At 46.2% G+C, this 60,948-nt stretch overlaps 1 protein-coding gene across 7 annotated transcripts; it reads left to right on the top strand.

Moving 5' to 3' along the window:
• The first annotated feature begins 3,947 nt into the window (after positions 1–3,947).
• Positions 3,948–17,182, top strand: TRA2B (transformer 2 beta homolog). Of its 7 annotated transcripts, none has more exons than XM_085648726.1 (11): positions 3,948–4,046; positions 5,776–5,919; positions 6,181–6,314; positions 6,938–7,103; positions 9,365–9,430; positions 9,734–9,922; positions 10,195–10,310; positions 11,655–11,744; positions 13,543–13,593; positions 15,823–15,899; positions 16,836–17,182. In XM_085648726.1, exons 4-11 carry the CDS (start codon positions 7,071–7,073, stop codon positions 16,844–16,846), a joined length of 633 nt encoding a protein of 210 aa, XP_085504852.1. In that variant the 5' UTR covers positions 3,948–4,046; positions 5,776–5,919; positions 6,181–6,314; positions 6,938–7,070; the 3' UTR covers positions 16,847–17,182. The 7 variants fall into 7 exon arrangements, with proteins under 7 accessions (XP_085504852.1, XP_085504850.1, XP_085504851.1 ...); XM_085648724.1 differs by having other exon boundaries at positions 5,649–5,919; XM_085648725.1 differs by having other exon boundaries at positions 5,143–5,919.
• Positions 17,183–60,948: the final 43,766 nt, after the last annotated feature.

Here is a 60,948-nt window from a genome sequence, read left to right as displayed (position 1 = left end):
ATTGTAGAAAGGAACAACAGTATTTGCATATTAAGATTGTGCTATGTTAGATATTTGTGATAAGCACTAGAATCGGGCAAGTTTTTAGGAGCCCCACCACTCTTATGCACACAGTAAAGGCCTGATTTAAGAAAGGGAAATATACCTGACACTTTTAGTAAAATCAGAACAATAGGTCACAACAGGCCACAGTAATCCATGCCTGAAGTCATTCCTGATAAAAATAGGGTGCAGTACCGTAGAGGTGTAACAAAATGCTTATAGAGAAGGGAAAAATAACATTTTTAGATACAGCAGGTAAATAAAGGTAACTTACTGATATATGCAATAATTGTGTTGGTACAGACCCTCTACCTATAAAAGGAAAAATGTATCTGGTTCACTGAAATTTTACTTCCGAACAGCAGTTTCTCAGGAGAAAACAGTTGAAAACTAGGTTGTCCTGAAAAGCTAGACTGGCTTCTTTGAAGGTACTCACATATTCCATAAAGGTGGGCGAGCTACTGAAAGCTCTGAAGCCACTGATAAACGCAAGCCAGGCTTAGCTAGAGCTGCTTGTGTAACTTCAAACCCAAAACAAGTTGTGTTTTCATGTGGCTTTTCAAACCACAAAGCAGTAGGGTGCCAGTATCACACAAGGGGCTCAGGACCATAAGTTCGGTCCGACACCTCCTAGTCAAAGTCACGTGGGGGCCGTTCAGAACAGAAAGGCCATGATTAATGGAGGAGGATGCCTCACAAACATAACAGTGTCATGCTTCATCATAGGCATCCTCTCCCCAGCCAAGTAAGATGGCACCGCCGAGGCGGCTCGACCTCTGCGAAGAGTTGGCAAAAGGAGGGGGTTTTTACATAAAACTACTGGATAATACCAGGTACAGTAGTAAATGTACTATAGCCAAGTCCTGGAATAAGTCAAGCAGCACACATAAGTACTCACAGTTAGAACCACCCACTCTCATTAACAAGCATTGGCATAGCCAATAGGTCTCGCCTTTGGGACCTTATAAGTGTTTAGCCATGCAACAGTTGATGTTGTTGCACCAAGGATATTGTGCTGCATAACTAAATACTTATAAGGTCCCAAAAGCGAGACCTTTTGACTATGCCAATGCTTGTTGTTTTATTGAAATTATGCGATATTTTTTTGTTGTTGGGTATAATGAGTGTTTAGGTAATTATTGGAGCATATGGATGGAAAATAGAGCAGGACGTTTATTTTGTATATTAACTAATTGGTGCTGAGCGGCATAAAGTTGAACGGGCCTTTCCTTGAAGAACTTGGAAACAACTGTCTCAGTGTTGAGAGAGACTTGTTTGTAAAATTATAAACACTACAGCGCACTAGCTGTTGGCTATGCCTGAGACTTCTGATGGAGCGGGTAGTACAACATTTTGTATACCCCCCCTATTCTGCATGTTCATACTAATTAGAATAATCTATTAATCATAATATTATTAATGTGTTTGTGTGAAATTAAATCAACCTTACTAATTTACGAAACATACGTGGGATTTGCATTTTGCATGGCTAAAATAATTTGTAATTGACCTATGTACGCATACTAATACTAGAAAAATAGAATACCGCATGATATATGTTGCTTTTGTGACGTTATCGCATGTTGCACCAGATGACATCACTGGGTGAATATGAACGCTTTAAATGTCGCCATATGCTAGATAATTACAAGCACATAGGGGAATTAGTGAGGGTTTAACATTTTATTCGTTATTTCTATGTTGTAATTACTTTTTGTGTTTGTTTTGCTTAAGTTATCCTTTGGGCCTAAAAGCAAGATGGCCGACTGACACACACGACGCGACGGCCACCATTCCACGAGGTTTCAGACCAAGTGTGCACGCGCCAACTGCACGTACCAGTAGCCTCGAGATGACCCCAGACTCCGTGTACCCAAGCAAGGTCACGACGGGATGACTGCCAAAAGTTTTGGACAAAAGACTTTTATAAAAACCGGATGGAACATGTAGGATGACCTAATATCCCGAACTGTGTGAAACCCCACCAGACGATCCCAATTGACCAATGGGATGAGCCCAAATTCTTTATTTTGTATCTCTTGAACCTTATTTCCATTATAAAAATGACGTTAGAATAGTTCTAGTGCTACTCTTTCTCATACTTCCTTTTGCTGACGGAGACGACGGTGACGCTTCATGACGGCTGTGCTCCTGAATCTTTGACAGACTGAATTGCTGCCCAATTTCTTGATGAACTACGGACTATTGAACATTCTATGGGCACTGATCGATATTTGCACGTCTCTGGTCCTTGACCTGATCTTTGGGACTGTAGCATGCTGACAACTAAATTTGATGACTTAGAGGACGACCGATAGCCAGAATAGGTAAATATGGTGTTCTCTGATTTACGTAATGATTAATAAATTTACTAGATGGAACTAAAATTCTTGCATTATTTAGATAAACAAAATATTGAATACCAAGAAAATGTGTTTGGTCGTTTATTGAAAGGAGTAAATCAGGAATTTTGAGTATGTTTTAGCTGGACTAAATCACCAAACTCAAAACAACTATTTTGATCCGTCGACTACGTGGAAGGAGTTATCTTGATGTTCAGGATTAAGATGTGCAGTAATAAGGGTATTAGTGTCTAGAAGTGTAAACAAGTTTTCTCTCTATAGGTTATAAGGTATTCCTTTCATTTCATCGCTTGGAAACAGTTATCCCTCCCATAAGTGTAGGCCAGTGAGAAGCGGAGTGTGAATGTTGGTGTTATGGGCCCCACCAATGATTGTATGAGTAAATGTGTTAATGTGATATTTGGTCTGTGACGAAGGGAGGATATATTAGGTACGGGATTTTGTCTTGATTCCCGTTACCCAGGTTTCCGCGCTGCAACACTTCTCTGCGCCTCCACGTGCTTTGCTGCAGTTTAAAGATTTTTTTTGTTGCTCAAATTTAATTTAATATGTTTCCCTCTCTTCATTGCTTGATTTTGCCTGCGAAAAAGTTTCACTTGTAGTCGTTGAAATGTCACTCATAATTACTTTGAAAATATGAAAATGTCACCCATAGCAATATAAAACTTTGGCAGCAATGGAAAGACTCAATCTGAGCTAGGTATTTCTTCTTTTTAGTCTTCTTTATTCTACCTTCACTATAGACCCTTGAGTTCTGTTGTGCTTCATATTGGCATATTGGGGAGTTAACCCCTGCTGGTGTCTAAATCTCCCTTGGCCCTCCCTTTTGTGAGTTGGTCTTTAACATTACAACATACCCTAGATACTTGCAATTGAGTAACTCAGGAACGGGTGCACGCTCGAAAACGATGCAAAAAACATTCCCACCCCAATATCTAATTTGTAAAATTAAAAAAAAAAAGTTGTTCAAATTATAAATAATACTTCTGGGACTCTATATATGAAGTCTATTCAACACAGCGCAATCTATTTAAGTCATTCTAACTCATCTTTTTGGGGAAATTTTGAGCCAGTATTTGGATTTAAAAGCTCTCTAGAATTGATTAAACAGAGCAACACTCGTGGAACTGCATTTCTCCCGTGCCTTAGAGGTCACGGGCTTTGAATAAATACTACGCAACTAAAAAATCGCGTCTCTTTAAGATGGCCGACGACTTATGAGAAGAAGCGCTCAACGCCGCAGTGTAGGCAAAAGATATTCAGTTACTCAACAGACTCACGGTGGCCCAGTCTTTTCTGATATTTTATTAATCCGATTTGTCAGGTATCCAACATTACTTTGTTTGCTGCGCTGTAAACGGAAGTGCTGCTGAACAAGTCACAGACGTTTAAGGAAAAATATATTCTTGTACATGAAATCACACAATTGTAGACCTTCGTCTCTTTCTACTGCTAAGAGGTTGTATTTCTTTGTGACGTAACGAAGTCCTCTTTTTATGACGACAGCTAGGTTATATATATATTTACACGAGTAACCCGCCCAGCAGAGCGCGCGCGACTGCCGTTGAGAGTGGACGAGGTCCATTTTGTGCTCTGTGTGGGAAGATGAGCGACAGCGGCGAGCAAGCTTACGGCGAGCGGGTAAATGTTCGATCTCTGCCCTTTGTGGGCACTTCAGACTTTTGATGACTACTAGAATTTAAGATTTATTTCCATCTACAGCAGTATTAAACATATATTTTGTCTGGAGGCTGACGATCAGTATCGGGTTGAGTTAAGGGCGCCGTGGGTGAATTGTTACCAGATGGAATGCATTTTAATACATGTGATTTGCTTTAATAGTTTATTACTGTGATGTATACTTAGTTTAGAAACGTCTCCGCTGTGCCTTAAAACGAGGCCGGTTGTGCCGTTGGGATTTACGTGAGGATTTTCGATTAAGAGGGTGGTAGTTTTTCGGTTCAGGACGTTTACGCTGCATTGGCTTTGTCCCCTAAGGGTCCTTGTTGCCTCTGCTCATTGTTCTGGGCCTTCGTGGATTGCGACTATAGAAATAAAATGGCGGTCGCTCTGTAAGGGAGCAGGAAATGGAGCAGGCAGACGTCACTTCCTGGCCGCCATCTTGGGGTCTTTTTGCAAGGGGCAACGTGATAATCAAAATGGTGCTTGTAGGCGTCAGGGGGTTTTCCTGCATCTGATGCGCTTTGCATAAGAGGGATCTTAGCTCTCTAATTGAGATGGCTGCAAAATTTACTACATGTTTATTATGGCTGAGCCATAGGAATGGTGACTCTAGTTGGTGAATGTGGTGTGATTGCCGTTATTGACCTGTTACCAGCGTTACGTTTTGGACAGCTAGAGTTCATTTAGTATGATTTGCATTAGCTTATGGGCTATGCTGTAGTGTAACGTTATTAAAATGGCACCCGTTACACTAACATGGTTGCTGGGTAACGGTAATAAGGCGGAGTGCGTTAGTGTCTTCATCATACTAATACAAAATTATCACCCGCCAACTCCACGCACACGTCTAAAACATTTTTTTTCTCAGTGGGGAAAAGTACTAATTGGTCTTCGCACTTAATTTTAAGTGGGACATGTGGACATTTTATTAACTGTCGTAATTGAAGTTGTTTACACTAAATCTGCTGTTCAAATGCGAATAGCTGGCTATGGGTTGTAATTGATTTGCTCAAACTGTTCTAACTGAATTCATTTAATTTGCTTGTTTTTTAAGTTGCCGAACATCATCTCTGCAGAACATAATCACTTGAAGTATTGCCTAATAATCACACGAACGTTACAGAAAAAAGAAATGGGGGCATGCGCAATTTACTCTGAATGTTTGGATGAGAAGCACGGTTGCGTATTTTCAGCACAATGAAAAATGAACATTGCCTTATTAACAACGCCGCTCCTCCAGAGGAAGCATACGATTGAAGACATGTGGGGTCTTACCGCTTGCCCGCTTTCATAGTTGCCACCAGGGTGTAATGGAATCGCTGTTTATAATCCCCAAGAATGGCTGTCTGCGTTTTTCAGTTATTTTGGGGATGTGGGTTTTTGGGGCGACTGTTTCTGAAGTTTGTTAAAGTCGACAGACATTGCATTCGCTTTCTGTGGAACTGTGCAATAGGAGGGGAGCTGCCTGAAGCCATGGACTAGTCGTTTTAGTTCCGAGCTTGGCGCTTATTTTTATCCCTGAGTTTTTAAACTTTCTTCATCCTGTTTTTTTCTATTAAGGTTAATATTGAAGAAGGAAAATGCAGAAGAAGTCATTTGACAAGTTTTATAAATGAGAATTATTTGAAGCTCAGAAATAAGTGAAGCCGAAATTTGAAAAAAGAATGCATGCTAATTTTCAAACCAGAAGTCCCTCTTATAGAATATTAAGAAATTTGTGTGAAGTGGGGAAGATGAAAAGAAGTCAGAATTTGAAACGGAAGAATGAAGAAAAGAAATAGAAATGAAGTTAAGATAAGAAGTAATCTGGAATCAGAAAGCACTACGCTAAGTAATTATTAGTATGTTTCTGTGTCCCTGTATACTATGCTGAACATATGCATGCATCATCTTTTTAAGAGAATCTATATACAGGGTAACTTAACAGGCTTAATAAATTCAGGCAGTTATATAATTGAAACTGCTCATAGATAAATGAAATTCAAAATAAATCGGCATTTATTTCACTGCAGCTTGCTATAAATTAAGCACCTAGTTATAGTTCTTGTTGTATAGCTATGTACGTTTACACTTTCAATGTCTGCGTACGTAGGTATCTCGTTCCGCTTCTAGGAGCGCAAGTGCACGGCGTTCTGGTAAATCTGCAAGCCACTCCCCTGCTCGTTCTAGGTCTAAGGACGGATCGAGGCGCTCCAGAAGCAAGTCCAGGTCAAGATCAGACTCTAGGTAAGTGCTGGAAAGAAGAACGGTTTATATTGGTCGCTTATGTTTTGATTGTTTCGGGTTGAGTAAATGTACTTGATAGTTTATCGATGTGATGTATAGCTGTTTAGATCCGGTTCCGTTGTGCCTTTAAGCTGGACGTGTTGCCCACATAAAAGTAAATCAGCATTTGTATCTGGGCGCTGAAGATCCTAAGTTAGGTCTTATAACAGTCACGTTTATTAGTGTCATCTATTTCGACAATTCGGTAGTTCGTTTGTTGGATTGTCTTGAACAGTATGGTTGTTTTTAGGTTTAAACGTGCAATGTGGCTCAACTCCGAGGGCTTTTGGCATAGTTGGGTTTCCACGTTAGGAAAATAGGCCAGTGTAAATGCAGGATGTCGTACTGGGGGGGGGGCAAAATGGTACGTCAGAAGCCCTGCGGTAAGTAACTTTTCATATGGAAGAATCCCTCAATGACTTTATTTAGTTGCCAGTGGAACACTGGCTCCCACCGCTAAAACCAGCTGTGCTATTCTGTGCAGATCCACCCACGCTCTAGTGGTAGATTATACTAGAGTGGCTTGATATGTCACTGTGCGCTTTCCGTAGAACATCAGTTCAGCTGTTTCTGTCCATCTTTAGATCTAGGTCAAGAAGGAGTTCGCGCCGACACTACACAAGATCACGCACTCGGTCTCGCTCACACCGAAGATCCAGAAGCAGATCGTACAGCCGGGAATATAGGCGACGTCGCAGCAGTCACAGCCACTCTCCAATGTCCAGCCGCAGGCGCCACGCTGGAAGCAGAGTAAGTTTGTGCACTAGATTTAGTCTTCAAAAACATCAATACAAAATGTTTATCCTAGTTGTCTTTAAGGTTCTTGCCATACACAAGGAGGCATCGCCGTGTAATGCTAGCTTAGCGTCGTATACAACTCGACTTGTTTATGGTGGTTCCGGTTCATCTTGGCTTGAGCAAACCGAGGGCCACATTTCTTTTCAGAACACTGGAATTGTCAGATTTTATTTGAAGAACCGATCTATGTACTGTACCCTAAAACAGAAGTACATCTGATCTTTTGTCGAATAGTGAACCATGTGAAATTCTTTCCAGCAGCTTCCCTGGCTTGCTTTGCACAAATCAATCTCAATCAAACTTGATGGAGTATTACCTTTTTAACTGGTCTTGCAGGTTTGTAACTTAAATGAGTTCCTTCATTACCGTTGCATAATTCGTAGCGCTAGCTACAGCCAAAGCTCAAAGGAAGGCGGCTTAATGTTTTTTTACGCATATTTAACTGGTACTAAGCAGGAAACAATCCTTTGCCCAGTTATCATTCAATTATAGCCTTAAAATGCGTTTCGAAACTTGAAAACCCATAGTTGTGCACAATCTCGTATTCCAGTGGCCTTGGGTGTAGAGTAAATTTCTCCTTTTGTAGCACAGCTTGGGTTTTTACGTAACTGTATAAGATCTGGAATAAAGGTCCATCAGTTGTGACTACTCTATTCATTTTAGTTGGTGCCTTCTCAAATGGAGGTGGACTTTAGAACTAGAAATTCTGCGTATGTTTCGAAGTGTCCATCAGTAACTGGATTGGAAATGTATTTATGTGGCTCTTACTACCCCAGGCAAGGCGTAGAATTGACTTATGGCAAGTAGCATGCCCTAAATTAGTAGTCAAGGCTGAGACCATTGTGCATGTCTTATTTGTATGCCCGGATTATGCAAGGCCTAGGAGTTCCTGGTGGAAACCCCTCTGTCGAAATATGGGCACACGTAGCCACCTAGAAGCCTTGCATATCCTAACCACGGACACTTCCCCCCCCCCCCCCCCCCCCCCTTTAGTGTGTGGAATTGCAAATTTTTTAAAGTGGTCTTGGCTTATTCGTTGTAAGAGATTGTCAGTAGCTGTTTAATTCCTTTTTAGCTAATTTATTAATGGGCACTTTATGTCCTTTTTATCTTTTTATGAATTTCATACTGGCTTCTTGTAGCTTTTGTTTTTTTGTGTTTATTGTAATAATTGTATCTTTTAATGTGCTTACAAGATATCTTGCATATCGAATAAAAGCTTATGACTGACTGAGTAGTCACTCCATTGGTTTTCGGGTTAGCCTTGCTTGCTAAAGAGAACCATGCCCTGCATTTAATCCAGCTTTTGTCATTTATTAGTTGGGTGTGACCTTTCGTAGGGGCTTTGTGCGAAAGAAATTCCTGTTCGAATTAATAGCTACTGTTTGGGCTTTGAGCTACATATGACATTAAGACTGATTTTACACGAGTCATGCAGGATATGGAAAGCGGAGGTGCTTTCAGAAGAAGTGAAGTCCAGTTTAAATGGAGGTCAATAAATGCAGGATTGTAAAGAGTATATATGTCTAAAGCCACTTTACGTCTTGGAGGTGGTACAGATCGCATGGCTTGATTGCACAAAGGAAGCGCAGAGCTCTCAAGCAGTGTCATATTTAAGCGCATCATTCCCAATTGCAGTTACACACCTCCACTTTTGTAGATCAAGTGATATGTTGAGCCCTAGCCAGACGTGTACGTACATGAGCGGTATATTCAGTACCATACTGTTGATGCTGCTTATGCTAATCTTTTTCACATACATTGGATATGTTGACCTGTACAAGGCACCCGACGAACGTATAGCAGCCAACCTAATTAGTAAACGCAATGTATTTATGATCCATTCAGGGCCCTCTTTGGAAGGTTTTGTCCCTGAATCCACCCGAAGAGACCAGGCCCCACAGAACAAATGTTCAGAGTGAATGTGATGAATGATCAATATAAACTAAAGTATTCGCCGTGTCACCTATTGGAGGGCGGCTGTACATAGCTTGTTTCCACTCTTCCTCTTACCATTACTGTATACTGGTTGTCTGCTCAGTACTGTTTCCCTATATTAGGCTGAATGTTATCTGCAAAATGACTTTTAAAAGTTGTTTTTCCATTGATGCTTCTTTGTGTGGATCACCTTTATAACTCTTTAGATCAGAGTATGTAATCGATTAAAGCTTTATCCTTGTTGGTTAAATGATGACCTTTAACCCTCTCCTTAGACACAAAGGACTTCAAAATCTGCTTCCAGGGGTGAAAAAAGAAGTGGTGATTCCTCTGTAGATCGGGTAAGGAGCCTCAAGGGGAATGATCATTGTATTCATTAAAGTTTAACCATTGCATATGATCTTGAAGCAAGTGGTTGACCATTTACTTGTAACGGATATTGCGACTTCGGTTTACTACTGCTTGCACCCATATATCCAGAATATTTCATTTGTTTGCACTTTGAAAGTGCATGGTAAATCTCAGTAAGACCAGCCTTAACTGTAGTTTGCGGTTCTATCTGCGCGCTTTGGCGAGGGAGGGACGCCCCTATGGTAAGTTGGCACACATTAATTTCGTTTTCCAATCGTTCGAATTTTTTACAGGCAAATCCCGACCCGAACTGTTGCTTGGGTGTGTTCGGCTTGTCTTTATATACCACTGAGAGAGACCTGAGGGAAGTTTTCTCCAAGTATGGTCCACTTTCTGACGTGTCAATTGTTTATGACCAACAATCGCGACGATCAAGAGGATTTTCTTTTGTGTATTTCGAAAACGTCGAAGATGCCAAAGAGGTATGACTCGTTTTCAATAACCTTTTCCGTTTTGCTGCATTCGAAGCATGAAAATGTACTAGTTGGTTGCATTAACAGTCAATGCTAATCACTTGATACTACTAATCCCCAGTAACATTCTAGGGGTTGCCAGAGCTTGTCGACTACAAAGTAGTGACTTCTTTCATGTGCGTTATAAACTTCGTGATTTAGTATGTTGCAAGGTCTTTACAGAACTAGTCATTAAAGTTTATTTACGAGGATTGTGAAGTGACGCTCTGGGTCTTCTATAGGCAAAAGAGCGTGCCAACGGCATGGAACTTGATGGGCGCAGGATTCGCGTAGATTTCTCGATTACAAAAAGGCCTCACACTCCGACACCTGGCATCTACATGGGAAGGCCTACCTAGTAAGTATTGTAGCATTTTTGTTTGTATTTGTAAAACGAAATGTCTGTCCTTGTGCATTACTGTAAGTAGTATGACTTTTTTGTTGCGATTTAGATTTGTCTGATTTTGCAAGCATTTACTTATCTTTGAGCTAATGTGGCCATTGATTGTCACTGTACACAATCTAGTCTTGAAGTACAGTTGAATCACCTACTCCTAGCTTGTGCCTCAAGCTTGAATATTCATTTCTTGGCTATTGTAAGTCTACGAGCAGACTAAAGTGAATGTGGTGGGTACTTGTTCCAATGGGAGGAAATTGGTTCTGGCTACGTCGTTCACAAGGACCAAACTTAGCATAGAATTGTGCGTGCTACACCAATACACACACTACTATCCTGGTTAAACCAGGCGTTTAGTTACACTCGCTCAATTTAAAAAAAAAAAAAAAAATACTGTTGGGTATAACCCTGTCAACGAGTTGAGACACGCTTTACGTTCATCATATGTGCTGCTAAATTGATGCCGACCATCTTTTTTGCTGGAGGGTCATGAAATGCCCGTGCTGGGTAAATGCTTCATTGCACAACTTGTTTATAGACCATCTTTGGTCTATAACAAAGACAATTAAGTTTATGCTTTAAGTGTTCTGCTTACTTAAAGATTTGCAGTACATTCACTGCATAAATAAGATTTAACTGAATATTTAGCTTAGCTGCTCAAGTTACTGCTACCATTTAAGTAATACAACTAGGCTTGCTAGTATGTGCTTTAAAAGGGATGATAACCTACCAACACGAAAATGAACTTACGTTCTGACCGATTAACAGAAATGACTTGGTCGCCTAAATTTATCTATGTGCTAATTTGTATGCTCATTCTCGTTAATTTACCACGCTGTATATTTTCGGCTAGTGTTGGCACTTTTTGGTCCTGACAACCTCTAATAGTGTTTGACTGGGCTTGGATCAAACCATTAATTGTATCGGATCTTGGTTTCAGTACCAATAATTCACTCTGTACATGCAGTTCTGTGATCTGATTAGGAACACCACCCCCTGCCACTATGCGATTTGTTCTAGTGACCGCATCCTATCAGACCCACGTTTTTTGGGGCTGACATTGACCCCTGGTTGGAAAGAACCTCAGCCGGACATAAGCATAGTATGCACGATGTTAATGTTTGAGATACAAATGAATTACTTTCTCTGTACTGGTCGCCAGTGACTGAAGTGAAACCATTAAAGGGGTATATTTCATGTTCAACTTCAAATGGATTGTGCCGTAGGCAACTAACAACGATGTGCATCGTGGAAGTTTAATAAATGTTTTCAATGTTCGTTTTTGACACTCTTCTTTGCTTTTAGTGGCAGTAATCGTCGTAGAGATTACTACGACCGTGGATATGACCGAGGATATGATGACCGTGAATATTACAGCAGCAGCAGATCATACAGGTGTGCAAAGAAATTTTGGATTGTTTTGGTGGCAAACGTGCTAAAAGCTAGCAATGCTGTCATCCTTGGCCTGTACATTGACCATTGGATGCGCAAGTGCTATAGTGAAGTCGGAAGTGGGCTGCAGAATCAAGAAGCAGAGTTTAAATTATCATGCAGATGTTTTAACTAAACTGATTACAACTGTCACCCACTGAGAACCCTTGTTACTACAAAACGGTCCATAGGTCTCTTCGATTGCTCCTTATCTTAAGTGTTCATCATGTGCATCATTGTAATTATCGCTAGCAATAACGGTCAGAACAAATGGAGGGGGTTAAACGTAATTCTCTACAGTACCCTTTTAACTCGGCCTTGCTCACTAGCGAACGTGTCCCAGTCCGTCATAGATTGTCTGATGTATTTTTCAGTATTCTTGTGAAAATTAGTCTATTTGTCTGATGCACAATAACATTTTCATGCTCTGGCAATGCCCGAAAGCACTTTACAATAAGTAGCTCCTTACACCACTGTCTCGGAATGGCCCACTTGATGATGTCGGGCTGTCATTTACCGGTCCCCAGTCGCCCCCTGCTTTAGTAGGATTCCTGTAGAATGATTAGGTTGCTCGAGCACCCCAGGAAGTTGTGTTGCTACTTCGCCAGAAAGGCAGCTGATCTCTTTCCGAAATCGCTCATTCGGATTAGTTTGATTAGTACATTTTTTTTCTATTAGGCTAAATGAGAACAATAAGTTTATTTTGAATGTTAAATGCTTGTGGGCGGTGTGTGATGTTTTAAGATCTTGCCGTTTTTCAGAAAGAAGCAAGTTCTTGAGTCTGCTTTTAAGTGATCTGCGGCGGATCTGGTCTATAGTTAATGCGGTGCATGCTGGATTCCAGAATTAAGGATTTATGTACTTGTTTGCTTGGCATGCGGCGTATTAAATGTGGAAATATTAGTAGCTGCTATATTCTGTACTATCTTTCGAGCAGAATAAATCTTTCAAGCTGCATGTTTATAGCTCGAAGATTTGAAAGTACATCAAATTCAATTTTCCAAAGATCCAATTGCTAACATGGTCATTGCAGGATTTTGAGAATTGGAAGTAGACGATTTTGACTGCAATCTAATTTTTTTCCCATGGTCTCGTCCTAAATGTCACATGGTAGTGGAGGCATTGGTCCTACAAAAGTGGATTCTGTAGTCGGTAACTCAAGGCTGTTGGGTTGTTTATGGTAACCAAGATAAGCCGTTTTGATAAAGAAATTGCGTTGAGCGTATGGCTGCTCGCTTGACCAGGTGATTAATTTCCAGACTTGAGTTAAATGTGACGTGCTCGGTTTCCAACCATGTTGAGCTCCCCTTCAATAGGTAGGTTTGGGTTAGCTATTTCTACGCTTCAGAGCCAAGTGGACTAAAGCTTACCTATGCCACTGAAGTTTGTAGGTGACAGGTCTCGGAGCTTTTTTTCCTGTAGAAGCTCTGATTTCTACTGGAGTAACTAATGTATTGTCCTATTCCAGTTGGGGCATCTTCGTGCAATGCGGGTGCAGTATAAGCTAGCATGGTTTGAGTGATGCAGATAACTTTGTTAGGTTCATCGATGTGATCTGCCTATTCTATTGAGGCCTTATTTTCTTGGGATGCTGTATCTAGTTTTGACTTGTCTGGCATTTTGCAACTTGTTCGCATCCACTTTGAAGGGAAATGGCACTGCAAGTCGTACAGTTGATTCTGTGAATTACGTATTTAATTGTTTCCTTATATTCCAAGTGTCAATGTAAAAATTAAACCTTACTTTGCTTGTGTGTTTACAGAGGAGGCGGAGGAGGGTGGCGAGGTGGCCAAGACAGAGATCAGTATTACAGGTATGCTAGGCAAGGTGTTGGTTTGAAGATAGCATTGAACGTGGTTTCAACAAAATAGTAACGGGTGTCCGCTTGGCCAGGGCCCACTTTAAAAAAAAAAAAAAAAAACAATTGTGGACCAGATTATGGTTTAGATGAAGATCTGGGACTCGTTGTGCCAATGAGCAAAGTTTGGTTCTTGTCCTTAATTTGCTTGGGGGTGTCTAGCTTTGCTTGGGTGCAGATCAGTTATGCTGATTCAAAGGCTGGGAATGCAGTGCATTAAATGTCGGTGTAATGGTGAAGTAATTTTAGTAAGTGACCATTAAGTGACCGTCACAGAACTTATTACTTGGCAAATGCTGAAGTCCTTCTTTGCTATGCCTTATCCTAACTTAACTGATCTAAGGACAGTAAATGTTTGCTCACTTTTGATGATTCATTGGATGCCCTGTGCAATTGTTTTTCCTGTACGCAATAGCAAAGACTTCATCTTATTGTCAGGTGTAGACCAATTGTCTGGTGCAAAATTGCTTTTTTATAGTAACCCGTCACATTTTTGATCCAATGGAAACACCCAAAGTGTTCACTGCTTGCTAATTGACAGGTGGCGGCCTAGGTAATCGTAGGCAGACTCAATTGTAATGTCTCTACAAACTGGCCATAACTTAAGGTTGGGGGTTGCCAGGTTAGATGTTGCCCAGAATGTATGACTAGAGACCAGCTTTCTGGCTACTTTTTCAGTGTTGCAAATATTGTAATCCCATATTATGGAGTAGCTAATGTAGTTTAATTTGTCCCAACATACTTGTAAGAATGAGGGAACTACAAACGTTTGATAGACTTGGACTGCACGTCCATTTTGTATCTCCAGCGTTACTATTTATGGTTGCCAAGGAAGCAAGCAGTCATTTTGATTTGCTATTGCTACAATAAATGGGATAATCATTTAGAAGCAAGCGTGGCTTACAACCCTCTTTGCATTCCACTAGTTTGATAGGGTATAAATTGGTTGTACTTTTGAATCGATGCTTGTGTTGTGACAACCCAGGGTAATGGGGATTGAAGTTTGGGGTTTGCATTAGTTTTGCTCCCACTCGGTGTTAGCAAGGAGCATTTCTTGTTCACTAGTCCATAAGCAGATCTACCATAAGTGGTTGTTGCCTTACTTGTACTTTTTAGCGTTTTCCGTCATGCTATTAAAGCATGCAGGTTTATTAAAGTTGTGGATTGAGTTTATCCTTGTAGGCTTACATTTCTAAAGCAAACTGTTCTTCGCCAACGCAAAGAACAGCGCATGTTTATCTTGAACTAATCTAGTATTCGATTCAAACCTTTAATTCATCATTGTTGGAAATGACTCCTGGTTAGATGTACAGGTTGACAAATGTTTTTTAGTCTAGCTGATTTTCTTTTCTTCTAGTTTTATCCTAGCAGGCAATCAATTTGGGGCAATTTCCAATCGACCAATTGTATACCTAAACTCTTGCTAGTTAATGCTGCAGCTTATTTCAGACCATGCAACGCACCTTTTTGACTTAAAGGTATTGTCTAGTGACTCTCCATTGTATGTAGACTTTACATTGGAGAGTTTTAATTTCGAGGCAGATGTTTGCTCTGGTATAGTTTTAACTAAATATATGGGTAAGTAGTTTGAAACTGGTCTCAATTGGCTCCTGACCCCTTGTTGCGTCCCTTTAAACCTGACTCCCTTGCCCACAACACCATCCTTCACATCACGCCTTGCCCTAGCCGTTCTCCCCTTTCCGCCTAACTGCTGGTGTGTATTTGCCCCATGATTTAACTATGTCTCCCATCTCTGGGAAATAAATACAAACGCTTTTGTTAACCCATCCTCAAGTCCCACTTAACTAAGACGGCTCAGCTTGTACATCTTGGAACCCCTCCCTTTTTTCTGCATTTGTTCTTCGATGTGCTATCATGCCTTCAATTCATTACTTATTCCAGTGACCAACTCCTTCACCACTCCTATCCCCTCTATTCATTGTTTACTTGTGTATTCCCCACTATCCATTTTCCACTATCCTGTACCCGAACAGGCTGTAGAGCCAACTTGTGCAACTCATTATTTCAAAACCTACATTATCTTGGTTTCTTTGTGTATTTGTAATGCATTTTTAAATAAAAAGATGTGCAATGGGTAAGTAGCGTGTTGCTGCTGGCTTTTGACAGTTAAGCCGATATCTTTAAGATTTTTATTTGAGGAATGACTTCACTTTCCCTTTTTAGCAGAAGGCGATCTCCCTCCCCTTACTACAGCAGAGGCGGCTACAGATCCCGTTCCAGGTCCCGATCATATTCGCCTCGTAAGTTGAATTATGTTGCACCATTGCAATACAGTACGCTAAAAACTTAGTTTTTTAGTTTAGAATGAATTACTTTGATCTTAGTCTCTGCAGCGACCACTAGGAGGACTTGCAGTTCATAGACTTTAGGGTAAGATTAGGGAGGTTTTTTTGGTGAGGGAATAGTCTCATACTGGTTGACATACTTGTTTCAGGAGAATGCTTTGTGAATTGAAACTAGCCTTAATACAATGTGTCTTCGTAGAAGAATGTTCTTGCTCACCGTTTTATTGGAATGTAATCTGGGTGAAAGGGTTGCTTAATGTGCCAGTTCTGCTGTTGGCTCTTATAGGAAACAGCTTATGTTAATGGATGTTTTCAGCTTATATTGTTGACTCCATATTTTATGGCCCGTTGGAAATTCAAGTCGTACACAGCCTAGTTCATTTCTGTTGGTGATAAAGCCTAGAATATTTGAATCTATTGCTAACAGAACCATAATGCTGTCTTAATTAGTTGATTATAGACAGCTAATCTATCTAGTTGCAAATGTTTTAAAGTTCAAACTGTCTGTTTAAGCTAGTTGCGTCTAAATGCAAGAACAAATGATGGATGGCATGCTTAATGTCACTCGCTCAGTACAGATCTGGGCCTAAATCCATCTGTTTTTGCTCACCATGCAATTCCAGATTGGACCCAGCCATGATTCAAATCGGTCTTGCCCCTGCTCGCCAAGGTGAACAGTCCAGCACAAACTGGCAGGCAAAAAATTATGGATTGAATCAGATCTGCGACTGGATGCTTGACTAGCATTCCATCCATCTGTGTTGCTAGCTTCTTGATGTAGACAAATCGGTATGTGGCAGCAAATTTAAAGCAGACTACATAGGAAGCAAACTGATTGTGCAGAATGCGCAATTTTATTTGCATATCTAACTGATGTTTAATTTCTTTCAGGTCGTTATTGAAGAATGAGTTCTGAAGAATCCTCAATTTGGCCCTAAGTTAGGGTTGCAGTTGTGGGCAGCACCTTTATTTTGTAACGTGAACATTGGCTAGCGAATAGATGGCTTTGCAGTTTATGAAGTTCCAAATGTACATTGCTGTTATCATTCTGCATATTTGTGTAGGTTGGTGCTTTGTTAACTTCTGTTCTACCACATTGTGCACGTTTATTTTTTACAGTACACTGTAAATGCTACAGTAACTATTGTACCATAACTTGAATGTTTTTTTATTGCTTGAAAGTATTCAGTCTGGTCCTCGATATTGGAAGATCGAAACAATAAAAATACTTTTTCTTACCTTCTACTTTAAAATCTTATGTTGCATGCTCTGAATGGATGGTATTGTATACATTTCTGAAAGGCAGCGAAAGTGCTAATTGTTTCTGGTGTCTTTTGCCAATTGAGTTTAATTAGTACGCCTCACTGGAGTCCTACGAATCATAATTTGGAGCTACCACACGAAATCTACTTTATTGTGGGTGAATCAAAGTATGTCGGTTGTGATAGCTTTTGGCACAACTGGTTAAGACTTTCAATTGAATACTGTTCCCATGTAAATAGAACAATAAACTATTACTTTAAAAATAGTGTCTTGATCTAATTTGGGATCTCATCTGATTTTAAACTATTCCTTTTGTAAAGGAACTTGCAATTATTGCATTTTGTTAACTTTTGGTTTAACATCTGTGGGTGGGGATCACCCAGCTGCTATTAACTCCAGGTTATACTGAACCAGGTTATACTGAACTGCACACGTGCATGTGTACGTCCAGTTCATAGACCTTTGTATTGTCCACAAATTGACTATGCAGAAAAGATCTCTGGGTTTAGTACAGACTCTGTACTTTAGCATACACAGATGGATATTCTACATCTGATGAAGCTGTAAATTTCTTTCAATGTCTGTTACAATGCTGTGCATACCTATATGGCAAAGTTTGCGTTCATAAATAGCTGATTTGTATTTAACTGACAGAATTGCAGGTGACTAAAAATACTGTTGTAATGCAGATCTCTTGGGTAGATGTGAGCAACTTGTTAAATGCTTAGCTTATTGAAATCTGCTTACAAAGTAGGAGTCTATGGCCACACAGCTTTCATAACTGTGTGGCGGGGCAAACAGGACGTTATTGCAACTGGTGACGGACTGAGAAACTGATACAATATTCGTGACTCCCACCTGCATCCCGCAGTGTTGATTTATTAAGCAGGAGATACCTTCATTGCAGTACTTCCAAATGAAAGCTGCGAATTGCGGGACTTCTAGTTCCTTTTTAAATGAGTCGAATTAGGTGTTGAAACATTACAAGTGCCATGGTACTCAACGTGTTGATAAACAAAAGAATGACCAGCAGTGGGGTTGCACTCCTCTTGTAAAAACCACTCTTGGCACATTGGCAGTGACCATAGCTCATGGGTGTAGCTGCTCCAAGGGGGTCCTATCTACCTATAGGAATGTTTCATGCACTCAAACTAATGTTGATGGACAAGGAGAACTCTGCATCAACTATATTGCTAAAGGCGTTTCAGTTGCAGTGAATGGAATCTTCTGTTTTCTAAATGTGGCATGGTGTTAGGTGAATCTTCTGTAGCCATCAATTGTGTTTAACTAAAAGGTAGAAACAAAGAATGCGAAGGAAAGCATCCATTTTTGAGTGAAGCGTCCAACTTGCATAATGGGTCTGAGCGGAACAGGACAATGTTGGCTTTCTGTACAATAACATATTCAAATTATAAATACGGTATGACATACTATTGTCAAGTACTTTATCCAAATTATCTAGATCAACTTGTCTTAAATGTAACAGCCTATCATTTAAGAAAGATGTGTGACAGGCAGGCTTGGATAGTTTCTGTGCCCTGAACTTGCCATGCTTTTATAATCCAAATCTATTTCAGGTCAATATTGCTTGTCCAATCGCCATTAAGGGCCTTTCGTTTGACCAATGGAGCTGCATATATCAATTTTGTTTGCAAGCACATGCGTTTACTGTATCAGAACCAATTATAAATTGTATGAGGTTGGATTTGAAAGGTCATAACTTGTGAAATGTGTATACTTGCCTGACTTTAAACTACCTTGTGGTGGAGTCTGACAATGTTCCCACGGAGTGAAGTTGTGATGGGGACGCTGTCCACTTGCCCTGTGTAAAAAAAAAAAAAAAAGATGTCCATAATGGTGTTGGGACATCTCGGCGGTATTAAGATTGCAATCTTCTGATTCAAACAGTATAATATTGCAATTCTGAAAGCATTACATTTGCAGTATCCACTTCCCAATCCCGATTGTAACCCTGGTGCAATTACTTCAACCATAGAAACGTTACACATTAAATCTGCTGGGTCTCTGTAGAACCATATATATAGTGTAACTTTATACCACCCTATTCCATCAGTCACTGCAACTGCTGAGATGTTGACAAGGATTTAACTTCTCACATTTTGTGAGTAAGAATGTGGAGCCAACACCCCATCAACCAGTTCTGTAGTGCAATGTTCTGTAAGGTAATGGCTGAATGGGAGAAAAGAGCCTCAAATCCAACCTACATGTATAAATGAAGTCCAAATGTATATCCAAGAAGGGACCAGATAAGTGCGTTCAAACCGAGAAATAAAACGTGTTGGTGGGTGCAGAACCGAAGAACTGCCGGACAAGAAATGGTTTTGATAGTATCCTGAGGAACTCCCAACAGAAAAGTGGAGGTTGTGATTCAGCAGTCTGAGTTGAAAAATGTAACTTGGGAGTATCCAATGGAGGACCAGTATAAATTACGCCCATAGTAGAAGGTGCAGTAGAAACTGGTGCCAAATTGACAGGATTTGAAATGACTGAACACGCCCGGCCACCAGGGTGAAGCAAGAAGCAGCGATGGTGGTGCTTATGGGTGCAAGAGTCTTGTGAGGGATGACTACTCTTGGACATACTGTGTAGAATTGGCCATATGGTGTAATGTGACCTGTTCTATGGAAATAGTTATTTTCTTTAACATGGAAACGGTGGCAAGATCAGTTTGTGTACTCTGGATATGAGGGAGCTCTGTATGCTAGGTGGAATTCCTTCTTGAGGGCCACTTTTTCATGAACCAAGATCTACAACCATAAACTGAAATGAGTGTTCTTGGAAAGAGCCGTAGGCAAGTTTGTGCGAGCCAGGGCATTGCAGCACTTATGTAGATCCTGCAAAACAGCATAGTGGTTATCTGCACCGAAGGTTGTAATGTGTGGACCATCAAGCTCTGGAATATACATCCTGATACAAAATGGCATTCTGTATGGGGTTTATTAATGTTGGGTCACCCTCCCTCCTACCCCCCCCCCCCCCCGAGGTGATTCTGTCACCATGCCCTGTATCCTTAATTCCTTTGTCATAGTTCATTCTTTCCACAACTGAATTGCCCATAGCCTATATGTAGAAGAAAGATGCACTTGCACACCCATGGACTTAATTGAATTGCGGCATGCATTGGATGTGAAAGCTGGACTTTGGTCTGAGTGGAATGTGCAACATGTGTCTAGATGAAGACTTGCAAGTCTTAACAGTTTGAGTGTCGAGTGCTGTGGCCAAACCCAGAGCAATCTGGAGCAAGAATCTACTGCAACCAAAATGGATTTGAAAGCTGTATCTGAAACCCAAAGACTCCAATGATTAAGCCAAATCCAGCCAAAAGGCTCATTTGATACAAATAAATGTGCATGCGGTGGAAGAGTCACAGAACGTTTATTATGCTGACAAACTTCACACAACAGACTTACTGGTTAAACGATTTCACCAATAATGTTGTAAAAGGTGGCAGCCACTCCCGCATGTGTGGAATCTACTCCATGTGTGGCAATAAGACTGGTCAAGATTGGGTATCGTGCGGTTGCCTACTCAAGTACCTACTATTCCTGGATGTTCATTCATGGACTATGACTTTAGATGGAAAACCATGAGGTAAAGTGGTGCTGGCCTGAGAAGCATGGACAGGAGCCAAGATATTAACATTGGTTTTAGAGCGTGTCACTGCTGCTATACTACATGTTGCTACTGCAGATTTGGCTGCCTCATCTGCCATAGAATTCCTTACTGAGATTGCTCCCATACATTGACGGCCCAATGTATGCATGACGTGTTAGTGACAATTTATCGTTAAAATCCGCCACCCTAGCAATGCAACTTATGCTTCATTGTGTTTACTTTGAAATCCTTGATGTCATTCTGTTGCCAGATATGTGAATGATCATTATAAAATTGTACGCAATAGAACAAATCACGCAGTAAGTGTGGAACTTTATAGTCTCCTTTTCAAGCGTGAGAAGCAGTGCTTTCAGTTCAGCCAACTGCGTCCACTAGTCTCCTAGAGACTGAGGGCCTCATGTAGGTAAATAAATTTTACCGGTTCGTAAATACCGAGCCGTACCGAATCGGTAAATTAGAATCGGTAAGTTATATGTAGGTAAAAATTCGGTAACAGTTACCGATTCGGTAACATTCGGTAATTACGAATCGGAATACACCGAATCGGTAAATACCGAGGTGGTATTTAGCGATTCGGAAAATACCGAGGATACTACCACCTACCCTTAACCAAGTAGCCAATATCACAATCATGCCATCATAGAAGGTCTCTCAGGCTTGAATAGGGGACCCCATACCTCAAAGATCAGCTCAGTGAAATCACATCACAGGAGCATCAGGAGTCTCCTCGCAGGAAGGCTCGCCTTCGGTCTGAATAATAAACATGATGTCTGTGATATTAAAAGCACCAACTTTCAGGTATGTGCAGCTGCGCGTGTGCCATGGCTAAATCGTGGGTCGAACAACCCAGAGTGGAAAACATGCATTGTGTAAAATTCCAGACTGTGTCACAGCATGTACAGACCAAGGTCGCTGCGCAGTGCTTGGGATGGGAACAACATAATGCACTCGTCTGAAGGAATTTTCGAGTCATCAGTTTATTCAAGAAAGAACATGTAAACGCAGTGTCTTGTGCAAAGACACAAATATGGCTACATAACATTCAACGCGGTCATGCCAACTGAACAATGCATGTTCGTATGCAGGGAGAACTCGCTACACGCCCCCTTGAGCGAAGCAATATGTAATAGGCAAGAAAAGAGAGAAAGCAGAGTTCAGTTTGGTCAGAGCAGGACAGGGCATAACCAATGCAGCGCCAAAGTCCCACAGTCCAATTAATTGCAGCATACAATTGTAAAAAACACAATGCATATATAGTAAACAACTCAAGCAGACCATCAGGAAGAGAAAAACGAGAAATAAAAGAAATGAATGTCGCGCCAGGGTGCTGTCCAGTAGCACAGGCGCAATGGACGACTATCCAGTCAATCCATGAATGTATAGGCAGCATATGTGGCCACGGCTTCCAACAGCCAATCGTTTTCAGGGCCACTAAAAGTCTCAGCCATCCAATTGAGTAAAGAAAAGGAACATACGTGTGCTCCAACCAACGGAGCCTCTAGCACAATCTGAGGGCACCCGGAATGTTCCTCCAAATAGCTCATGGACAAGAAGTCGTAGGCTGCCGCTGAGATGTCCCAATTACCCAGGATACCAAGCGCCGCTCCACACTCCATGATCCGGACACCATAACAGGACAACTCGTGAGACACTAAGGGCCGCATCAGTCGATCGAAATCCGGCACCGGAGACAGCATGTTGGTCAAGCACAAATCCAGAGGCCATTCAAAGGGACAATCCAGGCAGTGCAATACAGGTTGTACGCAGGTGAAGTAGGAATACCTGAAGGATAATCCATAAGCCAGGCTCAAAGTCGCCAATGGCAAAGTACCATAGAAGTCAAGCATCCTATCACGAAGAAGATGCAGACGGGACAGGCGCTCGTGTGGCACAGAAGGAGCAGCCATTCCGTAGTATGAAAAGTTAAAGCAGCACACCTTCCACCAGCGCCAGATGCAGCGGAACACCTCCAAAGATGCTCGGCAACAGTGAATGTAAAATGCCGAAATTACACAAATAATAGTGTGGAAGGAGGTCACGAGACCCGAGCCCCACATGTTCACACAAATTGAGCCCGGCCGGTCGTGGACGAGGCATTGATAATACATTGGATCAAAGAGCCGAAATGCAGGGGGAGGTCAGTATTCAGAAGCGCCTGTTCCTCAGTGCGCGTAGTAGCAACGTGAAGGACAAATATTTCACGAGGGAAGTCAGAGGCACCTGTTTGTGGGACAATGGCGCTCTATTCTGCTCAACTAGTTGGACTCTGCTTTCAAGGTTGGAATCGAAGGTCAGATGGAAACATCCCGCCGCCCATGCGGGGGTGGAATGAGAACAGTATTGCAGCAGACAACTTCATGCGAGACAGTTATGTACGGGATTACCACTCACATCCCGCAGCAAACATCATTTATCATATTTAAATGAATACCGTTTGCAAGCACAGCGAAAGAAGGTGTAATCACAGGCACTGGGATACCTCGTAGGACGCACGCCGAAATCGGGGCTTGTACATTGCATGCGCCGTGTACTTGCATGTGCCCATTGTCTCATGCATGAATCCTAGGAGTGAGAGTGCTAGTGCTAATATCTATAACGGCTTAGGCCTTCTCCATGTTCGCTTGGTCAATGGCTCTCAGTCTGGAGGCCGCCTCACTGTGCGACAACTTGCAGACCTCGTTGTAAATAGCATACGCGCACCTTTTGGTTCTGCCACCCACGGGACCATTCACAATAACATTCCATTCGGTATGCACATTGATGGAGTGGGTGGACTTCCTGATCCTGTAGATGTGCTCTGTGTCAGCTGGTGGACAGAGTGGGATGTGTGTCCCATCAATGCAGCCAATGTAATGGGGGAATGAATTCCTGAAGGAACGGGACAGGCAACTCTGGGATACACCACCCACCGCAGCTGTCACCACCTGCGAAATGCCGGATGCCAGCAGATGTGGGCTGCAGAGCACCTGCACATGTGGGGGTATGGCGTGCGCCCTTCTTATTGGCTGGTCCAGGAGTGGGTGTAGGTCCCTGCTTAAGTCCATGATGGTTTCGGGGTGTAGCCTGTACCTCTCATGTATCTCTGCATCAGTCAGCTGGAATAGTGTGATGCGCTGTCTGTGGATGCGTTCCTTCCGTCGCCAAACCCTCAGTCCTGCTGCCTGTAGACGTAGGCGCATTGCAATGACGTGCATGGCTGCCAGGCTGTCCACGCTGTTGCATTTTGGGATTGCTGAGCTGCACTGCTGTTGGTTACCACCTGCTTTCCTTCCGTGTTAATTACCGACTCTTATTTACCGATTTTCCTGGATTTCTTATTTACCGAGTGCTCCTACATGTCATTTTGATTATTTCCACTTCATATTTACCACTTCATGTTTACCGATTCGTTAATTATGTATTCGGTAACTATGAATCGGTATTTACCGCCTCATATTTACCGAAAAGTGGTTTTTGGACTCCTACATCTCACTTGTCTGTATACCGGTCGGTAACGGCATATTTACCGAAATTCGGCCGTTACCGACCGGTATTTCGCTACCTACATGAGGCCCTGAGTGAGTAATAGATTGAAATATGCCGTTCGACATAGAGCCCAAAACTACTGCATGCCACAAAGTATTGTTGTTGGGAACCTATAGCCGGTTGAACTGAACCATCGCTGTAGATAATAGACTGATATTCATCAAGTGGAAGATACCAGATAAACGTGTTGATTGCAAAAATTGTAAAGGTTCAAAGACCAAGTCAACATCAACTACTAAGGATGTAGCCCAGTGAATCCATCGTGCATGAAGGGTTTTCAAATTTGGAAAGCTTTTGTGCTAGCCGGCAGGCACAGGAGAAACTGTTCTTCGAGGATCACCATCTGGACTGCTGTGAGTATTTTTTCAACTGATGCCAAACATTTCCTCCTGGGAATATAAATGCGACTTGTATACAATGGAAACAGTATCGCCATCATGAAATGTGACCTGGGTAAAACCAAAAAAAATCAGGTAAAATCTTGATGACTAAATTGTGTTAAGACATGTATGTAAATGTTGCGTTTCAAGCAAATCAGATTGTAACCATCTCCGAATCGGTGTGCAGGCATTCAGTAGGATGCTACAAAAAAAAGTGTTGAGCATAGTCCGGAATTTGAATCCTTGCAAAGTTTAAAAAGCAAAGCAAGAATTGTAGATTTTGAGCAGATTAGTAGGTTGCAACCACGCACATTTTTTTTTAAACTTGAGGGGCCAAGCTCATACTCATTGGTTAATTTGTTACCAAGGACAAGAACACTTAAGATGAGATTTATAAAAGTTGAATTTGTAACTTCAGTACACTGCAAAAAGATGAGATCCACTCTAGCCAAATAAGTGTTCAATTCATCATCTAAGAGGTCATTGACTTGGGACAAAGCAAACCCAAGGAGATGGACGGAACGTTGAAACTTATCAGACACAGTCACAGATCTGGGGTTGAATCCATCATTCTTTAGCTCACTTTGCCAGTTCAGAGACAGCTACATGCAAATTGGTCTTTACCCCGTGCCTCGTGGGAACAGCTGCCAAGCCATGTCTTCCCTGGACCGGAAACCAGCATCCTGGGGCCGGTTTCAGGCTAACAGCCCTCATCAGCCAGGCTAGCTTGAATCCAGTGGCAAACATGAGCAAGGGACCCACGTCTGGGCATACCCTGCCAATTTAGAGCGAACAAATAAACAAGGAGATGATAGACCGAGCGCTGAAATTTTTCACACACTCGCCCCCAATCAGTATTAGATCTGGGTTGAGTGGCTGAGGGCTGAAACCCCGAAACGGGTCCTAGGATGCTCGTTTCCAGTCCAGGGAGGATCTGGCCTGGCAGTTCGGGCTGGACTGATCCCATGAGGCGCAGGGTCAAGACTGATTTGCATATGGCTGGGTCCAAACTGGAATGGCATGGTGAGCAACAAACTATTGATTTAGGCCCAGATCTCTGTACTGGGTGAATGTACGACCTGCATTCTGTCCCACTGTTTTGCATTTGTCCCCCTGAGTGGGACGGGTATGCCCAGATGTGGGTCCTGTGCTCCCCATGCCACTGGAATCCAGCTATCCTGGCTGAAGAGGAGTGAAACCCCGAAACCGGTCCTAAGATGCTTGTTTCCAGTCCAGGGAGGACCTAGCTTGGCAGTTCGGGCTGGACTGTTCTCATGAGGCACAGGGTCAAGACTGATTTGCATATGGCTGGGTTCAAATTGGAATGGCATGGTGAGCAAAAAAATGATGGATTTAGGCCCAGATCTCTCCACTGGGTGCATGTATTACATTGTTCTGCATTCTGTCCAACTGTTTGCAGTCGCAATATGTCAGTGGTAGACCCCCATGATGTCTGTCTCTACTGCCTGGAGAGCGACCACGACTCCCGGACCTGCATGGACTGTGGCCATGGCCCCGGAAGCTGGTTGAGGTCCGGCACTCCTCCCTGGTCCAGGGGCCGCTCTAGGGAACGCTCACGGGGCCACCATCACCGCTCCAAGGCTTCACCCTCTGATTCGGGTAAGAGATGGAACAAAAAGAAGTAGAAGAAGCGGTGTCGCTCTCCAACGTCCCCCGTCTATCTCTGGATTTGCCAAAGGGTACGGGCTTCTGCCCCAGAGGCTCTTTCGGAGCCCGGAAGTCCTGCGGCCCACGCACCTTACCTGGGTCCGTCGCGACTCCCGCTCAGTTGCAAGAATTTTTTGCCACCTTGGACCACCTGTTTAGGCCTTGGGCTCGTGCCCTTGGGACCTGCAGTCCTGTCAGGATCCTGTCAGGCTGGCAGCCCCGGCGCTTCAGAATCCTGCGCCGCTGGCTCCGGCCATGGTGCCACAAGGTCCCGCGCTGCTGCCTCTGGCACCGCAGTGGGTACCATTTGTCCCGCCCCTGCCCCGGTTCACAGACACTTTTGTCCCTATCTGGGACACTGCTGGTTCGGCCCTGTCCGGCACAGTTCCCTGCACTGTTTGTTCCTTTCCCTGTCCCTGCTGCCGCAGCCTGTCCCGCTTGTGGAGGATGACTGGGAGGGGTCCAAGGACCCTCTTGCTTGCTAGTGTGACTGAGCAGGACTGGGTGGGCGAGTTAGAGGAGGCCGGCTGCCTCTATCTCTCCTCTGACCCAGGGTTTGCCTCTCTGCCTACCATGGAGGAGGGTTCCTCGTACACTATGGTGCTTCGTCGGGCCGCTGAGGTCCTCCACCTTGATCTACTTACGGTGGCCCTGAAAACTAATCTAAAACGAGGTGCTCCAGACAGCGTCCACTTCGTTGGAGCCCCTGCTGGCATTTAACAACACCCTCACTGACGTCCTGCTGGGTACTTGGTTGTGGCTAGCCACAGGGGCCCCGGTGGATAAAGAATGTTGCCAGACGTCATCACCCGACACTGGGTGACCCTGCCTTTCTGACCACTCATCCTACGTCCGAGAGTTTGGTCATCCAAGCTTCGACGTCCCAGAGTGCCTTTCCTAGGGCTCTGCCGGATAAGGACTCTTAAAAGCTGGAGCAGTTCAGCAAACGGTTGCTCTCTTCAGCCAGCTTAGGGCTGAGGTTAGTGAACACCGCCTGCCTCTTGGGCCGCTATTCCCACGCGGTGTGGGATGCCGTTTCACAGGTATTGCCTCAGTGTTCTGAGGAGGCCCAGGCTGTGCTGTCTCAAGCTGGTGCCGAGGGTAAGGATGCAGCTCTGTTCGCCATTCGGTGTGGTTTGGACACCGCGGACTCCCTAGGTAGAGCCATTTCTACGACTGGCGCTTCATTGCCACGCCTGGTTGTCGCCAGATGTACAAAGCTCGCTCATAGACATGCCCTTTGATGGCACCCGCCTGTTTGGTGATAAGGCAGACAGTGTGCTCGAGCGTTTTAAGGACTCTAGGGCTACGGCCAAGTCCTTGCGTCTTCCATCCGCTCCTGGTTTTTGTTCCTTTCGTGGCAACGGCAGGGGTTCCCAGGCACGTTCCTTTAGCAAGTCTGTGCAGACCCAAGCGCGGCCATGGCTTCTGCAGGGCGGGTCTGGGAATCACCATGGGGTCAGTCCACCTCCTTCCCTTTCAGCCCACCCCTACAGCCATGCCACCTCAGTACCACCGCATGTCGGGGGAACACTTGGTGACTCTCCAGCAGGAAGTTACGACCCTCTTGGCTAAGGGGGCTATCGAGTGCGTTCCGGGCCGGAAGTATGGAGGGGTTGTTGTTCCCACTACTTTCTGGTCCTCAAGAAGGACAAATGGGGTCTGCATCCCATCTTGGACCTCCGGAACGTCAACCGCTTCCTCTGGAAGGAGTTCAAAATGCTGATGCTGATGCTGGCTCAGGTCTTGGCTGCCCTCTACCCTGGAGACTGGATGGTAGCACTGGACTTGCAGGACGCATATTTTCACATCCCCCATCCTGCCGGCCCCCTGGCGTTAACCTGCGGTTCACGGTAGCCCACGTGTATTTTCAATTTGCTGTGCTCCCTTTCGGCCTTACCAGCGCCCCTAGGGTGTTCACGAAAGTGATGCCGGTGGTCGCAGCTCATCTGTGCAGGTCAGCGGTGTCGGTCTTCCCCTACCTCGACGACTGATTGCTGAAGGTCGGCTTGCCCCAGGCAGTAGTCTCCCACCTCCTGCATTTGCTGGGGTTCTCCCATCAACTTGCTGAAGTCGCATCGGGGTCCCTCTCAGAAGCTCCCCTTCAAAGGAGCGGTTCTGGATTCGATGCGGTTTCAGGTTTATCCTCCCGAGCAGCGAGTCTGGGATATTCAGGCTATGATTCTGATCTTTCAGCCTCTATATTGGGTTTCAGTCAGGGTGACCCTTCGGCTCCTGGGCCTGATGGCCTCTTGCATCCTACTGGTGCACCATGCCAGATGGCATATGCGGGCTCTGCAGCGGGACCTGAAGTTCCAGTGGGCGCAGCATCAGGGCAACCTGTCCGATTATGTCCAGATCTCGGAGGGCACCGCACGACAATTGCAGTGGTGGTTCACTGATCTCGATTGGGTCCATGGCAGATCCCTCTCCCTTCCCTAAGCGGAGCACACAGTGGTGACGGATGCGTCCCTCCTGGGATGGGGAGGCCACTTGGGAGAGGCAGAGATCAGAGGACTCTGGTCTCCGGCAGAGTCCCGGCTCCATATCAACCTTTTGGAGCTGCGGGCGATCCAACTTGCACTGAAGGCATTCCTTCCCTCTGTCCGGGGAAGTGTGGTGCAGGTGTTCACAGACAATGCCACTGCCATGTGGTATTGCAACAAACGGCGGGTGGGGTCCTGGACCCTATCTCAGGGGGCTCTGCGCCTCTAGACATGGCTGCAACATCAAGGCATTACCTTGGTGGTTCAACACCTGGCAGGTTCTCTGAATGCAAGAGCGTACGAACTCCGCCATCGTTGTTTGATGGATCACGAATGGCGTCTGCACTCTGACGTGGCGCAAAGTCTCTTTCTACAGTGGGGAGTGCCTTGGTTAGATCTATTCGCCACCGAAGAGAACGCACAATGTCATCAGTTCTGTGCGTTGGAATTTCCAAGGCGGCACTCGCTCGGTGACGCTTTTCGTCGCGAGTCGAGTTGCGGTCTGTTGCATGCCTTTCCGCCTATACCACTTCTGCCCAGAGTGCTGAAGAAGATTCTGCGCGACCGGGCCCAAGTCATCCTTGTGGCTCCAGATTGGGCACGAAGATACTGGTATCCCGAGCTACTCAGCATGGCAACCGATCCCCCGATCTGTCTGCCTCTTCGGGTGGGTCTTCTGTCACAGCAGCAGGGGATGGTCCTCCACCCGAACCTGTCCAGCCTCCACCTCCATGCGTGGAGATTGAGCGGCGACAGTTGACAGCTTTCGATCTTCCTCCCGAAGTCTGTGATGTCATTCTGGGAACCAGGTGTCCATCCACTAAGACTGTGTACACCTGCCGGTGGAACAAGTTTGTGGCGTGATGCACAGCTAAGGCTGTGGATCCCCTTTCTGCCCCTCTTTCCGAAGTCCTTCTGTTCCTTCTTTCTTTGGCCCAGCAGGGCTCTGCTCTGGTCACTATCAAAGGTTATCTTTCGGCCATCTCCGCCTTTACGGCTTCCAGATCAGCCATCTCTTTTTAAGTCTCAGGTTAACCGGTTCCTAAAAGGCATTGCGCATACGTTTCCTCCCGTGCTGTTCATAATGCCTCAATGGGACTTGAACCTTGTCTTGACATATCTGATGTGCGCTCCCTTCGAGCCCCTTCATACTTGTCCTTTGCGTCTTCTCACTTTCAAGACGGCTTTCCTGGTAGCTATCACCTCTGCCAGAAGAGTGAGTGAGCTCCAGGCTTCTCCTTCCAAACCTCCTTTCCTTTCTGTTCATCCGGACAAGGTGGTTTTGAGGACCCGTCCTTCTTTCTTGCCAAAGGTTGTCACGCCCTTACACATTGGGCAGACCATCACTTTGCCTACCTTCTTTCCGCATCCTTCAAAAGAGGAAGAGGCTCCACTGTTTGGATCCAAAACGTGCGCTCTCGTTCTATCTGAAGCGCCCACAACCGTTTCGGGTGGATGACCCAGCTCTTTGTTGGCTACGTGGGCGTCAAAAAAGGTTGGGCCATGCACAAACGAACCATCTCTCGGTGGGTCGTTCTGTACATCAAAGCATGTTACTCGGCTAAAAAGGAGCCTCCCATGGGGCTCCGTGCCCATTCTACCAGGGCAACGGCAGCCACTACTGCCTTGGGACGCGGCGTTCCCTTGCAGGTTATTTGTCAGGCAGCTACGTGGGCCTCGCTGCACACGTTTACCAAGCATTACTGCCTGGACACTCCAGGCCGGATAGCCGGCTTCTTAGGCCGTTCTGTTCTCCGTGACTTTCTGGTGTGACCTTTGTTCGCAGACCCACCACCGGGGTTGATATTGCTGGGGTATCTATTCTAAGGTAAGGAATCTATCACTAATGTGTCTCTTTCAGATGCACAAGTTACTACTTGTGTAACGATATATCTGTAAGAGACATTAGTTAGTGATAGATTCCTTACCGCCCCACCCATCCTCCCCGTTCTGTGAACAGATTTCTAGGGTTAAGGTCATCACCTTTCAGGGCCCTAGTTTCATGGCACCAGTGGTCCGTTTCTTGCATGGCTCTGCGTTCCTGGCGCAGAAAGTCGTGTACAGAACTGACAGCGCGCGTGGGTGGCGCCTAAGTAGTCTCCGCGATGTCATCTCGGCGAATGTGACGCCAGCGACTGACACGGAGCCGCGCGACGCCACCTACTGACGCACAGGGGTACTGCTAGCGAAAACTTTCCGGATCCAGTCTGACCCCTGGGGTCTATTCTAAGGTAAGGAATCTATCACTAACTAATGTCTCTTACAGATATATCGTTACACAAGTAGTAACTTGTGCTTTAACTTAATCGGGAACTAGAAGAGAAAAGGGAGGATCACATCCTCAACTTAAGGACAAGCAAGAATAAAAGGAGGTGGCCAATCTACCTCCACCAGAATGTCATAAGTTAAATTGTCCTAAAAGATTGCTTTAATGATGCATTTGACGCCCCCTTCAACTTGAAGCTCTAAATGATAGTCTGGTGGGGTCACAGCGGTTTCTACCATGACGAATGTTTCAGTTGCATTCACCTCCAGAAGCTGGCATTCTCTAGCGCACTATGGTGACTTCGGCCATGCTGCTGAGGAGTTACCTTACAACTCCTGTCCAGGAGAATGGTTCTCGTATGATGCATATTTATCTGTTAAGGCAGCAATGTTCTTTTTCTGGAAATGGGGTTTATAAGAAGGTGGTTGGTTCTCCTTTTTGATTTTCACGTCAAAATAGCGTGTGTCATGTTAAGTTTGCACATACTCCTTATCTACGATCAGAACGCCCTCTGTCGTACTGTTGATCAGATGAATCCTGAAAGGACCGAGTATCTGGAACCCGAAAGTGATCAGGAATCTTCATTTTAGAGTGGTAACGGAAATTGTTCTGTCGTTCCGAGTATTCTGGGGGCGGGATACCACCATCAGGTCTATTCTTTTGGTGTGGTGGTTTGGAATTTCCCCATATTTTCTTCAAAAAATCAGGGGTAGGGTGAGCATCGTTGTCAAAAGCTTTACAAGGGTGGAAACATGTTGGGTCCCCAAACTATTATATCCTAAGGATGTATACACCTGTGAAATGATAATAGGCTACTTGCAGTCGGCAATACCCACTTAGCCAAGTCGCTGGCTTATAGCCAAAGAAGCTGCTACACCTTTAACATTAGAATAATTTCGGAGCCAACAGGAAAATTGCCAACCAGTTTCATCTCCAAATCTAGTTCAGGACCTGCCCCATGTTCATTCTGTTTTTTCTTGGGAAAACTCCCATCGAGGGAGTGCCATAAGAGTACACACTGTGGCAAACAGTCTCTTGTGTGTTGCAGTGGGATAAAGGGGGACTGAGACCATTAGGTAAACACCAGTAAGTTGGTCAATTTTCTGAGCGATCCAAAATGAAATGTCCACATGATTAGGCGGGTGTTTGCCCATAACTGAATTCAGTCACTGGGCTAATATGTCCCCGAGCTTGGTGTGCCTGAGCAGGCGCACCAGCCCTAGCAGGACCTGTAAAAAAAAAAAAAGGCACAAGAAACCAATTGAATCAAGCGTCTATTAAAGAACAACTTGGTTATATAATCTACACGTCTTGGCCAAATTTAGACCAGCCACATTCGGGTATGGTGTAAAGCCTGCAAGAGTAGACCTGGTGGCCCTGTCAATACTAGGGGCCCTTACGTACAATACAGAGGACCTGGGGAAGGGCGCCTGTTGGAAAACGAGGCATTAGTTGTGAAGTCTGCACAAATAATGGGTCTACTTTTATCCTTCACTGGGAACCAAACACCCCATTGTAGAGCTTGATTCTGAGGGTAGTGTTGCTGATCAATTCAAGGATTAATCAAGGGAGGTGGTGTGTGCTAGTTATCACCATTGATGGGTTTGCAGAAATAACACTAATTGATTGTCCAGTCTGCTTTTGTTTGTGAAAAGGAAGAGTACATTTATTATGCACACACTACTCAAAACAATTTACAAATTTACATAAGCTGATGGAAATACTTCTAGACATTACGTAAACATTCCCACCACTCATGCAGGAGGGCGAGGTCTAGCACCACCCCTCACATGTATGAACATGTACTTGCCCCCAAATGCCATGGGTTGGCCATAACCTAGGGGCTTGACCCTTACCACTGGCACCACCGCGGTGGCTGCCTACCCTCATATTTCAACAAGCAATTATAATGGGAACATCTGCCATAGTGTCACATTAGCTGGACTGAGAACACCTAATACCGAACTTGCAGCATACACATTTAAATCACAGTGGTTGACAGTCTGGTGGTTAAACTAATGTAGTAGCAAGAATACATGTCTTAACATCACTTGGAATGACGGGCACTTGTATCTGGTAACATGTACAATGCAAGTCATTCAAAGCCCCTAAAAGTTATCACTTTTATAATCATGGCTATGCAGTTACAACCAGGTTTTGGGAGACAAGGGTACCACAATATGTGAACCTGGGGCGATAAGGGATATTTACAGCACAATGGTTCAGGTGTGGCCTAAAAGGTCCAAAAGCAAGAGAGGTGACCCAGAGAGAGCCACTGTTTTTTACAAATGAAATTAATTCAATAGGGAGCAAGATACAGAGTCTGTAAAGGGTCATGTAGATCAAAAGATGACAAATATTTATTTGCAAAGATTTCAGTTTTAGGGTGCTCACATAAGTAAAAGAAAGTGTGGCGTGAAACAGTGATAGTGAATTTTTAAAAGGACCGCATTGACAACAATATAGTTGAACTCCATAAATGATTTATACAGGTTATGAGTTCATGTTGTGGGGTGGTCGACGGCGTTTCGGACCCAATTATTGGGGTTCATCTTCAGGGCAAGAGTGAGCTAGTTATGTTTGTGGAAAACAACCTGTGGTTAGCTAGGTAGCTCCAAGGGACAGTGCTCCAAAACGGGAGTAGGGGGCTCCACGCAGGTAAAATTAATTAACAGCCAGATTAATTAATTAGAAAAAATCATTCAGTAATTGGCTGAGCAGCTGGGCAGTACTTAGATCCACCTGGGCTGAAGCAATTTCTTTGATAGAGCGACAGGGCATTAAATGGGTGCCTGAAGCCAAGCAGCCGGAGACGTCCTGCTCCTACTGTTGCTGGCTTATGAATGCAGTTACAACCAAGCACCGTTGCTATATATTTCAAATTCACTTAGAACATCACATTTTTCATGTGACCTTTTGTCCTAAGAGGAGCATAATAATGTGAATGCATTTTCTTTGTGATTACACCCATTCCCCCTCCCCAGAGGATGTCTCCACATGGTCATCCTCCTTTTCCTTAGAAGCATGGTTCTCCCTCACTGAAGAACAAAAGTTATAGCATCAGGTAGGCTTAAAAACATGGATGAATCCTTGAGGGGTTATTTCCTTTAAGTCACCAGAGACTCAGGGTGGGAAATTTCCATTTCAGTGCTGGGGGAGTCTGCGCTGTTATGCAAAAGAAACACAGCTCCCCTGCTCCTTTGCATTCAAACGGCGGTGACCTCATCTTCCTGGGGTCGCCACACACCGAAAATAAGCTGGTTTTCCTAGCAGCATAACTGCCCTGCAGGGCATTATGGGGTGCTTACTCCACTGTGTGAATATTCGAGCACCGGCTCTCCCGCTGCCCTGGGGAGAGCCGCACTGCCTTGGACGGTGGCCACACACTGCGTCTGCATTTCTTTGGGGGCCCGGTCCCAACCGGGCATCCCGCTCCCAGGTAATGTGGAGAGCAGCTCTGGGGGCCCACTCCCAGCTGCTCTACCCAACTCCCTGCCTGGCCAGCACCCTTGCATGCTGCAGCGGAAGCCGCCTCTTCATTCTGGACTGCATGCTCCTGCAGACAGTCATGGATGCTGCAGAGGGGGTGACTCTGGGAGTGCCCTTACACATTGGGCAGACCATCACTTTGCCTACCTTCTTTCCGCATCCTTCAAAAGAGGAAGAGGCTCCACTGTTTGGATCCAAAACGTGCGCTCTCGTTCTATCTGAAGCGCCCACAACCGTTTCGGGTGGATGACCCAGCTCTTTGTTGGCTACGTGGGCGTCAAAAAAGGTTGGGCCATGCACAAACGAACCATCTCTCGGTGGGTCGTTCTGTACATCAAAGCATGTTAGTCGGCTAAAAAGGAGCCTCCCATGGGGCTCTGTGCCCATTCTACCAGGGCAACGGCAGCCACTACTGCCTTGGGACGCGGCGTTCCCTTGCAGGATATTTGTTAGGCAGCTACGTGGGCCTCGGTGCACACATTTACCAAGCATTACTGCCTGGACACTCCAGGCCGGATAGCCGGCTTCTTAGGCCGTTCTGTTCTCCGTGACTTTCTGGTGTGACCTTTGTTCGCAGACCCACCACCGGGGTTGATATTGCTGGGGTATCTATTCTAAGGTAAGGAATCTATCACTAATGTGTCTCTTTCAGATGCACAAGTTACTACTTGTGTAACGATATATCTGTAAGAGACATTAGTTAGTGATAGATTCCTTACCGCCCCACCCATCCTCCCCGTTCTGTGAACAGATTTCTAGGGTTAAGGTCATCCCCTTTCAGGGCCCTAATTTCATGGCACCAGTGGTCAGTTTCTTGCATGGCTCTGCGTTCCTGGCGCAGAAAGTCGTGTACAGAACTGACAGCGCGCGTGGGTGGCGCCTAAGTAGTCTCCGCGATGTCATCTCGGCGAATGTGACGCCAGCGACTGACACGGAGCCGCGCGACGCCACCTACTGACGCACAGGGGTACTGCTAGCGAAAACTTTCCGGATCCAGTCTGACCCCTGGGGTTTATTCTAAGGTAAGGAATCTATCACTAACTAATGTCTCTTACAGATATATCGTTACACAAGTAGTAACTTGTGCTTTAACTTAATCGGGAACTAGAAGAGAAAAGGGAGGATCACATCCTCAACTTAAGGACAAGCAAGAATAAAAGGAGGTGGCCAATCTACCTTCACCAGAATGTCATAAGTTAAATTGTCCTAAAAGATTGCTTTAATGATGCATTTGACGCCCCCTTCAACTTGAAGCTCTAAATGATAGTCTGGTGGGGTCACAGCGGTTTCTACCATGACGAATGTTTCAGTTGCATTCACCTCCAGAAGCTGGCATTCTCTAGCGCACTATGGTGACTTCGGCCATGCTGCTGAGGAGTTACCTTACAACTCCTGTCCAGGAGAATGGTTCTCGTATGATGCATATTTATCTGTTAAGGCAGCAATGTTCTTTTTCTGGAAATGGGGTTTTAAGAAGGTGGTTGGTTCTCCTTTTTGATTTTCACGTCAAAATAGCGTGTGTCATGTTAAGGTTGCACATACTCCTTATCTACGATCAGAACGCCCTCTGTCGTACTGTTGATCAGATGAATCCTGAAAGGAACGAGTATCTGGAACCCGAAAGTGATCAGGAATCTTCATTTTAGAGTGGTAACGGAAATTGTTCTGTCGTTCCGAGTATTCTGGGGGCGGGATACCACCATCAGGTCTATTCTTTTGGTGTGGTGGTTTGGAATTTCCCCATATTTTCTTCAAAAAATCAGGGGTAGGGTGAGCATCGTTGTCAAAAGCTTTACAAGGGTGGAAACAGGTTGGGTCCCCAAACTATTATATCCTAAGGATGTATACACCTGTGAAATGATAATAGGCTACTTGCAGTCGGCAATACCCACTTAGCCAAGTCGCTGGTTTATAGCCAAAGAAGCTGCTACACCTTTAACATTAGAATAATTTCGGAGCCAACAGGAAAATTGCCAACCAGTTTCATCTCCAAATCTAGTTCAGGACCTGCCCCATGTTCATTCTGTTTTTTCTTGGGAAAACTCCCATCGAGGGAGTGCCATAAGAGTACACACTGTGGCAAACAGTCTCTTGTGTGTTGCAGTGGGATAAAGGGGGACTGAGACCATTAGGTAAACACCAGTAAGTTGGTCAATTTTCTGGGCGATCCAAAATGAAATGTCCTCATGATTAGGCGGGTGTTTGCCCATAACTGAATTCAGTCACTGGGCTAATAAGTCCCCGAGCTTGGTGTGCCTGAGCAGGCGCACCAGCCCTAGCAGGACCTGTAAAAAAAAAAAGGCACAAGAAACCAATTGAATCAAGCGTCTATTAAAGAACAACTTGGTTATATAATCTACACGTCTTGGCCAAATTTAGACCAGCCACATTCGGGTATGGTGTAAAGCCTGCAAGAGTAGACCTGGTGGCCCTGTCAATACTAGGGGCCCTTACGTACAATACAGAGGACCTGGGGAAGGGCGCCTGTTGGAAAACGAGGCATTAGTTGTGAAGTCTGCACAAATAATGGGTCTACTTTTATCCTTCACTGGGAACCAAACACCCCATTGTAGAGCTTGATTCTGAGGGTAGTGTTGCTGATCAATTCAAGGATTAATCAAGGGAGGTGGTGTGTGCTAGTTATCACCATTGATGGGCTTGCAGAAATAACACTAATTGATTGTCCAGTCTGCTTTTGTTTGTGAAAAGGAAGAGTACATTTATTATGCACACACTACTCAAAACAATTTACAAATTTACATAAGCTGATGGAAATACTTCTAGACATTACGTAAACATTCCCACCACTCATGCAGGAGGGCGAGGTCTAGCACCACCCCTCACATGTATGAACATGTACTTGCCCCCAAATGCCATGGGTTGGCCATAACCTAGGGGCTTGACCCTTACCACTGGCACCACCGCGGTGGCTGCCTACCCTCATATTTCAACAAGCAATTATAATGGGAACATCTGCCATAGTGTCACATTAGCTGGACTGAGAACACCTAATACCGAACTTGCAGCATACACATTTAAATCACAGTGGTTGACAGTCTGGTGGTTAAACTAATGTAGTAGCAAGAATACATGTCTTAACATCACTTGGAATGACGGGCACTTGTATCTGGTAACATGTACAATGCAAGTCATTCAAAGCCCCTAAAAGTTATCACTTTTATAATCATGGCTATGCAGTTACAACCAGGTTTTGGGAGACAAGGGTACCACAATATGTGAACCTGGGGCGATAAGGGATATTTACAGCACAATGGTTCAGGTGTGGCCTAAAAGGTCCAAAAGCAAGAGAGGTGACCCAGAGAGAGCCACTGTTTTTTACAAATGAAATTAATTCAATAGGGAGCAAGATACAGAGTCTGTAAAGGGTCATGTAGATCAAAAGATGACAAATATTTATTTGCAAAGATTTCAGTTTTAGGGTGCTCACATAAGTAAAAGAAAGTGTGGCGTGAAACAGTGATAGTGAATTTTTAAAAGGACCGCATTGACAACAATATAGTTGAACTCCATAAATGATTTATACAGGTTATGAGTTCATGTTGTGGGGTGGTCGACGGCGTTTCGGACCCAATTATTGGGGTTCATCTTCAGGGCAAGAGTGAGCTAGTTATGTTTGTGGAAAACAACCTGTGGTTAGCTAGGTAGCTCCAAGGGACAGTGCTCCAAAACGGGAGTAGGGGGCTCCACGCAGGTAAAATTAATTAACAGCCAGATTAATTAATTAGAAAAAATCATTCAGTAATTGGCTGAGCAGCTGGGCAGTACTTAGATCCACCTGGGCTGAAGCAATTTCTTTGATAGAGCGACAGGGCATTAAATGGGTGCCTGAAGCCAAGCAGCCGGAGACGTCCTGCTCCTACTGTTGCTGGCTTATGAATGCAGTTACAACCAAGCACCGTTGCTATATATTTCAAATTCACTTAGAACATCACATTTTTCATGTGACCTTTTGTCCTAAGAGGAGCATAATAATGTGAATGCATTTTCTTTGTGATTACACCCATTCCCCCTCCCCAGAGGATGTCTCCACATGGTCATCCTCCTTTTCCTTAGAAGCATGGTTCTCCCTCACTGAAGAACAAAAGTTATAGCATCAGGTAGGCTTAAAAACATGGATGAATCCTTGAGGGGTTATTTCCTTTAAGTCACCAGAGACTCAGGGTGGGAAATTTCCATTTCAGTGCTGGGGGAGTCTGCGCTGTTATGCAAAAGAAACACAGCTCCCCTGCTCCTTTGCATTCAAACGGCGGTGACCTCATCTTCCTGGGGTCGCCACACACCGAAAACAAGCTGGTTTTCCTAGCAGCATAACTGCCCTGCAGGGCATTATGGGGTGCTTACTCCACTGTGTGAATATTCGAGCACCGGCTCTCCCGCTGCCCTGGGGAGAGCCGCACTGCCTTGGACGGTGGCCACACACTGCGTCTGCATTTCTTTGGGGGCCCGGTCCCAACCGGGCATCCCGCTCCCAGGTAATGTGGAGAGCAGCTCTGGGGGCCCACTCCCAGCTGCTCTACCCAACTCCCTGCCTGGCCAGCACCCTTGCATGCTGCAGCGGAAGCCGCCTCTTCATTCTGGACTGCATGCTCCTGCAGACAGTCATGGATGCTGCAGAGGGGGTGACTCTGGGAGTGCCCTTACACATTGGGCAGACCATCACTTTGCCTACCTTCTTTCCGCATCCTTCAAAAGAGGAAGAGGCTCCACTGTTTGGATCCAAAACGTGCGCTCTCGTTCTATCTGAAGCGCCCACAACCGTTTCGGGTGGATGACCCAGCTCTTTGTTGGCTACGTGGGCGTCAAAAAAGGTTGGGCCATGCACAAACGAACCATCTCTCGGTGGGTCGTTCTGTACATCAAAGCATGTTAGTCGGCTAAAAAGGAGCCTCCCATGGGGCTCTGTGCCCATTCTACCAGGGCAACGGCAGCCACTACTGCCTTGGGACGCGGCGTTCCCTTGCAGGATATTTGTTAGGCAGCTACGTGGGCCTCGCTGCACACATTTACCAAGCATTACTGCCTGGACACTCCAGGCCGGATAGCCGGCTTCTTAGGCCGTTCTGTTCTCCGTGACTTTCTGGTGTGACCTTTGTTCGCAGACCCACCACCGGGGTTGATATTGCTGGGGTATCTATTCTAAGGTAAGGAATCTATCACTAATGTGTCTCTTTCAGATGCACAAGTTACTACTTGTGTAACGATATATCTGTAAGAGACATTAGTTAGTGATAGATTCCTTACCGCCCCACCCATCCTCCCCGTTCTGTGAACAGATTTCTAGGGTTAAGGTCATCCCCTTTCAGGGCCCTAGTTTCATGGCACCAGTGGTCAGTTTCTTGCATGGCTCTGCGTTCCTGGCGCAGAAAGTCGTGTACAGAACTGACAGCGCGCGTGGGTGGCGCCTAAGTAGTCTCCGCGATGTCATCTCGGCGAATGTGACGCCAGCGACTGACACGGAGCCGCGCGACGCCACCTACTGACGCACAGGGGTACTGCTAGCGAAAACTTTCCGGATCCAGTCTGACCCCTGGGGTTTATTCTAAGGTAAGGAATCTATCACTAACTAATGTCTCTTACAGATATATCGTTACACAAGTAGTAACTTGTGCTTTAACTTAATCGGGAACTAGAAGAGAAAAGGGAGGATCACATCCTCAACTTAAGGACAAGCAAGAATAAAAGGAGGTGGCCAATCTACCTTCACCAGAATGTCATAAGTTAAATTGTCCTAAAAGATTGCTTTAATGATGCATTTGACGCCCCCTTCAACTTGAAGCTCTAAATGATAGTCTGGTGGGGTCACAGCGGTTTCTACCATGACGAATGTTTCAGTTGCATTCACCTCCAGAAGCTGGCATTCTCTAGCGCACTATGGTGACTTCGGCCATGCTGCTGAGGAGTTACCTTACAACTCCTGTCCAGGAGAATGGTTCTCGTATGATGCATATTTATCTGTTAAGGCAGCAATGTTCTTTTTCTGGAAATGGGGTTTATAAGAAGGTGGTTGGTTCTCCTTTTTGATTTTCACGTCAAAATAGCGTGTGTCATGTTAAGGTTGCACATACTCCTTATCTACGATCAGAACGCCCTCTGTCGTACTGTTGATCAGATGAATCCTGAAAGGAACGAGTATCTGGAACCCGAAAGTGATCAGGAATCTTCATTTTAGAGTGGTAACGGAAATTGTTCTGTCGTTCCGAGTATTCTGGGGGCGGGATACCACCATCAGGTCTATTCTTTTGGTGTGGTGGTTTGGAATTTCCCCATATTTTCTTCAAAAAATCAGGGGTAGGGTGAGCATCGTTGTCAAAAGCTTTACAAGGGTGGAAACAGGTTGGGTCCCCAAACTATTATATCCTAAGGATGTATACACCTGTGAAATGATAATAGGCCACTTGCAGTCGGCAATACCCACTTAGCCAAGTCGCTGGTTTATAGCCAAAGAAGCTGCTACACCTTTAACATTAGAATAATTTCGGAGCCAACAGGAAAATTGCCAACCAGTTTCATCTCCAAATCTAGTTCAGGACCTGCCCCATGTTCATTCTGTTTTTTCTTGGGAAAACTCCCATCGAGGGAGTGCCATAAGAGTACACACTGTGGCAAACAGTCTCTTGTGTGTTGCAGTGGGATAAAGGGGGACTGAGACCATTAGGTAAACACCAGTAAGTTGGTCAATTTTCTGGGCGATCCAAAATGAAATGTCCTCATGATTAGGCGGGTGTTTGCCCATAACTGAATTCAGTCACTGGGCTAATAAGTCCCCGAGCTTGGTGTGCCTGAGCAGGCGCACCAGCCCTAGCAGGACCTGTAAAAAAAAAAAGGCACAAGAAACCAATTGAATCAAGCGTCTATTAAAGAACAACTTGGTTATATAATCTACACGTCTTGGCCAAATTTAGACCAGCCACATTCGGGTATGGTGTAAAGCCTGCAAGAGTAGACCTGGTGGCCCTGTCAATACTAGGGGCCCTTACGTACAATACAGAGGACCTGGGGAAGGGCGCCTGTTGGAAAACGAGGCATTAGTTGTGAAGTCTGCACAAATAATGGGTCTACTTTTATCCTTCACTGGGAACCAAACACCCCATTGTAGAGCTTGATTCTGAGGGTAGTGTTGCTGATCAATTCAAGGATTAATCAAGGGAGGTGGTGTGTGCTAGTTATCACCATTGATGGGTTTGCAGAAATAACACTAATTGATTGTCCAGTCTGCTTTTGTTTGTGAAAAGGAAGAGTACATTTATTATGCACACACTACTCAAAACAATTTACAAATTTACATAAGCTGATGGAAATACTTCTAGACATTACGTAAACATTCCCACCACTCATGCAGGAGGGCGAGGTCTAGCACCACCCCTCACATGTATGAACATGTACTTGCCCCCAAATGCCATGGGTTGGCCATAACCTAGGGGCTTGACCCTTACCACTGGCACCACCGCGGTGGCTGCCTACCCTCATATTTCAACAAGCAATTATAATGGGAACATCTGCCATAGTGTCACATTAGCTGGACTGAGAACACCTAATACCGAACTTGCAGCATACACATTTAAATCACAGTGGTTGACAGTCTGGTGGTTAAACTAATGTAGTAGCAAGAATACATGTCTTAACATCACTTGGAATGACGGGCACTTGTATCTGGTAACATGTACAATGCAAGTCATTCAAAGCCCCTAAAAGTTATCACTTTTATAATCATGGCTATGCAGTTACAACCAGGTTTTGGGAGACAAGGGTACCACAATATGTGAACCTGGGGCGATAAGGGATATTTACAGCACAATGGTTCAGGTGTGGCCTAAAAGGTCCAAAAGCAAGAGAGGTGACCCAGAGAGAGCCACTGTTTTTTACAAATGAAATTAATTCAATAGGGAGCAAGATACAGAGTCTGTAAAGGGTCATGTAGATCAAAAGATGACAAATATTTATTTGCAAAGATTTCAGTTTTAGGGTGCTCACATAAGTAAAAGAAAGTGTGGCGTGAAACAGTGATAGTGAATTTTTAAAAGGACCGCATTGACAACAATATAGTTGAACTCCATAAATGATTTATACAGGTTATGAGTTCATGTTGTGGGGTGGTCGACGGCGTTTCGGACCCAATTATTGGGGTTCATCTTCAGGGCAAGAGTGAGCTAGTTATGTTTGTGGAAAACAACCTGTGGTTAGCTAGGTAGCTCCAAGGGACAGTGCTCCAAAACGGGAGTAGGGGGCTCCACGCAGGTAAAATTAATTAACAGCCAGATTAATTAATTAGAAAAAATCATTCAGTAATTGGCTGAGCAGCTGGGCAGTACTTAGATCCACCTGGGCTGAAGCAATTTCTTTGATAGAGCGACAGGGCATTAAATGGGTGCCTGAAGCCAAGCAGCCGGAGACGTCCTGCTCCTACTGTTGCTGGCTTATGAATGCAGTTACAACCAAGCACCGTTGCTATATATTTCAAATTCACTTAGAACATCACATTTTTCATGTGACCTTTTGTCCTAAGAGGAGCATAATAATGTGAATGCATTTTCTTTGTGATTACACCCATTCCCCCTCCCCAGAGGATGTCTCCACATGGTCATCCTCCTTTTCCTTAGAAGCATGGTTCTCCCTCACTGAAGAACAAAAGTTATAGCATCAGGTAGGCTTAAAAACATGGATGAATCCTTGAGGGGTTATTTCCTTTAAGTCACCAGAGACTCAGGGTGGGAAATTTCCATTTCAGTGCTGGGGGAGTCTGCGCTGTTATGCAAAAGAAACACAGCTCCCCTGCTCCTTTGCATTCAAACGGCGGTGACCTCATCTTCCTGGGGTCGCCACACACCGAAAACAAGCTGGTTTTCCTAGCAGCATAACTGCCCTGCAGGGCATTATGGGGTGCTTACTCCACTGTGTGAATATTCGAGCACCGGCTCTCCCGCTGCCCTGGGGAGAGCCGCACTGCCTTGGACGGTGGCCACACACTGCGTCTGCATTTCTTTGGGGGCCCGGTCCCAACCGGGCATCCCGCTCCCAGGTAATGTGGAGAGCAGCTCTGGGGGCCCACTCCCAGCTGCTCTACCCAACTCCCTGCCTGGCCAGCACCCTTGCATGCTGCAGCGGAAGCCGCCTCTTCATTCTGGACTGCATGCTCCTGCAGACAGTCATGGATGCTGCAGAGGGGGTGACTCTGGGAGTGCCCTTACACATTGGGCAGACCATCACTTTGCCTACCTTCTTTCCGCATCCTTCAAAAGAGGAAGAGGCTCCACTGTTTGGATCCAAAACGTGCGCTCTCGTTCTATCTGAAGCGCCCACAACCGTTTCGGGTGGATGACCCAGCTCTTTGTTGGCTACGTGGGCGTCAAAAAAGGTTGGGCCATGCACAAACGAACCATCTCTCGGTGGGTCGTTCTGTACATCAAAGCATGTTAGTCGGCTAAAAAGGAGCCTCCCATGGGGCTCTGTGCCCATTCTACCAGGGCAACGGCAGCCACTACTGCCTTGGGACGCGGCGTTCCCTTGCAGGATATTTGTTAGGCAGCTACGTGGGCCTCGCTGCACACATTTACCAAGCATTACTGCCTGGACACTCCAGGCCGGATAGCCGGCTTCTTAGGCCGTTCTGTTCTCCGTGACTTTCTGGTGTGACCTTTGTTCGCAGACCCACCACCGGGGTTGATATTGCTGGGGTATCTATTCTAAGGTAAGGAATCTATCACTAATGTGTCTCTTTCAGATGCACAAGTTACTACTTGTGTAACGATATATCTGTAAGAGACATTAGTTAGTGATAGATTCCTTACCGCCCCACCCATCCTCCCCGTTCTGTGAACAGATTTCTAGGGTTAAGGTCATCCCCTTTCAGGGCCCTAGTTTCATGGCACCAGTGGTCAGTTTCTTGCATGGCTCTGCGTTCCTGGCGCAGAAAGTCGTGTACAGAACTGACAGCGCGCGTGGGTGGCGCCTAAGTAGTCTCCGCGATGTCATCTCGGCGAATGTGACGCCAGCGACTGACACGGAGCCGCGCGACGCCACCTACTGACGCACAGGGGTACTGCTAGCGAAAACTTTCCGGATCCAGTCTGACCCCTGGGGTTTATTCTAAGGTAAGGAATCTATCACTAACTAATGTCTCTTACAGATATATCGTTACACAAGTAGTAACTTGTGCTTTAACTTAATCGGGAACTAGAAGAGAAAAGGGAGGATCACATCCTCAACTTAAGGACAAGCAAGAATAAAAGGAGGTGGCCAATCTACCTTCACCAGAATGTCATAAGTTAAATTGTCCTAAAAGATTGCTTTAATGATGCATTTGACGCCCCCTTCAACTTGAAGCTCTAAATGATAGTCTGGTGGGGTCACAGCGGTTTCTACCATGACGAATGTTTCAGTTGCATTCACCTCCAGAAGCTGGCATTCTCTAGCGCACTATGGTGACTTCGGCCATGCTGCTGAGGAGTTACCTTACAACTCCTGTCCAGGAGAATGGTTCTCGTATGATGCATATTTATCTGTTAAGGCAGCAATGTTCTTTTTCTGGAAATGGGGTTTATAAGAAGGTGGTTGGTTCTCCTTTTTGATTTTCACGTCAAAATAGCGTGTGTCATGTTAAGGTTGCACATACTCCTTATCTACGATCAGAACGCCCTCTGTCGTACTGTTGATCAGATGAATCCTGAAAGGAACGAGTATCTGGAACCCGAAAGTGATCAGGAATCTTCATTTTAGAGTGGTAACGGAAATTGTTCTGTCGTTCCGAGTATTCTGGGGGCGGGATACCACCATCAGGTCTATTCTTTTGGTGTGGTGGTTTGGAATTTCCCCATATTTTCTTCAAAAAATCAGGGGTAGGGTGAGCATCGTTGTCAAAAGCTTTACAAGGGTGGAAACAGGTTGGGTCCCCAAACTATTATATCCTAAGGATGTATACACCTGTGAAATGATAATAGGCTACTTGCAGTCGGCAATACCCACTTAGCCAAGTCGCTGGTTTATAGCCAAAGAAGCTGCTACACCTTTAACATTAGAATAATTTCGGAGCCAACAGGAAAATTGCCAACCAGTTTCATCTCCAAATCTAGTTCAGGACCTGCCCCATGTTCATTCTGTTTTTTCTTGGGAAAACTCCCATCGAGGGAGTGCCATAAGAGTACACACTGTGGCAAACAGTCTCTTGTGTGTTGCAGTGGGATAAAGGGGGACTGAGACCATTAGGTAAACACCAGTAAGTTGGTCAATTTTCTGGGCGATCCAAAATGAAATGTCCTCATGATTAGGCGGGTGTTTGCCCATAACTGAATTCAGTCACTGGGCTAATAAGTCCCCGAGCTTGGTGTGCCTGAGCAGGCGCACCAGCCCTAGCAGGACCTGTAAAAAAAAAAGGCACAAGAAACCAATTGAATCAAGCGTCTATTAAAGAACAACTTGGTTATATAATCTACACGTCTTGGCCAAATTTAGACTAGCCACATTCGGGTATGGTGTAAAGCCTGCAAGAGTAGACCTGGTGGCCCTGTCAATACTAGGGGCCCTTATGTACAATACAGAGGACCTGGGGAAGGGCGCCTGTTGGAAAACGAGGCATTAGTTGTGAAGTCTGCACAAATAATGGGTCTACTTTTATCCTTCACTGGGAACCAAACACCCCATTGTAGAGCTTGATTCTGAGGGTAGTGTTGCTGATCAATTCAAGGATTAATCAAGGGAGGTGGTGTGTGCTAGTAATCACCATTGATGGGTTTGCAGAAATAACACTAATTGATTGTCCAGTCTGCTTTTGTTTGTGAAAAGGAAGAGTACATTTATTATGCACACACTACTCAAAACAATTTACAAATTTACATAAGCTGATGGAAATACTTCTAGACATTACGTAAACATTCCCACCACTCATGCAGGAGGGCGAGGTCTAGCACCACCCCTCACATGTATGAACATGTACTTGCCCCCAAATGCCATGGGTTGGCCATAACCTAGGGGCTTGACCCTTACCACTGGCACCACCGCGGTGGCTGCCTACCCTCATATTTCAACAAGCAATTATAATGGGAACATCTGCCATAGTGTCACATTAGCTGGACTGAGAACACCTAATACCGAACTTGCAGCATACACATTTAAATCACAGTGGTTGACAGTCTGGTGGTTAAACTAATGTAGTAGCAAGAATACATGTCTTAACATCACTTGGAATGACGGGCACTTGTATCTGGTAACATGTACAATGCAAGTCATTCACAGCCCCTAAAAGTTATCACTTTTATAATCATGGCTATGCAGTTACAACCAGGTTTTGGGAGACAAGGGTACCCCAATATGTGAACCTGGGGCGATAAGGGATATTTACAGCACAATGGTTCAGGTGTGGCCTAAAAGGTCCAAAAGCAAGAGAGGTGACCCAGAGAGAGCCACTGTTTTTTACAAATGAAATTAATTCAATAGGGAGCAAGATACATAGTCTGTAAAGGGTCATGTAGATCAAAAGATGACAAATATTTATTTGCAAAGATTTCAGTTTTAGGGTGCTCACATAAGTAAAAGAAAGTGTGGTGTGAAACAGTGATAGTGAATTTTTAAAAGGACCGCATTGACAACAATATAGTTGAACTCCATAAATGATTTATACAGGTTATGAGTTCATGTTGTGGGGTGGTCGACGGCGTTTCGGACCCAATTATTGGGGTTCATCTTCAGGGCAAGAGTGAGCTAGTTATGTTTGTGGAAAACAACCTGTGGTTAGCTAGGTAGCTCCAAGGGACAGTGCTCCAAAACGGGAGTAGGGGGCTCCACGCAGGTAGAATTAATTAACAGCCAGATTAATTAATTAGAAAAAATCATTCAGTAATTGGCTGAGCAGCTGGGCAGTACTTAGATCCACCTGGGCTGAAGCAATTTCTTTGATAGAGCGACAGGGCATTAAATGGGTGCCTGAAGCCAAGCAGCCGGAGACGTCCTGCTCCTACTGTTGCTGGCTTATGAATGCAGTTACAACCAAGCACCGTTGCTATATATTTCAAATTCACTTATAACATCACATTTTTCATGTGACCTTTTGTCCTAAGAGGAGCATAATAATGTGAATGCATTTTCTTTGTGATTACACCCATTCCCCCTCCCCAGAGGATGTCTCCACATGGTCATCCTCCTTTTCCTTAGAAGCATGGTTCTCCCTCACTGAAGAACAAAAGTTATAGCATCAGGTAGGCTTAAAAACATGGATGAATCCTTGAGGGGTTATTTCCTTTAAGTCACCAGAGACTCAGGGTGGGAAAATTCCATTTCAGTGCTGGGGGAGTCTGCGCTGTTATGTAAAAGAAACACAGCTCCCCTGCTCCTTTGCATTCAAACGGCGGTGACCTCATCTTCCTGGGGTCGCCACACACCGAAAACAAGCTGGTTTTCCTAGCAGCATAACTGCCCTGCAGGGCATTATGGGGTGTTTACTCCACTGTGTGAATATTCGAGCACCGGCTCTCCCGCTGCCCTGGGGAGAGCCGCACTGCCTTGGACGGTGGCCACACACTGCGTCTGCATTTCTTTGGGGGCCCGGTCCCAACCGGGCATCCCGCTCCCAGGTAATGTGGAGAGCAGCTCTGGGGGCCCACTCCCAGCTGCTCTACCCAACTCCCTGCCTGGCCAGCACCCTTGCATGCTGCAGCGGAAGCCGCCTCTTCATTCTGGACTGCATGCTCCTGCAGACAGTCATGGATGCTGCAGAGGGGGTGACTCTGGGAGTGCGACCGCCCCCCCCTCTTTCCTCTAGCTGTGATGGGGTCCCGGGCCAGTTAGTCCTCTTTGAGGGGGGGGGGGGGTGCGACGGCTCTCCCTGCTTTCATTTTTGTCAGGGCCTTGGGTTAATCTCCTGTGCCCCCAAGGGGATATTTCGCGGGGGTGCAGATTTACTTCACTGGGGCCCAGGAATGAGAGCCTGTCCTACCAGGCACTTTTGCAGGGGGTGCGACGGTGCTCCTAGACTTTCTCTTGGTTGGGCCCCAAGGCACCTTCACGGGCAGTGTGATGGCCCTTCCTGACTTTCTTTTCGGGGGCAGCCTGACCAACCCTGGTGGCACACCAGAGACCGTCGCACGCGCCTCACCCTCTTCGTCGGTCCAATGAAAGGTCTCCTACTTTCTGCGGGGGCCTATCTCTGCCCCCCGTGGACTTATTTCACTGATATTGGTCTCATTTCACTTCTGGTGGCCAGCCCTAGCCTCCTGTAGCACTTTTCTCCGCCCTAGTGGCTAGCAAGAGGGTGAACTCAGGAGCTGTCTTCACTGGCTCCCTGCGCCAGACATTCACCTGGCTCTTTTCTTGGGCCTCTCCTCTCCCTGTTCCGAAGGCCAGGCGTCCTCTCACTGACACTGGACTCCCTCAGAGGCACAGTCCAGAGTCCTGGGGCATTCAGGGGCTTACTCCTTCCAACCGCCCATGGCGCCAGTCTCCAGCACCAGTCTTCCTCAGCAAGACCACACCCCAGAGAGAGCTCCTAGACCTTTTAAGAGAAAATGGAGGGGGCTGGCAGGAATGCACTTCTGCCCTATCCTGCAGTGACACATCGCCTCTCTGCCCCTGATTCCTCCTTCCTGCCCAGGCCTCTGATAAACTACAAGATGGCGTCGTATAGGGGTTTTCCCCACTTGCTGACATCACAACCTGGGGCCGGCCAGGCCTGGCACCGAGTGACAGCTGCTAGTTGATGCCCTGCAGCTTCACCCCATCTCTCCCTCTTGGGGAGAAGACCTATGCCCTTGGGAATGCTTGCAGTGAAGAGCTAGGCCTCTGATGCTACAGATTGGGGAGGATGGTAATTAATCCAGTTTTGCAGGGTCACACCAGGCCTGGCTCTTGTTCTGAGCTGAATCCGAGGATAAGCAGTACAGATATGGCTTTGGACATAACAGAATGGTTCTTTTCACACAACGTACAGTGTACTTTGGTGCGTGTCTGTAGTTTGTAGGCCCTATGGAATTGAAACTACCCCATGTGGTCTCTTTCTGAATAGGAGAAATAATAGTGTTCCTCCAGTGAAACACACTATCCCTTACCTGTGTCTCAACACATAAGACATATGCCATGTCACCACCCAACTCTGCATAGTCTCTTCCGCACCATTCTATCTGTACACAGCTCCTGGGCTGCGCACGACAGTAATCTCCCCTGCACAGCCTTTGACGCGTGTGCACACATATCCACATGTAACTAGTCCAGTGCCCCCTTACCGCAGCACAGCGCCCTTATCTCACAAGTCGTACACCGGTGGAACCCACATGCAGTCCATTTTTAGCATGAGTTTACTGTGGGTGAGTCCCAGCTTATAAGGCTCTTCCACAGTAAAAGCTCAAAAATCAAGTGTTCAAAAAGAAAAAATGGTCAGAACCACATTCTCACATGGCGCGCCCAGCTGATTCCTACGGAGTAGAAATAGCCACGATGCATGGGTATTCTTACCTTAGTCAGCGATACCAAGTGACAAGGGGTTCTGACCAGGCACCCTACTCACCGGTTATCCACTCAGACCACCTACCTCTCCCAGCCAGGAGACCTCCACCCATTACAGGGATCTTAGACTGCCATAGGAACCCTCCTGGCTTTAGGTTAGATGTATCTAGGTCACACGCAGTCTACATGGACTAAGCATTACTAGGCCTGCCCTTGGTCATGCCACACTACGCCTACCACCTCTCTGGACAAGGGTACTGTGCCTCAGCACTGATGTTTCACCTGGGATAGGTCTAAACCCCATCCCCTGGGTCACTAGCTGGTCCCCCTTCTATAGTATCCTCCTTTTGGGGTCCCTGCACCCTAAAGATGCAACCTCACTGGACCCTCACCCACAGCCTGTCGCTGGGGTCATTTAGCTGCCACCACCCTTTTGGGACTACTTTCAGCCCTCTCGTGCCTCTACCTTGCAAAGAAGCACCTTTGGCGCCTGGCTCCATGACAACCTCAGACTGGCCTCACCACCACACTAGCAGTGCCAGGGAGGAACACTGAGGGTGCCTCGTCAGACATCCTGCAGCTCATTCCCCCCCATTGGTAGCTCCCTACAGAAACTACCCCGGGAGCCTAGACCCTCACCTTGTTCTCCGCTGCGAGAACTGGGCCTATACACCATTCTCTCCGAGAGACACGTGTTCCTCCCGGAGTACCCTTGGAGAGCCTGTGGGCCCTGAGTCAACTTTATCCAGGCCCACCTCTCAGAGCCCTCCTTTGTCTCCTTGCAGCGCTTTGGGGGAATGTCCAGGGACCCTTCCGATCCCTGCTTGGCCTGCACCACCCCCCTCTTAAGTACAGGGTCCCTTCACTTAAGATGGGCCCCACCTGTCCTCAGGGTGTTACTAGCACACTCAGCCATGGACCCTCAAGATCCCTGCTTGGCCTGCACCCCTCCGTCAAAAGCACAGGGTCCTTTCTCTTAAGATGGGCACCACCTACCTTCAGGGTGATACTACCTTGCAGAAGTCTGCCTTCTGCACCGCACTGGGGGGACACCCTTATGTTCACGGTCCTGGGGTCTGCCCCCCCCCGGATCTACCTTACTGGTCACTTGGCCAGGCATCGCCCCAGCCACCACCTCAGGTTCACAGCACTTGTTCCAGGATGGCATCCTTCAGCTTCCTTGGGTAGCACCTACCTTACCCTGACACCTCCGGGTCCACCATTAACCCTCTACCTGGAATCTAGGGAGCCCAACACCCCCTCTCAGATCTCCTCCGGATCAGTTACTTAACCCACCTAGAGTACCTAGGGGCTACCCCTACGCATCCTAGCTCTAAATCTACCCTGGTTTGAGGCCACCCACTACCATGGGCCACCCCTGGGTTGCTCACCCTCCCCACCAGTTAACCTGAGTAGCCTGCCAGACACCAAACTCTCCTGCACCCTCTTCTCACTGTAGGAAACTTTTCTCGGGGTCCCCCACCATGGGAGCCCCTGGGGTGTCACTACTCGGGGTCAAGAGATCTCCTGTCCAACACTTCAAGTGTTTTTGGCCTGCGCCAATAGGAAGAAAAGTTTCAGCAGGGAGAAAGCTAGCTGGGGCCCCTCCAGTGGAAATCTACCCTGCCGTTGAAAAGTGTGGAAATTTCCCAGGACCCCCTAATTCTCCCGTCCCCCTGAAGTCTGATCCACCCCTACACCCCAACCTGTGATATGGGTATCAGTTGCTGTCTCTATACCTCTAGAGAAGACGCCCTCCTCATGCAGGTGTAGTGTGTGTTGTGTTAGGGTTCAAAGGGTTCCATTATGGCCTAGAACAACTGTATGCAATAATTTCCTAAAAGCCACACCCCGCCTTCACATTATAGTAAACATAACTCAGTCATATCAATATAGTTTAATCTTTCAACCATAATATCTTCACATGATACGTGTGCGGGGGCTTTCCTTTCCCATACTTTTAGTTCACATAACCAAACATTTGAACCCTTCTCACAGCCCTGTTCTCTATCATTTCCTCATTACTGTATAGGTAATGTGTGGCAAAACTGGACTTATCAAACGCTATCAATGCTTACCAGAATGGGATACTATGTTTCCCGCCGCTAGACACCAATGTTGGAAAACGAGGCATTAGTTGTGAGGCCTGCACAAATAATGGGTCTACATGTGTCCTTCACTGGGAACCAAATAACCCATTGCAGCGCTTGACTCTCGGAGGTTAGCGTTGCAGATCAGTCCACGGGAGGTGGTGTCAGCTAGTAATCACCATTGACCGGTATGCAGAAATAATGTCCAGTCTGTGCTTTTCTTTATAAAAAGGAAGAGTAGATTTATTACAAACACACACTACTATGCATCAATTTACAAATATACATAAGCTGATGGAAATATTTCTTGACATTGCGTAAACATTCCCACCCCTTTCGCAGGAAGGGGGGCGATCTAGTACCACCCCTCATATGTATGAACATTATCTTGCCCCCAAATGCCAAGGGTTGACCATTAACTCTGGGACGGACCCTTACCACTGGCACCACCCCGGTGGCTGCCCTCCCCCATGTTTCAACAAGCATTTATGATGGGAAACCTGCCATAGTGACACATAACGCTGATTGAGAGCACCTAATACCGACCATGCAGTATACACACTTAAATCACAGTGGCTGACAGTCTGGGTGTTCAACTAATGCAGTAGCAAGAATACATGTCTAAACATCACCTGGAATGACGGGTACTTATCATATCTGGTAACATGTACAATGCAAGTCAATCAAAGCCCCTAAAAGGCATCACTTTTATAATCACATGACTATGCAATTACCACCATGTATCCTGGCAACATATTCCTATTCACTTCTAACATCACATATTGCTTGTGACCTCCAATCCCCAAGAGGAATATCATTATATAAATGCATATCCTGTGCAATTACACCCTTCCACCCCTAGATGATGTCTCCACGAAAGAATCATCTTTTTTCTTAGAAGAACAGTTCTCCCTCGCTAAAGAACAAAAGCTCCAGCATCAGGTAGGCTAAAACATAAAGGAAATAACCCATCAAGGGTTCGTCTAAGTCACCAGAGACTCAGGGTGGGGACTTTCCATTTCAGTGCTGGGGGAGTCTGCGCTTCTCCTGCAGCTCCCCCTGCACCTTTACATTCAAATGGGGGTGACCTCATCTTTCTGGGGTCACCACACGCCTAAAACAAGCCGGTTTTCCTAGCAGCATACCCGTGCCCCGCAGGGCATTATGGGGTGCTTACTCCAGTGCGTGAATATTCGAGCACCGGCTCTCCTGCTGCTTCGGGAAGAGCCGCGCTACCTTGGATGGTGGCCTCACGCCACTTCTGCACTTCTTCAGGGGCCCACCTGCGCACCCTGCCCCCAGGTGAGGTGGAGAGCAGCTCGGGGAGCCCACCCCCGGCTGTTTTCACCAGCTCCCCACCTGGCCAGCAACCTTGCATGCTGCTGTGGGAGCCGGCCCTTCATTCTGGTCTGCACGCTCCAGCGGGCAGACACAGGGGCTGCAGCCGGCTTGGCAGGGTCTCGAGGGAGTGCAACGGCACTCCCTCTTGCTGCAGGGGAGTGAGATGGCAGTCCCCCTCCTTTCTGCCAGCACCCGGGGCCCAGGAATAAGGTCCTGGGCCCTCATTACCCACCTTCACGGGGAGTGCGACGGCGCTCCCTGACTCCCTCCCTCTTCTCTTCGGCAGGGCCCGGGGATTGGGTCCTGGGCCCCTGAGTCTTCAAGGGGGTGCGACGGTGCTCCCCGCCTTCATTTTCGTTGGGCTCCTGGGCCCCTGGGGAAATTTCACCGGGGCGCCATGGTGCTCCCCGACTTTACTTTGCTGGGGCTCAGGGATGGGATCCTGGGTCCCCAGGCACCTTCACGGGGGGCGCAATGGTCCTTCCTGACTTTCTCTTCAAGGGCAGCCCCGGGGAACTGACCAACCGTGGTGGCCCACTGGCCCCATGCGTGTCATCGGTCTGATGAAAGGTCACCTACTTTCTGCGGGGGCCTATCTCAGCCCCCGGTTAACTGATTTCACTGATCTTGGTCTCATTTCACTTCTGGTGGCCAGCCCTAGCCTCCTGGAGCACTTTTTGCCGCCCTCATGGCTACCAAGAGGGTGAACTCAGACGGGAGCTGTCTTCACTGGTTCCCTGCACCAGACTTTCACCTGGCTCTCCTTCTGGACCTCTCCTCTCCCTGCGAAAAAGGCTGGGCGTCCTCTCACTGGCCCTGGACTCCCTCAGAGGCCCAGTTCGGAGTCCTGGGGAAGTCAGGGGGTTACTCCTTCTAACTGCCCATGGCGCCAGTCTCCAGCACCAGTCTTTCTCAGCAAGACCACGCCACAGAGAGAGCTCCTCTTCCTGGGCAAGACCTTTTAAGACAAAACGGAGGGGGCTGCCAGGAATGCACTTCTGCCCTACCCTGCTGTGACACATCCCCTCTCTGCCTCTGATCCCTCCTTCCTTTACAGGATTCTGGGATACTTCAAGATGGCCTCGTACAGGGGTCTCATGACACATGGTCTCTGAAAAGCCCCCTTCCCCCACTTGCTGACATCACAGCCCAGGCCCAGAGCAGGCCTGGTGCCTGGCACCGGGTGATAGCTGCTGATCGATGCCCTGCAGCTTCACTCCACCTCTCCCTCTTGGAGAGAAGACCTTCACCTTTGGGAATGCTTGCAGTGAAGGGCTAGGCCTCTGATGCTACAGCTTACCTGTGTCTCCCCACATTATACGGCCTATTCCATGTCACCACCCAACTCTGCATAGTCCTTTCCACACCATTCTATCTGTACCCAGCTCCCGGGCTGTGCGCAACAGAAATCTCCCCCGCACAGCCTTTACACATGTGTGAACACGTGTCCACATGTAACCCGTCTGGTGCCCCTTACCCTGGCTGCAGCGTAGTGGCCTTCTCTCAGATGGCAGACACTGGTGGAAACCATATGCAGACCATTTTATCACGAGTTTACCGTGGGTGAGTCCCACAGTAAAAGCTCTAAAATCAGGTGTTCAAAAAGGGAAAATTCTGTGCGGCTCGGATGGTCAAAACCGCCTTCTTACAGCGCCATTAAACCAAGTCTGGTGTTCCCAGACCGTAAAAGGAATTTCAAAAAGTGCATAAGGATGATATACGTTTGGTGCAGCGTCATTGATAGTTACCCCTAAGTAATCAAATATCTGGACCCTCTCCAGTCTTGTAGTACCTATTTTTGGACTGGGGCGAGTAGTCGCTGTTGAATTGAAAATCATAAATTTAGTTTTTAGTGCATTGATCTCCAATCCCCCCTCAAGGCAAAAGAACTCAAATCCGTCCAGTATGCGTTGAAACCCCATTGGGGATTTTGAGAGCAGGAGGGTGTCGTCTGCAAACATAATTGCAGGCACATGATTTCCCGCCAGCTTTGGGGCATCAGTGTTTTGAACCGTATTCAAATGAGTGATCACTCCGTTGACATAGAGGCAGAACAGGGTCGGTGCCAGAACGCACCCCTGCCTTACCCCCCTGTCAACGGAGAATCGTGTTGTCAAGGCTCCATCCTTCCCGCACCTTACCCAGGCAAAATTTGCATCATGAAGCCTCATCAAAATGTGCAAAAGATGATGCGGTATACCCAACTCATAGAGCACAGACCACAATTTCTGGCGTGGGACCAGATCGAAGGCGGCGCGTAGGTCCACAAACACCATGTAGAGGCTGCCGCCCTCCAGCGTAACCGTCTTCCAGAATAAAAGAGATAGACGGAAGATCTGATCCATGGTGGACGTGTTTTTCCTAAATCTTGCCTGGAATGGGCTCATTACCGAATGCTCATCAATCCAATCCTGCAGATGATTTAAAATTAACCTCGCAAAGATCTTTTGCGGGACATCTATATCAGAAATACAGACAAGACTGAAATCATGTTAATAGGCAAAGATAATCCCTTTAATCCTGCCCCATTGTGGTCAGAAGACGGTCCTGCTCCCACAAATACGGTAGAAGTAGGAAAAAATCTTGGTGTAAAATTCTATGCCTCTCTCTCATTTCCGCCACAGGCTCTTGTAGTGGCAGGGATGTATTTTAATTTAATAAAATCATTTAAAACGTTTTTCGATCTCATCCCTTGCTCTGCAAGGAAGACAGTAGCAGTAGCATGTATTTTATCCAGATTAAACTATTGTAATTGCCTGTTTGCTTGTGTAAACAAACTAATGCAAAAAAGGTTACAGATAGTACAACATGCAGCTGCCTGCTTGGTATTGAAATTGCCCTGCCGCTCCTCTGCCTCTGCAGCCCTAACAATCCTTCATTGGCTGCCTATTCAAAAGAGAATATTATTCAAGCTTCTTTTAATCACTTTTAGAGCCTTTGGACATCATGGCCTAAATACCTGGCTGCCAGGTTTACACTGCATGTCACTGCCCAGACACTTAGATCATCCTCAGCCAATTTGCTAAAGCCCCCCCATATTCAGATATAAAACCAAAGGAGGAAAATCCCTTAGAACCAGAGTGTGGAACCTCCTGCCTATTAAGCTAAGGCTGATAGAATCAGAAACTCTATTCAGGAAATCATTGAAGACTTGGATTTTTACGGCCCCCGATGCCCCCTGTTTCTCACTTTTTGCAATGCAACTGGTACCTGTTTTGATCTCTTCTTACTCCGCACAGCGCCAGGATGCTCCTTTCGGAGTGACAGTTGCACTCCATAAATTCATAAATTAATCAATTATTAGCGTTGCTGGCTGGGAAGGTGATCCAAGAATAAAAACTTCTAAGCAGTACGCTGCGTCCGCTTCAATTACAAAAACTACAGGAGCCCCTGCATTAGGGACACCATGATGAAGTGTTGAGTAACTCCTCGGTAGCAATTCGTCACAATGGCAATGACCATAATACAGAAGCAAAGGAGTCAAAAGGCAGCACAAAAGAGGGTATAAACCTTTTAATATTCAAGTTTGAAAAACCAACAGAACTAGGTAGTACCTAAAAACTGTAGAGGATAAGTCCCAAGCACCACAGACATCTCCGCAGAGCGGTGCAAGTGTTTTGTGAACAAGCACTACTCAGGGTTCCCGCAAATAAGTACCAGACCAAACATTAGCGGAGCTATGGTGGAGGGATTCTGCTCAGGAACAGAACTATTCTTGGGACCAAAGAACACTAGTAGATAGGGACTGAGTCATCATACCACCTCAGTACCATGAGCCTGAGTACGACTAGCTATAGTGTCTCACTTGCCCTCCTACTCATACCAAAAGAGGCAAGTGAATGGACACCACGGAACACAACACTCCAGGCCCTCTCAGGGAGGGCGGTAACAGGACACCCTTTTCACTCACACTTGTACCCGTCCACATCAAGATATGACAGAGACACGAAGAAAGTTTGAAATGCTTATTGAAACTATTGTGCTCTAGAATGCAGTATACATGCCACAATCTGAAAACAACTGCCTAGCAAAAATACTATCAGCTTTGTCTATAAACTGTATATTATGAAAAACCCTGTCATATTATAAGACAGAATAGCCTAACACCCCTCCTTCTATAGAAGCAAACTGATTATACAGAAAAGATCTCTGGGTTTAGTTGCGGACCCCGTACCTTAGCATACACAGATGGATGTTCTACATCTCAGATATAGCCTCGATCTTCTCTCAGAAAATATTAGTCTCTCTCTGTGTTACATTGCTGTGCATACCTATATGGCAAGGTTTGTAGTGTAGTTCCTATATTACCCATACAGGACCTGCGTGTTTGGATAACATGAACTGTAGGATTGGTGGCAGACTAACTCTGAGCACCCTCACCGAGTATGTTAGACTGTTTGCATTAGCTAGCTCACAGTGCCACTAGACTCTCCTCTTATCGGGGAGAGAATAGTTTCTGGCAACTTTTTTTTTTTTTTTTTCCAAAACCTTTATTGCAATGTAAGAATGTACACTTCTATTCAGCCAACAACCCGGAGGCAGGCAGCTTGTTAACGTAGCGGCGCACCGCTGCAGCAGATCTATACCGTACATTTGAGCTAAATATCCAAAGCAGTGCAATTCGTAAGTCATAACAACACCAACTGTATGCGAGGGTCGAGGAACAGCGACATACCTGAGTAACAAACATTCCATCATTAACCGCCCCTTGAACATGTGGTATCACGCTTATGTAGACATCCAACAGACCAACTAAGTATAGCCCAGTCCAAGCGCCGAGCAACAGCCGCAAGTGCTGTGTCCTCCATACTCGTGTGCCACCCGACGCAGCCTCCCACCCCAAAGCGCTACCCCTCCAGTCATCCTACACGCGTCCTCAGTCATCGCCAGTCACCATCTCACCCGCCAGCCAGACCACTAACGGCTGCCATATATCTACCGGTCGCGAACGCTGCGGCATCTGGTCCCAGTAGGCGGTGAGTTGCTCCTTGCAGTACACCGCTGACGCCACCCAGCTTGAGACTTTCGGTGGAGCCTTCTTCTTCCAGTGTATCGCCAATTGTCGCTTGGCGAGCAATAAGAGAAGGGCCACAAGCTTTCGTGATGCACTAGGTACATTCCTGACAAAACCCAAGAGGGCCACCAGTGGATTCAGTTCAATGGCCGTGCCTGTTATCTCCCCTACAGCTTTAAAGACCTCGCCCCAGTACCTATGTACTGCTCCGCACAACCACACAAAGTGATAAAATGTAGCCTCACTCTCTCCACACCTCCAACACCCAGCGTCAGCCTGCAGTCCCATTTTAAAAAGCTGTATAGGTGTACGATATGTCCTGTGCAAGTAATTAAAGTGTATCAACCGTAGTCTATAATTAGGCGACAGTTGTTCAAGCTGGGCACAGCAATATTCCCATTGCTTCTCTGTGATACTCATGCCTGTATCCCCCTCCCACAGCGCCCTGGAGTCCATGTGAACAATAGGTGTCGTGTTTTGTGTAACCCTATAAATGCGTGTTATCAGTTTACGCGAGGAGGGGTTCGACAGTACGTCTTCCAGAGCCGCCAGCGTCGGCAGGGCCTCCGGGAACGTAGGTTATCTATGCTTACAGGCCGACTGCAACTGGTAGTAAAGTAGCAGCTCCGATGCCGTCGGCTCAGGAGCCGCAGCCATTGCCTGCAATTCTAGGAAAGTATCATCCGGATACAAGTCACCCGCCGTCGTCAGGCCGCAATCCCGCGCCCGTCGCGCCACCGCCGCATCTGTCAGTGGACTCAGCAGGGGGTTGCCGTCCAACGGCATGCTCGGGGCATATAGGTCCGGGACGCCCGCACGTCTCGCAATGCTCGACCAGGCCCAGCGTACCATCTCTACCGTGTCGATATCTTCCCCAGACCTTTTGTATCCCTGGTACACCGCAGTCCGCACCGAGCAGGGTGCCGCCACGTCCATCTTTATCGCCACATGAGGCTGGTATGGAATCGGGTGGTGCCAGTAGTACAAGTATTGTGCCTGTGCGCTGTAAGCATATAGCTCAAAGTCCGGGGCTGCCAGGCCCCCTTGTCGGAAAGGGAGTGTAAGGAGGTTCCAGGCTACTCTGGGTTGCTTGCCCGCCCAGGTCAGGTCGATCATGGCTGATCGAAGTCGGCGAAAGAACGCCTTTGTGAGCGGCAAGGGGATGTTTACAAAAAGATAAAGGAATTTAGGCACAACAACCATTTTCGCGATAGCAATGCGGCCCAATAGAGACAGCGGTAACGTTTTCCATCTCTTCACCTTGCTCTCCAGCCACTCCATGGCCACCCCAAAATTGGATAGCCATATGTCCTGCACTGAACGGCTAATCTTGATGCCGAGGTATTTAACTTCATCCGTGACCCAATCTATCGGGAATTCTGTGTGACATATGGCCGTGCCATCTGTGAGTGGCATCATCATCGACTTTGACCAATTTATATCGATGCCGGTGAGGCCACTATAGCGTACCACCTCTCGCATCAACGGATCAAAGTTCTCCGACGGGTTCATCATGTATATAGTGATGTCGTCCGCGTACATTGAGATAAGGAGACCGCGTGACGTAAATCCTATGCTACGCTGGGTATGGTGTTGTCGCATGCGAGCTGCCAGTGGTTCCGTCGCGATAGCAAATAGTAACGGCGACAGTGGGCATCCCTCCCGAGTCCCTCTGGTTATGGGTATAGGTGCAGACGTTTGACCATTAACCCGCACCCTGGCCGTCGGGGCATTGTATTTTTTTTTTTTTTTTTTTGAAACCGTTTATTGCAATCTCAAATATATACAGGTATGGGCCTACAACCTTCCGGCCGGCCGCTAAGGTGACGATAACAAATGACATACATACAATTAGGCACTTAGATTTACATAGATACTAAGGCAGGAGGTATCCACAACGCGGGCCATATGGCTCTGAGCCCACAATACGGTTTCATTTTATACAACACAACAACAAAAATAAACACACACCCGCAAGGCAACCCATGATCGAAAGTGGCAGCACGTGCTCCTCAAATGGGGGACCCCAAACCATCCACTGAAAACCCCCGAGAGGGGAAGGGAAACAGGTCCGGGACTGGGAGAACACTGTGCTCGGAACTGAGGGAGGAAGGAAACTAGGGGGATGGAGCTGGTGAAGCGGGAGGCAACAACGGCGGCTCGCAGATATCCCCGCGGTAGGCGTTCCAGGGGCCCCATATCTTCACCCATGCCCCAGGCTTACCCCGCGCCACATACACCACCTTTTCTCGGAACATGCACCAATCCATGTGTTCTTTCCAGGCCGACACCGCCGGGGACCTCTGGGATCCCCACAACTGTGCAACGTCCCGTTTAGCCACCATATAGCCCAGAGTCACCCATCGCGTCTGCGGAACCGAGTAATCGGTCGGTTCCCACAC

This window comes from Triturus cristatus, chromosome 3_2 (assembly GCF_964204655.1).
Source record: "Triturus cristatus chromosome 3_2, aTriCri1.1, whole genome shotgun sequence".
Classification (NCBI taxonomy): domain Eukaryota; kingdom Metazoa; phylum Chordata; class Amphibia; order Caudata; family Salamandridae; genus Triturus; species Triturus cristatus.
The sequence above is the reverse complement of the archived record's forward strand: the minus strand, read 5'-3'. Positions and strand labels throughout refer to the sequence as shown.

What these genes read in the sequence shown, in the direction of transcription:
- TRA2B (XM_085648720.1), top strand. Translation starts at nt 4,011, where the DNA reads ATGAGCGACAGCGGCGAGCAAGCTTACGGCGAGCGG. An exon ending in GGCGCCACGCTGGAAGCAGA is followed by an intron (nt 7,104 to 9,364) that starts GTAAGTTTGTGC and finishes CCCTCTCCTTAG; the next exon opens with ACACAAAGGACTTCAAAATC. An exon ending in TACATGGGAAGGCCTACCTA is followed by an intron (nt 10,311 to 11,654) that starts GTAAGTATTGTA and finishes CTTTGCTTTTAG; the next exon opens with TGGCAGTAATCGTCGTAGAG.